Source organism: Populus alba, chromosome 2 (assembly GCF_005239225.2).
Source record: "Populus alba chromosome 2, ASM523922v2, whole genome shotgun sequence".
Lineage (NCBI taxonomy): Eukaryota > Viridiplantae > Streptophyta > Magnoliopsida > Malpighiales > Salicaceae > Populus > Populus alba.
Genome location: NC_133285.1, coordinates 6,880,044 through 6,949,769, shown reverse-complemented (window position 1 = coordinate 6,949,769; position 69,726 = coordinate 6,880,044). Strand labels below are relative to the sequence as shown.

Sequence of the window (69,726 nt, the reverse complement as noted above, 5' to 3'; positions counted from 1 at the left end):
CACAAGCGTCCCACCATCATATAAAAGATGTTGAAATCTTTTAAACACCTTCCTACAAGGTCATTTTTGGTGGTCGGGTGGTCCTACATGAGTTGCCTGAACGACACAACAACCGTTCACACGCTGACGCTGACGTGTGTAATTTAATTTTTGTTTTTTAAATAATGTTCAGCATAAGACAATTACAACAATACCTTCAAACAACCTCAAAATTTATAGCAAAATCAACATGAAATAACCAAAATACTCTTATGAGAGAGTTATGTTGTTTTTATCTCAGAAAGCATCAAAGTAATCTCATTATTCCGAGAAAAAAAAATGAAAGGACAAAAACATCCCCAAGGCAAAATCATAAGAGTGTATTATTTCAGGGCCAAAGCAGTAATTTAAATGTGTATAAAAAAGATAAATGACAAGTATACCCTTATATAATATCTCAAAGCTAATTATGTTATGGCGAAAATAACCTTATCCCTGTAGCTTATAGCTTAGTGCATTTTCTTTTGTTTTCAAACAATTAATAGTAATATGTGTGTTGATACATAATAATTTTATTCGAGAATTTTGTTTTTTGTTTTGTCGATGTATATTCCACACCCATCTCACTCACTCACTTTGATAAGCACCTCTTGTCCAAATGGAATTGATTCTTCCATTATTTTAACATATTCGACTTGTGAATTATTATTATTATTATTATTAAAAGACATAAAAAAACAACCATCTCAATAACTGACAGCTAGTAGCCTAGTACAGTAACTACATAGAATGACCATGTGGAAATTGCCATCTTTTTATAATTTTTTAAATGTTTGATAGTATTTTAAAAATGAATACTATAATTCTTTTTATATATTAATTTTAGAAACTATAGCTTATAGCCTTTTTAAAATCTATGGTGACAATTACAGCTAAAAGGCATGCTTGTAAGTGAAATAAAAGTTGTTTTTAAAGTGGTTTTTTATTTAGAAATATATTAAAATTATATTTTTTTTATTATTTTTTTAAAAATTATTTTTAACATCAATAATTCAAAAATAATAAAAAAATAGAAAGTAATAATTTAAACAAAATAAAAAACTTTAAAAAACAAATTTGAATAGCAATGTCAGATAAGACAAAAAAAACTCATCTCTCCCAACCTTGATTCTGTCATCTCAACTTTACTCATTTTAGAATATGCTTGTTTTTGTTTTTGGAAAGCATTTTTAAAATTTTTGAAATTTTTATATATATATATATATATATAATTTTTTTTAAGGTGATAATTTTAAAATAAGTTTTAAAAATAATAATAAAATATTATTTAATATATCCCCGTTCCTGCTCCAACTTGCAGGGAATCCCAATGTGGTCACCCCTCAAATAATGGCACATTCTTCACCGTTGATTAAGATGACCTCGAGAACAGACATCTTTCATTTAATAACATGCCACGTATCTTGACGAAGTCTCTCGATGTGTTTCGCTGGATACACCAGCAGTTCGCACGTGTACATAGAAACGTCAGGGGGGCAACTGCCCGTTGCATACGGCCAGTTGTTGTGGGCCCGATAGACATGGACCCTAGGAAGTCGAGCCAAGTAGATGTTGCGTCAAGGTGGGGCCCATTCTCTTTTGTTGTGTTACCAGTGGGCCTCTGTCTACTCAGCTCCTAGTAGAACTTTATTGTTGTTTATTGGATTGTGGGGCCTACTTATACTTGAGTTGAGTCATTGGTCTGTCTAGAGAAATCATGAGAAGTGCACCCATAATGTATTATAATTTAATCATATACGATAACAATGGTATTATGCATTATACCCAATAATTTACTTCCTTCTTCAGCCAATGGTCATAACATTCTCGAATAAGCTTTAGCATGTCACGGTCAAAACAAAATTTTTTTATTGTATCCTAGTTTCATATTTATAATGTCTTATAATTTCATTTTAAATTTAAACGATAATGTGAATTATCAATTATTTGTTATTTTAATTAAAATAATATTAATAACTTAAAATATTTATATTTAATAGGAAAGCCGGCTTAAACTATAAGCCACTCGTACAAAACCTCCACTTAACAAGAAATTTTAGAAATAAATAAAATATATTTATTAATTATATTTTATAAAATAAAAATTATCCTCGCTCAGTATATATGTGTGTATATATATATAAAGAAATATTTCTTAAATATTTTTTAAAAAATATTATTTATATTTTTTAAAAAATATTATTTATCTAAAGTTTTCATTCATCTCAAATATATCGTCTTTATTTAATAGATTTAATATGAATCATGATAGTCATGGAAACAAACTCTAACTAGAACTTATATACGACTCAAAATATTTATAGGAAAAAACAATTTATCCACACATCTAATACAAGTATAGTTTACACATATTACTAATAAAATTTAATATAAGTATTATTTAGGTATATGTTATGTTTCTATGTCAAGTATTGCATGAAATCATGAATAAAATGATTGATGCTAGTGATAATATAATTTTTTTTCCAGCACAAAACCATTTTAACCCGGTTAGTCAGCGATGCCAGCTATAAAAATTCAGTGCATCATAAAATGGTAAAAACATTTCAAACGATACAAATATATCTATCATAAAAAAAATTCATAGATAAAACTTCTCGCCAACAAAAAAATAAAATATAAAACTTATTTCGCTCCTGTTGTTGCCTTGACAGCCATACGATATTTCCACCACCTACCAGTTGAATTTGAATTATTTCATATATATTAATCTGATTCTCACAGAAAAATGAGCTTCTGATATTGAAATTATTTATGTTTTACAGAGCCTTCGGCTCCCAATGTCTCCGATCTCCAATGACTCCTTTGAACGTTCATATGTTTACTTGGGAATAAAATAAATATAGCACCACTGATTATTGTATTAAAAAATAGGCTCCAGATAACACCATTACGAGTAACAAAAGTAGCTTTCAAGAAACATGCATGCCCTGTAATTAACCTCTCTCTTTATAAACTGCCCAGCTCACCCATAGTTTTGCCCTCCTCGACCTGCTTATTACGTGGAGCTTTCCTCCGTTCTCCATTCTCGCTTCTTCTTCTACAAGTACTGCTACCTTGTGGTTGAAAAGACGATTTGGGTTTCTTCTTTTAAGATAGAAATCAATCATGTCTCACTACAGTGGTTGCATGGATTCCCAGAAGCCTCACTTTCTTGAAGCTTGTTTTCTCTGCCGCAAACCCCTTGGTTATAACTCCGACATCTTCATGTACAGGTTAGTTCTTACAATTCTATTCCTTCTCTTTAATGGGCTCTTGAAACTGTAAAAAAGAAGAAGAAGAAAAGGTTGCATACAGAGCAACACAATCATCTAGTGTCCGAACTGTCTGTGTATGATATAAGCGTGCCATGTGCGAACAAGAAAGAGTTTCGTTGTCTATATGAGCAGGGTCTATGATTACTGTCCTTGTTTTACTGATGGGGATTGAAAATTGTTATGCAGAGGTAACACACCATTTTGCAGCAAGGAGTGCAGGCAAGAACAAATAGAGGTGGATGAGTCTACGAGGAAGAAGAGCTGGAAAATGTCATCTTCCTCTTCAAGATCTACCAGAAATTCAGATCCCAAGGATTCTACCTCTAATAAGACTGTACGGACAGGCACAGTCGCTGTTGCTTGATAATTTAACAGAAGACTTCGTCAGAAAGGATATAAATCAAGAGCAAATTAAATTTCCGCTTCTGGGATCAAGACAAAAAATATCAATTTTCATCTCTAAAAGAGTGGTGGGTATGACTGCAGTTTAGAGACCGGAGGAAGAAGAGTTGCAAGACCCGCCAGGGATGATTTTTGCTCTTGTTTTGTCCTTTTATTGGGCGAGTGTTCATACGGGTTAAAGAGGATCATATGGGATGATCTGTATAACCCTGAATCCTCGTCTCTCTTTCTATCTTTTTTTCTCCCTTTCTGCGAACAAATTTCGAGGAAATTAATGGATCTAAAGAGATTTAAGATTTCATGTTCGTGCTTCTGTTTATTTATGTTATACTATGTATATTAAACAGTGATTTTCTAGATGCATCATTTGACTATTCATTTATTTATTTGAACTACATGGAAGAAATATAATAATTCCGAACAAGCAAATATTCATTTGAACTAATTATTATAGTTTCTGAACCACGAGATGCAAATCTAAAAGGCAAGAACAAAAGAAAAAAGAAAAGGAAAAAGAGCTTTGATGGGAAACCAGGAGCTGGTCGATTCAAAATATTCATTGAAGCAGGCCAAGGTGTTGAAACAGGTATGCATTGTGGTAGCTTCGCTCCACAAAAGAATCATCTTATGGTATCCATCTATTATTTGCCATTGAAGTAAGCACTGCAATTGCAGACATTGCTGCTGTTTCCATTTGCGGGTTTGGTGTAGAAACAATACGTCTTGACATTTGCATTGAGAGGCTGGCACTTTCTTGTGAGAATCTAACAACATGAAAGAATCTTAACTTCATTTGTTTTATCCCTAACAATATAAGGTATTTTCAGACGCTAATTTAACTAAGTTTGTTCCCTGATCAATCAACTTGGGTGGTCTAAGAAGATGAAATTTACAAAGAAAAACCCTTCTTGACTCAATGTATTAACAATTTTAAGTTTAAAATTAAATTATGTTTTGATGTAAATTAATTACCTTAATTGGTTTAAAGATAACCCAACAATTAGGTAAAAGAGTGTAAGAAAAAAATTGAAAGAAAAAGAACTTCTAACTTGATCAATTATTTTTAAACTCGAATAAGAAGTAAAAAAAATTTGAAGATATGATTGAAAAAAAACAAACAAGAAAGGAAAAAAAAAAAGAAGGCTGAATTTAAAACAAGAGGGGAGAGAGAGAGAGCTTCACTGTTGATATTAACATTTTAGTTTTGTTATTTTTGTTATTTTTGAATTTTAAATAATTTTTAGTTTTAGTGTTTTAAAAGTATTTTTTACTCGAAAATTTATTAAAATAATTTATTTATTTATTTTTAATATCAGCATATTAAAATGATTAAAAATAAAAAAGTTAATTAATTCAAAAAAAAAACAATAATTTTTTTTAAAATTATATTTTTATAACGCGAAAACAAAATTTAAAAACTACAAACAAAAACACATCACCGGAACATAACCTAATTCAGACACAGAAGCCCCTCACACCATGGAAAAATTATAAGAACTCTGAAACCCCAAACAATCCCGATTCATATCACAACCCAGTGCTCGACCTTAATACAACAAGCATGAAAGCATTATCATGTTCCAGTGAAAAAACCTACATAACAATCTTGCATAAATAATCTAGGAAAGAAGACAGCACCAAAAATTAAGATCATCACCCAACTTTATCTTGTTAGTAGGATACATTTTATTCTTGCACCTGACAGGTCTATCTTACTGCCATTTTTATCTTGTCTTAAAGCTCATGCTCTTGTAATAAATAAAAAGGGACCACCATGGACTGACTATATCGATGAAATTATCTGCAGACAAGAACAAAGCAAGGATATATTATGAACTATTATAGAAATAACCCTGAACCATATAAGGATTCAGACAAAAAAAAAACATTGGTATCATGAAAAAAGATGTCAGATTTCCCCTGATGCTCCTCTGTGTGCTGGAGTATTGTGTCTTTTTTGCCAGTAAATCCTAACTTGTTCTTCCTGGAAGGGACCTTGCATTGCTTCACTTTGAACCTTTCATGCTTCCAAGCATCCATGATAACATCACCAAGGAAAAAATAAAAATGCAAACCCATACAAGTCATCACCATCTTACATTGCATCAAAATTAATTTCCTCTCTTCTAGCTGTGATTTCTTGTTCGCATATAAAATTATTGACTGTATTACTAACTATGTATGATTTTTTGAACTTACTCGTAATTGTTTTCATCAATTTTTTTTTCAATTCCATATGTATTTGTTCCTTGTCTCTCTCAAAACTCGAATTCAAATCTTTAGCAACAATACACCAAAATCATTCAAGAAAACAAACCTAAGAAAGGCCCAACTTCTGCGGGAAAAAAAAAAACATGAAAGAAGCCTTCATTGAATCCAGGCAAAAAAAACAAAGAATCTACAAGTAAAACGAAGCAACTCACGAATATTATAGAATCCAATGAACTTTATGTCAACTTTAATACAATAAATTACCTGTTTTTTGTGTTTACTCTGTGGTTTTTTTTTTCCAACGAGCTATTAGACCAATTTGAACCTCTTATACAAGAAATCATCCCTGATAACAAATTGCAAATTAATTACAACTAGTCTCTACTATTTTTGGTTCCGGAATGTCCATAAATATAAATAGAAAGGATCGCTGGGCATAAAAAGAACATTATCATTCAAGATCACACCATAGATTACTCTCACTACTACTCCATATATTCTTTCTTCACGTACATTCGACTCTTATTTTTGCTAACTTAAACATAGAATGTTCTTGTACTCCCAGGAAACTTGTTTTTGTAATTAATTATCCAGCTACCTCTTCAATCTAAAATCACAGTTATGGAAAGCCCAATCATGTCTAAAGTTTTTCATGACTTCATCAAAAGAATGCATGAGCCTTATTTTACCATTACCACCATTTTTTTCTCCTGTGGAAGGGCTAAAACTTGAAACCTCAACCTTATCCTCCTCACTTCTCTCTTGTTATAAAATATATGAGTGTTAATGACTCAAAATCACTATTAATCTAGAAATTATGAAAGCATACTTGTACATAAACATTATGTATTATTTTATGATAGTACTTTTATGCCTATTTATGGTCAATCCATGTTATTTTTTAATTATAATATGCTTTAAGCCCATTTATGGTTCACCATACTATTTTTTAATCTCAATACACTCCATGAGTGGCTTTTTTATATTATTTTAATAATCTCAAGTTGGCATATTGTTATTTTTTACATATTAAGCTGATTCATTTATTTAATACAAGTATTTTATTATCCTCAGGCTCATTAATACCATTAACCATTTTAAAAACTAGAATTATATCATCCTTAGCTCCTTAAAGCCATTTGTTGATTTAAGACATTACTAGTAAATTCAATTTAAATGCTAGCTCGATTCTTTTAGGAATTATAGCCTCTGCTCAAGCAGTAGGCTTAGGCTTGTTTCGTTTTAATTAATAGCCCTCACTCATACAGTCAACTTAAATTATTTTAATCAATAGTCTTGCTCATACGGCCGACTTATATCATTTTAATTAATACCCCCGTTCATGCAACATGCTTTAAATCATACTATAAAGTCCATTGTGGTGTTTAATTTGAAATTGACGTATTAAATTTTGTCATTGCAATCGATTGCCAATTACACATTGATTTTTGCCATTACAGTTGATTACAATACACAAATTGGTTGTTGCCGTTGCAATTGCTTATGCTACACACATTAATTACCGTTGTTGCAGTTGATTAGAATTCACATATTGCTTTTCTGCTCCGTAGGCATAATTTCTCATGATGAAAAGTTTTGCACAATACATATCATTTTCATTAAATTCTAACATTGTCATAGCTAAATTTTGGATCACCAAAAATTCATGTTGTAAAAAATATATTTCTTTCATAAAATATTCAAATATATATATAAAAAAACAATCAGAAATTTAAAGTCCAAAAATATTATTGGGTCACAAATAAATGAGTTTTTAAATAGCATTGGGTCAAAACGCTAGATGAATAGTTATATTAAAGTATTGTTGATAAAAATAGAATGAAGAGGGATTTAATCACATAAATTAAAAGTTGAAGAATTAAATTGAATCAAAAGGCAAAGATTGGAAACTCAATTATAAGAATGGAACGCCTAAGTGAAGAAAACAACAAGAATTTAAGATTAAAGATATTGAAGATTTGGGCTGCTTACAAAATAATTAAATCCAATGACTTAATTGGGCTTTGGATGGGCTTAGTTAATTTGAATCAAGGATTTAATTGACAACAAAAATTAATGTGACTAAAATTATAAAAAGCAATTAAGTTCAAGATATCTTCTCAACTAAGATTATAAAGATCTTTCCAGAATTTTGAAAAGATATCTTTTTATAATATTTAAAAATGTTTTATTTTTTTGGCGTGTTATCATGATTATTTTTTTATTTAATTTGATTGTTTTACTGTCATTGTATTTTTTTTATATAATTAAATAAAATTAACTTATTGTATCTAGTTCGGTCACCTCAAGTCAATTTTTTTTAATAATTCTTTAAAACATCATGCAATGCATGTTTATTTTTTATAATATCTTTTTTTAATTGAAACCGCGAAATATAAGGCGAGACACCAATAAAAACAAATAAAAAAAACATGAATACGAGCAAACCCATATATTTAAGTGTTATTTGAAATTATATTTTAAATAGTGTTTCATAAAAATTTTATTTTTTTTACTTAAAATTAATTATTTTAACATACTAGTATATAAAATAATTAAAAAATTATTTTAATATATTAAAAAATATTTTATAAAACAATCACAATTATATTTTAACCAGTGTATTAAAATCTTCCTCCCATGTTTGCAAATACACTAGTTCAGGTGTATGTGACATGTAATTTTAATATAAACAGAGAATCCCTGGAGCACTCAACATTCAACAACCGCACTCCATGTAAAACTTTACAAAACTTTCCCCCGAAAGCAAACACCTTCGCAACACTCCAAACATCACAAACTTTGCCCCCTTTCACAACCGCCCTCCAACCCTACAACCACCATGGCGGCGCGTGAATCAAACTTAAAGTAAAAGGAAAGGTCGGCGACACAGTAAAAAAATAAAAAAGGAAAGGAAGAAGAAGTAAGTGACTGACTGACCTATTCGATATTGGATTTGGATCTCCTAAAAAACCTAAACATTTGACCATCACCTTGCCTTTAGTTAGTTTGTTACCATTCCCATCTATCCTTCTCTCTCCAGGATTTTTTTTAATCTTAAAAATTATAAATTTATAACTCCTACATGCTTTGCATCACTTACTTTTTTTTTCTTTTTTTTATCCCTTCCCCCCCTCTCCCGTCATGACCGTCCAGTAAAACCCTAATTTCCGTCTCTTTGTTCCCCACTCCCTCTTTTCTTCCTCACTTCACCGGGTACGATATCAATCAACTTTCTAATCAGAAACCCTAATCAATTATTAACGGTTACTGACTTTTGATGTTGAATTGTCTGGTGGATCTGATTTTTTTTTTTTAATTTTAAATCTTTGCAGATAATTTATTGAAAATAAGAATATATGTCCTACAATCAATCAAGGGGTGGCAGTGATAAGAGCGAGTTACAATATAGGAAACCAGGACGATCCGTTAGCTCTAGTCAGCAACGGACTTCCTCTGTTTCTCACGGTAAGGGCGGTGGCCCCCCCGTCCCTTCACCGTCTTCTTCTTCTCTTTCTTCCAATCGCAGGTACCCGCTCTCTTTCCCTTTGTTTTGTCAAAAACTCAGGGTTTTTATTTATCTAAGAGGAGGATGAGTTAAGGTTTACTCTGTTTTGATTGTTTTTTTGGATGTTGGGCAGTTTTAATAAGAAGCCTAGTAATCTTACGCAAGGAGGAGGGCAATCTAGTAGGGTAAATTTGCCTCCTGGTGTGAATTCCTCTGATTCCGGTAATAATGCTGCTTCTACAATCCGTAATGTGCAGAATGGTGCCCTGACGCAACACCAATCACATGGTATGTTTGATGATTTTTACCTCCTTGTAGGGAAATAATTGCGCTTTTGGTGGAAGGAATGGGACAATCGAATGCAAAGTTTGGAGTTTTGATGGCTTTTTGCTCGGAAAGTTATTTTTTTCCTTATAATTTTTCGATTGTTTTGATGTTTTCTTTTGTAGGAACATCTGATGCAAGCAGTGTTGCCAAGCCGACAGAAGCATCGGCTGCTCAGAGAAGCACCCGAGATGTTCCAAAGGGTCCAAGTTCTCAATCTGCCGCCATAAGTTCGGAGAGTGGAGCTCACATGACACCTGCCAAGGGTAAGTTTGCCCTTTTTTTATGTGAACGTGCTACTATGGGTACACACGACTTTAATGCTTTTTGTGTGTGTCTGGTATAGTGATCTTCAGCGTCTGTTTCTCATGATATTGTTTTGTAGTCCTGGATTGGAATATTAAGTCATTCATTTACATTTTCTTCTGATGCACAGCCCCCTTAGATTCATCTAAGGCATTTGCTTTTCAATTTGGGTCCATTAGTCCTGGATTTATGAATGGGATGCAGGTAATTGTTACTCTTTTAAGCTTTTAGTGCAACTTGAAACTTGAAATATTTAGTTTTTGATTGCTGAAGGATTGTGCTTTAGGTTCCTGCTCGAACAAGCTCTGCGCCCCCTAATTTGGACGAGCAGAAACGTGACCAGGTATGTATGTTCTCCCCCAACTAGCTACTCTTTTCTCCCAAGCACTTTCTTTTTCTTGGAATATCCTTTGAAGCAGTTTTCGACACTGCAAAATAATAGCAATCGAGATAAAGAAGATGTTCCATGTTTTCTTTATCTATTTAATGGTATTCACTTGAATTCCGCTACAGTCGTTGGTTTTGAGTGTATTATAGTATGTGTTTTAGTTATTGAATCTTGATAGTTGTATATTGTTTTGATATTTGGTTGGAGATGTATATAGTCATTATGTCTATAAATAAATATCAAAGCAGTTATGCCATATCTTCAACTTGCAGGCGCATCATGATACATTTAGGCCTGCTCCTTCATTACCGACTCCTGCTCCTAAGCAGCAATTGCCTAGGAAGGAAGTTAGTTCATCAGTCCAAACTAGCACTGGAGAGGTTCATTTAGTTCCCAAGGCCAGCAAGGAGACACAACTCCCACCTGCACCATCTGTGAGCCAGACACAGAAGCCTTCTGTTCTCCCGATTCATATGAATTCTTTGCAGATGAAATATCAGCAGCCGCCAGTCTCGGTTCAGTTTCGTGGTCCAAGCCCACAAATCCAGTCTCAGGGTGTGCCAGCAAATTCACTTCATGTTCCAATACAATTACCTATGGGGAATGCTCCTCAAGTGCAACAGTCGGTGTTTATTCAAGGTCTCCAACACCATCCCATGCAGCCTCAAGGAATGATGCATCAGAGCCAAACCATGAGTTTTACGAATCCAATGGGTCCTCAGATACCTCAGTTAGGCAGCTTAGCATACGGCATGACCTCCCAATATTCCGCACAGCAGGGTGGTAAATTTGGCAGTCAACATAAAACGCCTGTCAAGATTACTGATCCAAAGACACATGAAGAGCTGAGGCTTGATAAGCGAACAGATGCATATCCAGATGCTGGATCATCAGGACTGAGGTCTCATCTCAATGTTCCCCAGACCCAGCCAATTCCATCATTTGCACCTTCTCGTCCAATTAACTACTATCCTAGTACCTACAATGCCAGTAATTTATTTTTTCCAGCTCCAAGCTCTCTACCATTAACTGGTAGCCAAATAGCTCCTAATTCTCAGCTACCACCTAGGTTTAACTATCCAGTTAGCCAGCCCCCCCAAAATGCACCATATATGAATGCATCTGCTCTTAATTCTCTTCCACTTAGTAAGTCTGGGACAGCATCTCATGGTGTTGCAGAACCACAGAACTCAGAACATGCTCGTGATGCTCGTAATGCAATCTCCTCGACTCCATCTGGGGCGGTGCAAGTGACTGTTAAACCAGCTGTTGGTTCTCATGGAGAGAAAGTTGTGGAGCCATCTTTTCCAAAGATCTCCTCTGTTGTTGAAAAGGGTGGATTCTTCAAATCCTCAAGGTCATCTGGGGAAGCTAGCCCATCTCACTCTCAAAGGGATTCAGAGGCTTCTTCAGAAAGCTCTTTACAGCAGATAAAATCTGGTGGTGAATCATTGGTGAAGCCACTGCCAGTGGCAGCTAAACAGCCTGCAGCAGTTGCTGTTGACGGTGCAGCTTCTGCTTTACTAGCTCAGTGTGAGGAGGCAATACCAAGTGTATCTAATGCCGAGGGCCGAAAAAAGGAAGCTCTGAGTGGGTCAAACTTTATCAAGGAACTTCAGAAGAAACCAGGCAAGAAAGGAAATATCCAGCCTCAGCATCAGGTACTAATATGCTGATTTCAAGATCACACATTCCTTTAATTATCACTCTATTTTATTTCATTTTTGTTAAAGTGGTTCTATCTCTTCATTTGCTTTTTTTTTTCCTTTTACAGATTGGTGGACAGACAACCTTGTCTTCTCACACTTTGGAACATGGTGTATCTTCTGGCACTGGGGTTTCTGAAACTGCAGAAAACGAGAAAAGTCCTCCATCATTAGCAAACAGTGAAGTTTTGACAAAATCAATCAAGGAACCAGTGTCAACGATGGCTGCCTGGAACCCTGATGTTTCTGAAACCAAGGTTGACAATGCTGGAGATGCTTTCGACAGTGTTTCATCTCAAGTTCCTGTTGCTGGAATTGCTCATACCACACACATTTCTCCTCATGCTAAGCTGGATGATTCTTCACAGCTGGAAAAACTAAAATGTGAAATTCCAGCAAAAGAAGACGAAATAGAGAAATCTCTGTCTGAATGTCCTAAACAAGATTACAACATTTCTTCAGCATCAATTAACTCAAAATCTGCAGACCAGGTCAAGCAAGATAAAGAGGTATCTGATTCAGTGGTCATATCTGTTGGCAATGAGGTTCCAGCCTCAGAAACTGCCCAGGAGGGGCCGGTGGAACCCGTGACTTGCCACACTGCAAATGACCACATATCAGATAATGCAGGTGCTTCCACATCCAGAAAGTTCAATTCTGCAGATGACATAAAGCCTTTGGATGCATCTTTGAGTCACAGTGATAACATAGGCAATAAAGAAGCTTCTGTTACCAAATCTGGTATTTCAGGTCATCAGGGTTCTCCACCAGTGCCTGATCTCTCTGAGGCAACTGCAAAACATGAAGGGGAAGGTGCAGAAAATGCTGGTAGTGGAACAGTCCCCCTTGAAGTTTCTGGTTCCAAAGAAAAGCCATCTGAATTGACTAGATCAAAGAGTACCACTAATAGAATGAAGAAGAAGAAAAAAGAATTTCTTCTGAAAGCAGATCTTGCTGGGACGACTTCTGATCTTTATGGGGCATATAAAGGCCCAGAGGAGAAGAAAGAAAATGTCATCTCTTCAGAAGTCATAGAAAGCACTAGCCCTAATCTGAAGCAGGCACCTGCTGATGCCCTTCAGGTTCAGACTGTAGCGAGTGAGAAAAGCATGCAGAATAAAGCTGAGCCAGATGATTGGGAAGATGCCACAGACATGTCTACACTGAAATTGGAAAGTTTAATTGATGGGGAACTATCACTTGGAGGATTGGGACAACATGATACAGATGGGAATGCCAACACATTAAAAAAATATTCCAGAGATTTCCTCCTTAAATTTTCTGAGCAATGTACTGATCTTCCTGGAAGTTTTCAAATTCCATCTGATATAGCAGGCTCCTTGATGGGTGTCAATGCTTCTCATCTTGCTGATCGTGATCCATGCCCCAGTCCTGCAAGGGTCATGGACAGGTCTAATAGCGGATCGCGAATAGATCGCCGTGGGAGTGGTATAGTTGATGATGGCCGATGGAGTAAACAGCCTGGTCCATCCGGTCCTGGAAGGGATTTACACTTGGATATCAGTTATGGAGCTAATGTAGGTTTTCGACCTGTTGCAGGAGGCAACTATGGTACTCCGAGGAATCCACGAGCACAGAGTCCTGTACATTATGGAGGAGGGATTTTATCCGGACCCATGCAATCAATGGGTCCACAGGGAGGGCTGCAAAGAGGTGGCTTAGATGCTGACAGATGGCAGCGTGCTGCTATTTTTGTCCATAAAGGATCATTTCCTTCTCCTCAGACTCCATTACAGACTATGCACAAAGCTGAGAAAAAGTATGAAGTGGGTAAAGTGACAGATGAAGAAGCAGCCAAGCAAAGACAACTAAAAGGCATATTGAACAAGCTAACACCTCAGAATTTTGAGAAGCTTTTTGAGCAAGTAAAAGCTGTTAACATTGACAATGTTGTCACACTTAATGGCGTTATCTCACAGATCTTTGACAAAGCCTTAATGGAGCCTACTTTCTGTGAAATGTATGCTAATTTTTGCTTTCATCTAGCGGCAGAGTTGCCTGAACTCACTGAAGATAATGAAAAGGTAACTTTCAAGAGGTTACTTCTGAACAAGTGTCAGGAAGAATTTGAGAGAGGGGAGCGAGAGCAAGAAGAAGCTAATAAAGCTGATGAAGACGGTGAGATTAAACAGTCTGAAGAAGAAAGAGAAGAAAAGAGAATCAAGGCTCGCAGACGGATGCTTGGTAACATAAGACTTATTGGAGAGCTGTATAAAAAAAGAATGTTGACTGAAAGAATAATGCACGAGTGCATCAAAAAGTTGCTGGGTCAATATCAGAATCCTGATGAGGAAGATCTTGAGGCTCTTTGCAAACTAATGAGCACGATTGGAGAGATGATTGACCATCCCAAAGCCAAGGAGCATATGGATGTATATTTTGAGATGATGGCAAAATTATCGAACAACATGAAACTCTCATCTAGGGTTAGGTTTATGTTGAAGGATTCTATTGACCTGAGGAAAAACAAATGGCAGCAGAGGAGGAAGGTTGAAGGGCCGAAAAAGATCGAGGAAGTGCATAGAGATGCTGCTCAAGAACGACAGCTGCAAACTAGTAGGCTGGCTCGCAATCCTGGCATCAATCCTTCTCCAAGAAGGGGGCCTATGGATTTTGGTCCAAGAGGGTCAACAATGTTGCCTTCTCTGAATGCACAGATGGGGGGTTTTCGAGGGTTTCCCACTCAAGTTCGTGGGCATGGCACTCAGGATGTTCGGTTTGAGGAAAAACAGTCTTACGAGGCTAGGACTTTGTCTGTTCCCTTACCTCAAAGATCCCCTGGCGATGATTCTATTACTTTGGGTCCCCAAGGTGGACTTGCAAGAGGAATGTCCATTAGAGGACAACCTGCCAGTATGTGTACTCTTGTAGCTGATATTTCTCCAAGCCCAGTTGACCCAAGAAGAATGGCAGCTGGTTTGAATGGTTCTAGTGCCAATTCAGGACGGTCAAATTACAGCCCAAGGGAAGATCTCATTCCAAGATATACTCCAGACAGATTTGCAGTTCCACCTGCTTGTGATCAAATGAATGGTCAGGAACGAAATATGAATTATGTTAACAGGGATCTGAGGAATCTAGATCATGGTTTTGATAGGCCTCTTGTATCATCACCACCAACAAGAGCACAAGGACCACCTCTTTCCCAGACTACTCCAACAGGAAAGCTCTGGCCTGAAGAACGACTGCGAGATATGTCCACGGCTGCAATAAAAGAGTTTTACAGGTACCATTTCCTCTCATGCATGCGTTTTGCCCAGTCATCTCTCTATTATTGGTTTTGATTATTTCTAAGCAGAATCATAATCAATTGGTATTGAAGTTAATTATTGGTTTCACCCAGGTTTAACATGTTTCACCCAAATTTAACATGTTTCACAAACTTCAGTACCATGTTTTGCAATGTCTTTTGTACTCAGATGTATCGCATTATGCTATCATACAAAAATAGGCTTAGCTACATGCAAGTCTGCTGGTTGCTACTGTTGAACACAATCTTGTTTCCTAGGTATTGACAGTATTTTCATGTAGGAAAGGGAGACTATTGTCTTTGTGATTCTTTGTACTTGGTTTCTCCATACACGTGTAAGCTCATCATTCTGGGAATAAGACAACCTTTGGTTCAGGTGTTATCAACAGGGTTAAAAATAGACTGCTTATTACCAAACTGGGTGAAGGTAATAGTAGCTTGTGGTAGAAATGGATGGATCATGAAAAATGATGCATTGTTTATTATATAATAACAAGTCTATTCAGGAGTTATTTTTGGTTTGTATTACATTAACAAGACAGGACATGAGAAAAATGAAATGTTTGGAAACCCAAAGACGCCGTGTTTAACTGACAGTTACACAGTTTTAGGGAAACCACAATCAATGCTCGGGCATGAAATCCCAATCTAAGACGTGATATGAGTGTGGTAAGCATTAAATGATATGAGTGCACTCCAGGGTAAACCTTTACTCAGTTTAGCTTCCATTTGTCCTTCTTGATAAGCTGAATGTCATGTTGCTCCTGAAAAGGCTGGATGGGATATGATAGTTTGTGTTTTAATTTGAGGAAATCTGTATCTGGCAGATTTCTTCCGGACTGTTGTAAAATTTGTAATCAACCTTAACAATCCCCTTTTGTCCACCTCTCGCCCTTTTTATTTGGCTCTTTTTTTTTTCTTCTAGTTCTACCATAATGGTCATAATATTTGTGTTATGGCAGAAGAAGCTGATTTCATGAGGGTTGAGTGTAATATATCATGAGGCTCAGCATGTAGATTTTCTCACATCGGTTGAAATGTTCTCTTTTCAGTGCCATAGACGAGAGAGAAATTGCTCTACGCATTAAAGAATTGAATTCCCCAAGTTTCCATCCTTCAATGATCTCTATCTGGGTTACAGACTCATTTGAGAGGAAGGACTTGGAGAGAGATCTTTTGGCCAAGCTTCTTGTCAGCCTTGCAAGATCTCAGATTGGCATCTTAGATTCAAACCAGCTCATCAAAGGGTAGGAACAATTTACCTTGTCTTTGTGCTTCATTGAGTTTAATATCTCACTTATCTACAACGTGATTGCTTTTTTGTACTTTGTTCGACCAGTGTTGAATCTATCCTGACTACTTTGGAGGATGCTGTAAATGATGCCCCCAGAGCACCAGAATTTCTCGGACACATCATTGGCAGGATTGTTGTAGAAAATGTTGTCCCTCTATCAGAGATTGGGCGGTTATTACATGAAGGCGGAGAGGAACCGGGCAACCTTCTCAAGTTTGGGCTTGCAGGGGATGTTCTTGGCAGTACTTTGGAGACAATCAAAGTGGAGAAAGGAGAAGCTGTCTTAAATGAGATTCGTGGTGCCTCCAATTTGTGTTTGGAAGACTTCCGGCCTCCATACCCTAACAGATCAAGGATACTAGAAAAGTTTATTTAGATGATAGTGATGCTCATTGTATCTTTTTAGAAGAAAAAAAAATCATGTCTTGTGCTTCTAGGTTTACTTATTAATTTTCAAAAAATATTTTTCCATATGGGTTGGGCGGGGGATTTATACATGGGATTTCCATCTAAATGTTTTAATATATTCAAATGCTCACCGTGAATATAGAAAGGTTCAATTGAGCGTCCTAATTTTCAGGTCTCGAGTCTTTGGCAGGCATCTAGTGTTAGTGTTGCATGGTTTTCGCCATGCTTTCCATTGTGAACCTTTTATTTTCATGTTCTTATGATTGATTTTTCATGAGTGTGTTATCGGAAGTGTACAGTTTCCGTAAATGTTGATTTCAACATGCAAGCAAGAATGGATAACCGATATTAATGTGTTTGTCCTTGTACGGTGGTGGAAGTTTGAGATTTCTACTTTGAAAGCTGTGTAAAAGCTTTGAATATTTTTTACTTTGGAAGGTATGTGTTATGGGGAGAAGCGTAGGTTCTTCAACAAAAAAACTGTATTTTTTCGAAGCACGCAAACTAATCCTTTTGTTGTTTTTTAATTTTTGGTTATGATAGACTAACACAAATTACCAACCTGCAGGCTATTCTGGTTGTCAAGCGGTTGTTGAAAAGAAGATTTAGATTTATGTTGAGTAATTTAATTAAGTTCTTAGTATATTGTTCTAATTAAACAATTTTTTAGAAAATACATGTATGTATCAAATGAATCAAAGGCTGATAGATTGTTATATCAATTGTTTAATGATGTTTTGCATGTTGGGCTACAAAACATTATGCAAATAATGATTGATAATACTTGTAATTATGTTGTCGCTAACAAGTTGTTGATATAAGAATTTTTTTTAATATTTTGATTTTTTTATGCTGGTCATTACATCAATCTCATACTCTAGGATATTGGTAAACTACAATTCACTAAAGGAAAAAAAAATCATCCAGCTTCTACTCGTTTTGCTACCAATTTTATTGTATTGCAAAACATTTTAGCTCATAAAGATAAATTGAGAGATATAATGACATCTAGGGAATGAGTATTTGATGCTTATGCTAAAAATAGCCCAATTACTTTAATCAAAGTAATCACCATCAATAAACAATCCTAATCTATCAATAAATAAATTTTTGGTTGAGTTTACCACATGCTTGCAACCATAAAAATATTACAAGTGAACATTGATGCACTGTGAATCAAAACTCCAAGTTAAACTTTCATGGTTTGCTACTTGAATGTAACAACAAATAAGAAGTGATACTCTAAATATAAAATGAATACCATAAAAGGAACAATAATTGTTTTTATAATAATAACAATGAGAGTATTCAAGATATTTTTAATAATGGGTGTTTACAAGGATAAGAAATCAATAAATAATGAGTTGATGTACCATTGAGAAAAATGATAATAAATAAAATATTAGGTAGACAATGAAGAGGTTTGAAAACAAAGTCCTTTAAATTAGCTAGACGAGCATTTTAAAGTCGCTCATTAATAAGGTGAAAACAATGAGCTTTAAACAAAATCAATGTTTAATTAACCTAATTTGATATCATATAAAAATTTGAGCAGTGAAAAGACAAGAAATTAACATAGTTCAGCCATAATGGCTTACTCCACGGACACAAAGGCCATTAGAGGCTACTATTGTATTTTAGTTGTTTATTTATAAATGAGATTACAAATTACCCATATTTATAATAAATGACACATAAAAAATAAAACATAATAAATAAGTAAATCTCTTGAATTACTCTAAAAAATATCATGATTTATTTTAGTAAATTTCTTGATTGATTCTTATGATTTTAAAGAGTCAATATACTTTTCAACACTTCCCCTCGAGATGTAACAAAGTGATCATCTTGATATTATGACTAGAAAATACCCAATGCCAATAAACAATGAGATTTCGCCCATAAAATACAAGTTTGCCATAAAACTCTTCAAAAATGAATAATTATTGATAATCAATAAAAATAAAACTTGAAAGAATTAAAGTCTAAAACTGAAAGAAATCTTGTTGAAAAAATATACAAAGCTAAGTGGATGTTCATAGCTAATATAAATTTTGCTGAAGAATTATATCAAGCTTGAAATTGGCTGGAACTTGATTGAAAACTTGATTGAAAATGACTCATGGCCAAATATTGATGTAGAAATGTGGTTTATGATAAAAGCCTATAAGAATTTGGTTGGAAAATTCTGAATGCTAGTAAGATGAAAAGGATTGACTTATAAAAACTAAAATCGATCACTTACCTTAATGCAAGGCAAATACTTATTTTGTGACCGGATCTTTTATTTTGGATTCTTTTCTAGGAGTTCAACCCACAATATCTCTCAATTTTATGCATACCATTTCTCAACTGAAAACAAAACCTTTTATTGGTTTTACACATTCATATCCACAACTTAATCCAGCTAGTCCATCTCATATCCTTGTCTTATGCCATTATGGCCTTTTTGTAGCTTTATGTGACCATGGTTGTAACCAAATGACATCACTTAAACCATTATTATTTTTACCATCTAGTCTATACAAATATACGATATATCATCTTGATAACTTTATCTTTTATCATCATTTCCCACCAACATATTGCTCTCTTGTTGCTATAATTAGTCAAGATATTAACCCTACATCATATGCTAAAGTAGTTTATTATTCTCATTGAAAATAAACCATGAAATCTTATTTTAAAACTTTGAAAGCGAATAACCCTTGGTCTCTTATTCCTTTTCATCATGGAACATAATATATTAGTTATTGCTAGATTTATAAAATCAAGCACCACTTTAACAGGATAAATGAGCATTACAAAGCTCATTTGGTGGTGAAAAGGTAATACCTAGTTGAAAGGTATATACTATCACAACACCTTTTCTTTATAACTAGAATGAATATTGTTTCTTGTTTGTTGGTTTTAGCAACCACCTATTCCTTTCATTAACTTGATGTCCATAATGCTTTTTTTAATGGCGATCTACATGAAAAAAATTTATGTCTCTGCCTTTCATTTTTCCATAACATAGAGAGAATCTAGTGTGTGCCTCAACAAGTTCTTTATAGTTTAAAGCAAGCTCCTTATCATTGGTTTGCCAAGTTCTCTATAATCATCCAAGATGTTGGTTTTGTACAATCCCGACCTGATTATTCGTTATTTACGTGTTAGTGAGGGAAATCCTTTACAACTTTTTTGATCCATGTTGATGATATTCTTATTATGAGTGATGAATTTATTTTGTATATTTTATTAATTAATTTTTGCGCAATCACTTTTGGATAAAAGATTTGGGAGATTTGAAGTATTTTTTAAGCATTAAAGTCTCTTCATAAAATAAAGGCATTTTTATCTTACAATGAAAATACATTTTAAAAATACTAATATATGGTGGTTTTCTTGATGATAAACCTATAATTTTCCCAATATAGCAAAATACAAAGCTCTTACATGTAGGAAAATTGCTTAAAGATCCATCTCAATATCAAAGGTTTATGGGATGCTCAATCTATTTGGCTATTACTTGACTAGATATTACTTATTCAATTCATATTTTAAGCAAAATCATACATATAACACACAATCCATGTATGAAATCTACCTTATATGTGTTTCATTATTTAAAAAATAGCCCGGGACAAGTTTTGTTTTTCTCTTCATAAAATGATTTATTCTTGAAAGCATTTTCGAATTCAAATTGGGTTAGTTACACCATATCTCAAAGATCCATTACTAGTTATTATATTTCTTTTTGTATTCTCTTATTTCTTGGTAGATGAATAGACAAAAAAACCCATGTCTTTCTTATTTGCAAAAGTTTAATATAGAGTAATGACTGATATGTAGACACTATGATTATATTAGTTACGCATGTTATTAAGTGATTTATAAATATTATATAACAAACTAACATTGTTATATCGTGATAACTAAGCAACTTTGCACATAGCAGTCAAGTCTATTTTTCATAAAAAGACTAGGCATATAGAGATAAACTGTCATTTTATTCGAGATAAAATACAAGATGGTTTGGTAATAACCAAGTATATGGCTTTAACAAATTAACTTGTTGATTTATTTACCAAGTTCACAAGAAAATATATATTTTTAATCATGATACATAAGTTATGAGTTCTCAATATTCAATCTTCAACTCGAGAAGTGTTGAGAAAAGTCAACAATATCCCGATTGTAATGGGATATTTATGCACTTCATTAACTATAAATATGTATTTCATTAGCTATAAAGATTTATATTTTTAAATTACTTTAGCATGATTATATGAAAAATGATGTATTTTTATTAGTTATAAAGATCTACATTTTTAAATTACTTTAGCATGATTATATGAAATATAAAGCTGTATTTTTCAATTGAATAAAGTCACAAGATAAGTTGTTGCTTTTCATGATATTTAGGACAAAAGGAGAGATGTGTTATTTTTTATACGTTGTTGGACTAGAAAACCAAAAATAAAATGAAAAAATTACCATGATCATTATACGAAGTGCAATTTATGGAGTATGGAATTGAAGGAAGTATTTTGACGCTCCAAACATGTAAACCATAATATTTGTTGATCAAGTATTGAATGATTATTTTTTATGAATATATAGGTCAACGCATTTTCCTTCATATCCTATAGACTTGTGTGAACTTTTTCACGAAAGTGTGGAGAAGGTTGCCACCAAAAAATCTTCTATGGCTACTTTCTCTACATAGATCATCTGAATTTTGTGCAAAACATTAAAAAAAATGCTTTGACTTCGTCCCTAATTCTCTTTTCATTATAATTTTATTTCCATAAGGTTTGTTGTTATATTGGTAGATTGTCTCTTTGAGTTTATTTGAATATAATGCTAGGAATTCAATTCATGATAATCATAATAAATCTACTCCAAAACTTGCAAATTATAACGGGAAATTGTCAGGTATATGATACATGCATGCAGGAGAAAGCACACCACATATATGTTTAATAAAAGTTCAAAATAAAAATGGCAATCTCGCTAGTCTAGTATTTGTGTAAATTTTGTAATTTTAATATTAGAAATAATAAAAAGAGTATTTTAAACCTTATGTTAATTTTGTAACTTAAATTTTGCAATGACTTTTGATATAGAGTAAAGTTATTAAAATAAAATCTATCAGGCAAGTTATATTATATATAAAATAAAAGAGAGTGAACTTTAGTATGGATATGAACAATTTTTTAACCAATAAGTTTTTCATAATTAAAGTGTTTTTCACAAATAATTTTAAAATTGTATCCATCGTATCAGTTTTCGTGTCTTCACATAATTTTTTTTAAAAGCTAATCCTAAAGCATGAATTCATGAAATCGAACCATCAAGAGATTAATATTTTGTAAAATTGGCTATTTTTTTGAATCATTCTAAAAAAATAATAAAAAATCTCATTAAAGCAAAACATCAGGCCTAAGGGCCCTCAAATCGCGAAAGCATAGTCGTTATATATAGAGTGTATTTAGTATTGCGGTAGTTATTGTGCTTGTAGCTTGAAAAAAATTGTTTTATAAAAAGTACTTTTAGTTGAGGTTGATTTGAAAAAATAGATGTTTGGTTAAAACTGTGGTTGAAATTGAGGTTGAAGAAAAAGTAGTTTAATGTGTTTGGTTAAGAATGCTTTTGAAATTGAGGTTATAAAATAATTTTAAAAAAACATATATTAATATTGGTGGTTTTAAATTTAAATATTGTAAAATTAATTACTCCTATTACATCATGAAAAAAATAATACTTTATATAAAAATATTTTTTATTATTTCATTAAACTATTTATAATTCTATTACGTACAAAATTCATCTGATAAGAATTACAGTTTTCGTAATTTTTTGAGCGTGTAATAAAATTAGTAGTAAATTTAATTCACTCAATACTAGTTTTTCAAGAAAAAAATATTGTTCACATGTGAACAGTGCAATTCACTCGTGAACAGTGTAGTGAATTGCACTATACTTTATTTTTTATCCGATACAATGCATGAAAAGCAGGTTTTCGTAACTTTTTCTTTACAGCGTTTTAAACACAAAAATCACATGGGCTCCATGCATAGTAAATTAATTTTTTTTATTACCAAATAGCTACAGATTATGTTTTAAATAAAACGCAGCCACAGCCGTGTAGAGGTCATAAAACAAGTAAAGAGGTGAGTTTTTTTAATCTCTTGGCCGCTAATCAAGAGATTTCTAGGGTTTCTGTTCTACGAAGCAATCCAGAATGGTACTCTCACTTCATGCCTCTCCTTTACTCTTCATGGATTTTTTTTTATAATCATGCATGAGATCAAATTCTACGAGATTACCGCTTTATATTTCGTTTATGTGATGTTTCTATTTATAAATCTCAGTATTATTGTTAGCTCAGCCTGTATTCATTTATCACATGATTGATCTTTAGTTTTTCATCTTCGGCCGACAGTTACTGTTGCAGTTTGTTTTCCGCAGGTTTTTATTTGGAGTAACATTGTGTTACTCTGGTGTTATTTTTTATTTATTTATCCTCTGGAATCAAATTACAGATAGTCTGGTGCCTGATTTTTATGTTTTGAATTTCTTTTCTGACATGCAGCCCGAGAGAACCTGAAGGCTGGTATTCCAGAGATTTCGTCCCTAAATTTTCTGAGCAATGTACTGATCTTCCTGGAGGTTTTCAAATTCCATCTGATATAGCAGGCTCCTTGATGGATGTCAATGCTTCTCATCTTGCTGATCGTGATCCATGCCCCAGTCCTGCAAGGGTCATGGACAGGTCTAATAGCGGATCTCGTATAGACCGCCGTAGGAGTGGTATAGTTGATGATGGCCGATGGAGCAAGCAGCCTGGTGCATCTGGTCCTGGAATGGATTTACACTTGGATATGGGTTATGGAACAAATGTAGGTTTTCGACCTGTTGCAGGAGGCAACTTTGGTGCTCCGAGTAATCCACGAGCACAGAGTCCTGTACATTATGGAGGAGGGATTTTATCCGGACCCATGCAATCAATGGGTCCGCAGGGAGGGCTGCAAAGAGGTGGCTTAGATGCTGACAGATGGCAGCGTGCTGCTATTTTTGTCCATAAAGGATCAATTCCTTCTCCTCAGACTCCATCACAGACTATGCACAAAGCTGAGAAAATGCACAAAGCTGAGAAAAGTATGAAGTGGGTAAAGTGGGCATATGAAGAAGCAGCCAAGCAAAGACAACTGAAAGGCATATTGAACAAGCTAACACCTCAGAATTTTGACAAGCTTTTTGAGCAAGTAAAAGCTGTTAACATTGACAATGTTGTCACACTTAATGGCGTTGTCTCACAGATCTTTGACAAAGCATTAATGGAGCCTACTTTCTCTGAAATGTACGCTAATATTTGCTTTCATCTAGCGGCAGAGTTGCCTGAACTCACTGCAGATTATGAAAAGGTAACTTTCAAGAGGTTACTTCTGAACAAGTGTCAGGAAGAATTTGAGAGAGGGGAGCGAGAGCAAGAAGAAGCTAATAAAGCTGATGAAGAGGATGAGATTAAACAGTCTGAAGAAGAAAGAGAAGAAAAGAGAATCAAGGCTCGCAGACGCATGCTTGGTAACATAAGACTTATTGGAGAGCTGTATAAAAAAAGAATGTTGACTGAAAGAATAATGCACGAGTGCATCAAAAAGTTGCTGGGTCAATATCAGAATCCCGATGAGGAAGATGTTGAGGCTCTTTGCAAACTAATGAGCACGATTGGAGAGATGATTGACCATCCCAAAGCCAAGGTGCATATGGATGCATATTTTGAGATGATGGCGAAATTATCGAACAACATGAAACTCTCGTCTAGGGTTAGGTTTATGTTGAAGGATTCTATTGATCTGAGGAAAAACAAATGGCAGCAGAGGAGGAAGGTTGAAGGGCCGAAAAAGATTTGCAGTTTTGCAGTTCCACCTGCTTGTGATCAAATGAATTGTCAGGAACGAAATATGAATTATGTTAACAGGGATCTGAGGAATCTAGATCATGGTTTTAATAGGCCTCTTGGATCACCACCACCAACAAGAGCACAAGGACCACCTCTTTCCCAGACCACTCCAACAGGACAGCTGTGCACTGAAGAACGACTGCGAGATATGTCCAGGGCTGCAATAAAAGAGTTCTACAGGTACCATTTCCTCTCATGCATGCGTTTTGCCCAGTCATCTCTCTATTATTGGTTTTGATTATTTCTAAGCAGAATCATAATCAATTGGTATTGAAGTTAATTATTGGTTTCACCCAGGTTTAACATGTTTCACCCAAATTTAACATGTTTCACAAACTTCAGTACCATGTTTTGCAATGTCTTTTGTACTCAGATGTATCGCATTATGCTATCATACAAAAATAGGCTTAGCTACATGCAAGTCTGCTGGTTGCTACTGTTGAACACAATCTTGTTTCCTAGGGATTGACAGTATTTTCATGTAGGAAAGGGAGACTATTGTCTTTGTGATTCTTTGTATTTGGGTTCTCTATACTTGTGTAAGCTCATCATTATGAGAATAAGACCACCTATGGTTCAGGTGTTATCAACAGGGTTAAAAATAGACTGCTTATTACCGAACTGGGTGAAGGTAATATAGTAGCTTGTGGTGGAAATGGATGGCTCGTCGAAAATGATGCATTGTTTATTATATAACAAGTCTATTCAGGAGTTATTTTTGGTTTGTATTACATTCACAAGACAGGACATGAGAAAAATGAAACGTTTGGAAACCCAAAGACGCTGTGTTTAACTGACAGTTACACAGTTTTAGGGAAACCACAATCAATGCTCGGGCATGAAATCCCAATCTGAGACATGATATGAGTGTGGTAAGCATTAAATGAGTATCATGCACTCCAGGGTAAACCTTTACTCAGTTTAGCTTTCACTTGTCCTTCTTGATAAGCCGAATGTCATGTTGCTGCTGAAAGGGCTGGATGGGATATGATAGTTTTTGTTTTAATTTGAGGAAATCTGTATCTGGCAGATTTCTTCCAGACTGTTGTAAAATTTGTAATCAACCTTAACAATCCCGTTTTGTCCATCCCTCGACCTTTTTGTTTGGCTTTTTTTTTCCCCTTCCAGTTCACCATAATGGTCATAATATTTGTGTTATGGCAAAAGAAGCTGATTTCATGAGGGTTGAGTGTAATATATCATAAGGCTCCGCATGTGGATTTTCTCACTTCGGTTGAAATGTTCTCCTTTCAGTGCCAGAGACGAGAAAGAAGTTGCTCTATGCATTAAAGAATTGAATTCCCCAAGTTTCCATCCTTCAATGATCTCTATCTGGGTTACAGACTCATTTGAGAGGAAGGACTTGGAGAGAGATCTTTTGGCCAAGCTTCTTGTCAGCCTTGCAAGATCTCAGAATGGCATCTTGGATTCAAACCAGCTCATCAAAGGGTAGGAACAATTTCCCTTGTCTTTGCGCTTCATTGAGTTTAATATCTCACTTGTCTACAATGTGATTGCCTTTTTGTACTTTGTTTGACCAGGTTTGAATCCATCCTGACTACTTTGGAGGATGCTGTAAATGATGCCCCCAAAGCACCAGAATTTCTCGGACGCATCATTGGCAGGGTGGTTGTAGAAAATGTTGTCCCTCTATCAGAGATTGGGCGGTTATTACATGAAGGCGGAGAGGAACCGGGCAGCCTTCTAAAGTTTGGGTTTGCAGGGGATGTCCTTGGCAATATTTTGGAGACAATCAAAGTGGAGAAAGGAGAAGCTGTCTTAAATGAGATTCGTGGTGCCTCCAATTTGCGTTTGGAAGATTTCCGGCCTCCAGACCCTATCAGATCAAGGATACTAGAAAACTTTATTTAGATGATAGTGATGCTCATGGTGGTTTAAGTTTGAGATTTCTACTTTGAAAGCTGTGTGAAAGCTTTGAATATTTTTTACTTTGGAAGGTATGCGTTATGGGGAGAAGCGTATGTTCTGCATCAAAAAAACTGTTTTTTTCGAAGCACGCAAACTATTCCTTTCGTATGCTATTCTTGTTGTCAAGCGGTTGATGAAAAAAAGATTTATGTTGAGAGTTATTGAGAGATTTTAAAAAAGATTAGTTGTATATTCATTTTAAAGAAGATTTTAACACCACCTAGCCCCATCTACTTCATCTCAATGTGATCACCATCAATAAACAATCATAATATATCAATACATAAAACTTTGGTTGAGTTTATCATATGCTTTTAACCATACAAATATTATAAGTGAACATTTATGCACCATGAATCAAAACTTCAAGTTAAACTTCCATGGCTTGCTACTTGAATGTAACAACAAATAAGAAGTGATACTCTAAATAGAAAATGAATAGCATAAAAGGAACAATAATGGTTTCTATAATAATAACATTGAGAGTATTTGAGATATTTTAAATAATAGATATACTCTCAATATTTTAAATAATAGATGTTTAAAGAAAGAAGAATCAATAAAAATGACAATCTCGCCAGTTTAGTATTTGTGGAAATTTTGTGAATTTAATATTAGAAATAATAAAAAGAGTAACTTAAATTTTATATAAAAAAAATTGATTAAAAGGTTGATGATGTGTTGTTCCCATTCCCTTGATTTCCACACACTTGCAATGATGGGTACTGCTTCTTGTTTGTTTGCTGGAGCCTTTATGCAGAAATGATTTTGGCCATGTTCTTGCCATTTTCCCCTCTTCTATTTTAACAAGATTTGTTGTTAGCTTTTAATCATTTTAATATTGAATGTGTTTGATATTTTTTTTTTTTAGCATATTAAGATTTTAAAAAATATTATTTAATGTACATTTGATTTTGAATTCATAATTATTAATTTTTTGAAAACATCGTTAACAACATATTTTTTTTTTTAAAAAAGTTTGTATATGCAATGGAGCGCGGGGCTTCTTCTATGATATTTCTAAAATAAAAGAAAATGAAAGAAAAAGGAAAGATAAGATAAAAATGAATGAAAATTTAAATCTTATGGACTAAATTGAAAGGGAAAAAAAAGATGAATAAAATATAAAGCATATGAGAAAGCAACTGGATGCTTGTATGTACTACTGAAATTATATGATTGAATTAGCTTTCATTAATGTACATATTTACTATAAATTACTTTCGTAAACCATAAAATCCTACTGAAATTAATCTATTTCATAGAGGCCCTTGCTGTCGGTCGGGAGAGAGAGATACAGTAGGCCATTGAATAATTAGGCCCCAATAAAGCCCATACAACCAATAACCGTAAGAGCCCATTAAAGCAAAACTATCAGGCCTAGGGCATCCCTCAAAACGCGAAAGCACGGTCGCTATATATAAACCAAGTAAAGAGGTGAGCTTTGATTCTCTTGGCCGCTAATCAAGAGATTTTTAGGGTTTCTGTTCTACGAAGCCATCCAGAATGGTACTCTCTCTTCATGCCTCTCCTTTACTCTTCATGGATTTTTTTATAATCATGCACGAGCTCAAACTCTACGAGATTACCGCTTTGTATTTCGTTTATGTGATGTTTCTATTTATAAATCTCAGTATTATTGTTAGCTCAGCCTGTATTTACTTGGAGTGTATTTGTCACCAAAACTTGCGTCCTAATCCCAATTAAGGATTGCCGCAGCTGCTGGAGTTGCCGACCTTAGCCTGTCTGATTCAACCGGACGGCTAGGATATGCGATTCGGTGCAGCTACTGATGTCCTTAGAATTTATCCATTTATCACATGATTGATTTTTAGTTTTACATCTTCGGCTGACAGTTACTGTTGCAGTTTGTTTTCCGCAGGTTTTTAGTTCGAGTAACATGTTGTTACTCTGCTGTTATTTTTTTAAATTATCCTCTGGAACAAATTACAGATAGTCTGGTGCCTGATTTTTATGTTTTGAATTTCTTTTCTGATATGTAGACCAAGAGAACCAAGAAGGCTGGTATTGTCGGGAAGTATGGTATGCTTTTCTTAACATAGTTTTGTCTTGTGTGTTTTTATGTGCTAAGGGTAAAATGAATCGGAAAAGAAGACATAAAAACACAAATAATTGCTTCCATGATTATAGTAGCTTACCATGCATATAAGCGAATTTGATATTGATGAGGCCGGCCTTAATTTAGAAAAGAAGTTGAATAGATAAGATATAGTTATCGATATAAAACTAGTGCTCATAAAGTGTACATGGTGCAGGCACCCGATATGGTGCTAGTTTGAGAAAACAGATTAAGAAAATGGAGGTCAGTCAGCACAGCAAGTTCTTCTGCGAGTTTTGCGGCAAGGTAATCGATCCACCATAATCACTCTCTGTGTTCTTTTAAAGTACTGCTGATCTTTGCCTAGTCATCATGTTTCTCAACATAACCTGCTGGTTTCGTGAACATGTTATTGATTTTGCAAAATGTTCATAATTGTAGTACGCTGTTAAGAGGAAGGCTGTTGGTATTTGGGGTTGCAAGGATTGTGGCAAAGTGAAAGCTGGAGGTGCTTACACTTTGAAGTAAGATTTCCTTCACCTTTTGAATCTTAATTGTTTCTGTATCGACTTGTACAGTGGTTCTAATTGCTCGCTTTGCGAATTCATAACAGTACTGCTAGTGCCGTAACAGTCAGGAGTACCATCCGTAGGCTGAGGGAACAGACGGAGAGTTGATTGTATTGAAGAACATGTTATGTGTCTTTTGACTTTTTTGATTTTTGAGTCATTTTGATTGACGTTTTAATGAATTTCCCAATTGCATTTCCGGAGACTTTGTTAGTAGTTAAGTAAGTAATGAAAACAGATTATGTTTGAGAAATTTTGTATGGTTTTGTCTGCCCTTTCCAATTTAATATATATCATGCTTTGCCTTGCATGGTCAATCCTGTGTTGCCCACCGGCCACCACTCATGGTTGGAAAATGGATACAATAGCTCCGTGAGTAACAAATATATCTTTGTTGAACATTGATGGATGATATGATGGTGTGGTTCAACCTGCCCACAGTTCTAAGAATCAAACGACCATTATATGATCAAGCTGTTGTTTACCGAGAATCATATGACACATTTCATTCCCGATGTGTGCAAGGATCAAATTGTACCAGTGGATTCTCATAATTTTCTTCTCAAAGGGGGCAGAACACAAGGATCAAATTGTACTACTAAACTTTAATTTGGCCATTTCTTCAATCCAAGGTTGTTTGATTTGATGGTAAAAATTAAAGGTTAAGTGAGGAAAGTTAAACAAGTTAAAACTGTTAGGGATTAATATTTTTATTTTTGTATGGGTTATCATTGAGTAATTTTTTAATTTTTTTAATTGAGTAATTTTTAACTAAACTTTGTGATTTTTTTATTTGATTTTTATAAGGTTATTTTAAATTTATGATAGATTGAATTGGGTTGATTTAATTTATTATTATAGGGTTTTTTTTAATTGATTTTTTTTATATTTTTATATTAGGTTACTTGAGAATTGAATTTCATAATTTATTTTAATTTGTTTTATTTATCATTATTATAGTCTCATGGATTTATTTATTTTTTTATCAATTTTAACATTTAACATTAAATCTTATTAAGTCGAGAATAATTTTAAAAAACAAAGTTATTAAACCTAATATAATATATTATCAAAATCACAGGTTTAATAAGTTAAAACAAAAGGCCTAGGTTAATGCAACATGATTCTGTCTCAATACTAAAAAAGAAATGTTATATTAATTTTTTTTAAATCATTTTTTTTTATCATCTTTCGAGTTATTTTTAAACCCGTCATATTAATTGGGTTACATTAAAATAATTCTTATATAATTTTAATTTAAAATTCAAACTAAATAAAGGATTGAGTTGTGAGTTTTTAAAATAAAGGATTGAGTTGTGAGTTTTTAAAGTTGACTTCCTTGTATTAAGTTGATAACAATACTTCAGAACCCGAAAATTATTTTTAGGTTCAATTTTTTTTTATATACAACCATCAATGAATCGCGTAACAGAAAACTAGTATTTACCAGTAATCTAATAAAAGGTCTGCCAGTTTGTCAACTTCTCTGGAATCCATTACGTGTCTCCAAAGAAAGTAGAGGGAAGAACAATGGGTAAAGCTATTTTAGCTTATAAATCACACTGTTACCCAGAAATTGTCCAATTCTAGAAAGTTTCAGTTTAACGAGAAAAAAAAAATTGATGACTTACCCGATCAAATCAACGAAAGAAGGAAAAATCGTATCGGCGGAGAATTTAACCCACTGTTCCTTTAACCAATAATGGGTTAACTTAAAGAAAATAAAATGGAATAATAATTCATTAGATAAAATTATTTTTTTTCAATTCCAAGGTAATTGAAAGAATGATGGCTTACCTGATTAGTGGAAGGAGATGAGTAATGTTGCTCGAATGGTAAATCTAGAGGCTTTCTTGGTTTCTAAACCCACAGACTGAAAGAAAATGTTTGGAAAAAGTTGTCTGCCTCCTCAAGAGAGAGAAGAAAATGTTGACCTAAACCCTAGAAGGGTAACTTTTAACCCCCTTTTTGTGGTATAAACACCAATCCGGGAACCCTTGCTCTCCTGTTTCAGATTCACACAAACATGTTGAAAGGAGGGTAAAAATTACAAGAGTAGCATTTACTGCTTTTAAGCTAAAACCAAATTCAACGTAATGGTTGGAATTTCAGGAAGTGAAAAATATCTGCAGAAATTTTCAGCAAAATTAACGACACTCTTTGTAGCGTCATTTACTGGATGCCCCTGAATGTAAAGGTCGAAATCGAAATCCATATGCAAAGAGCTCAATTGCAACTGAAGCATGAAGGTTGAACTCGAAAGTAATAACATCGATTTCCATCTGTGCCTTCTGTCCAATTTTACAAGTCAAAAGAAAGAATATTTAACATGCGAAAGGAGCATGATTATATCTCATTGATGATACTCAAGTTCACTTACAGCATTGAGATGGGCTGAGGTTTCACCTGGGCACCACCAGCTCCCTTATACTACAATACATCTAACTCATCTATACAAATCTAAAAGCAAAAAAAAGCCTCGAATAGACAGCCCCCCCACCCCTGCTTGCTAGCAGTATCGTCTATGTATACATGATGTCAAAGCAAACAAGACTCCACACTAGCTCCCTCTGTTCAAACATGGACTCCAAGTTTGAATCTTAGGTTACAGCCTCTTAAAGAAAGAATAGGCTGCAGAGAAGATGGTTGTCCAAGCTATGAAGTTTTTGAAAAGGAACCACAAAGTCATATCCTCTTGTCACGATCTTGGTAGTTTGCCTAATTAATGATCAAGTATGGAAGTCTCACACAAATGGAATCGGAATGTTATCATTGTTACTGTTATGATGCATTTGTTTCTGAACAGCTTTAACTGCTGCCACTCTAGCTGCATTAGCTGCTCTGTTAGCTGCCGCTACTGCCCTATTCACTCTTTCATCAACTTTTGCAACATCATAAGCCTTTTCCGCTGCCCGTCTTGCTTCCTAATTGCATGCAAGAACAAGTAGTTAATAGAAAAGAAAACCGGTATGATCACACAATGCTTATTTCTTCATTCCAAGTTGAAAGACAAGTGGGCTCTGTGTCATTCGTGTCTTATTCACACATCACAATTACTGACTGAAAGTTTGGATGGTTAAAATTAATAAATAAATAAAAAGGATCTTTGAAAGCAAAATGGCAGCAATGTAAAGGTGGCATCAACTAACAGTGAAAAATGCAAAACCTTTCCATATGAATACAATTGCAAGCACTATGCAAGGAGTCAAGCTTAAAAGTGTGCACACCTGCACTGCATTGAGTACTTTGGAATGATAAACAGCAACCGGAGATACAGGATGAGAGGTGTTCTGCGTGCTCGGGACATCAAGAATTCCATTTTGCCAGTGACCAGACTGAGTCTCCCCATTTCTGAATGTGTACATTCCCAGGCCTTGTCTTCTACCCTCATGCCAGGCTCCCTCATACCGATGCCCATTTGCAAAACAATAGACACCAAAGCCATGCATCTTGTCGGCAAAATATTCTCCAGCATATGTATCCCCATTTCTGAATAATTAGAAACCAGATGAGTAGGCATGGGAGCAAAAAACACCAGTTTTAGATGATCGATACAGCAATATGGATATTTGGAGCAGCTAATAAGGCTGTAAAACTTGCTAACATAAAATGACAAGTTTATTGGTATACACATGCACGGGGCACGCCACAATCTACATATAAAGAGATCTAAAGAGGACAAAAAAACCATGTTTAATCAATAATACATAAACCGAAACTGATTGGGATAGGCCATGCGATTTCCTACAATCGATTCCATCCTATCTAAATAGAAGTGAAGCAAGTGAGAAAGAGAACTAGCACAAGCTGAAAACCATGAACAACTTATCCCATTATATAAACTCCAGAACTTAATGAGTTAAATGAACAGACAGATCAGAAGCACCTTAAATTTTTCGCTGTGTTAAAAAAGCCAGATTCTTGTTAGGTGATTAAAGCAGTATCAAGTTCTCTTAAGTATAATGACATCAAATCCTCCTCGAGCACTGTAATATCAACCACAGTAAGTCAAAATCAGCGAAACAACCCCAGATAGTGCAGTTGCGACTGGAGATAAGTTAAAAAGATGATCAATGACAATTCTATAGCCATTACCTATACATTATTTTTTTCATTCTTCAACAAATTTCCTTTTCCCTTATCGTTCACTTATCAACTGCTTTGCCATCTCAGCTTTCAGTTGAAGAAAGGATGAAAAACATTCTCTATTTTGGTTAGTCATGTTAACTAAAGCCAACTAAAGTGTGACAATAGAACAGGAGATGAAATTGAAACTGACCTATAATAGTTATCCCTGTGACCCCAAATAATATCTATGCATGCTTTAAAGAGCATTGGTAATTGCCAAATAATGATGAACATTGTTGAAGTAAAATACAAATACACATAGATAATTTCATACATGAGATAGTCCTAAAAATCAGCTGGAAAGGACATCAGAGTAACAAGCATTGTTATTATTTAATTCGTGCCACTGGATATAAGACAGCTCAAAGAAACATCACTCCCAAAGAAAAAGATTTTCCATCCTATTACACGTGAACAATAACACGGTTTTCCAATTTTTTTCTAACCTAAGAGACCTCTCTAAGATCTTGTCTGACAAGTCCATGAACCTTTGACAGGCTCCATGGGTTATAAGAGATACAAAGATAATAAAAAAATAATAATAATAATAAGCAAGAAAACTACAATAATATGTTGCTAGAAATAAAAATAAAGATTAAAAATTAAGGAGGCGTCCATCATCCTATCTGTCCAGACTTAAAATTTTTATAAGCTTTGTAGTCTGAGTCCTAAGAAAAGAACTGCACACAATTTGTAACTCGCAGAGTTTTGCAATTACAAAGGAAGTTAAGAGTAGTAAAGTAACAAAATTCAACCCAGCTTCCTTATAAATCAAGCAAGTTTGAGCCAACCTTTTCAAGTTTACCCGTATACGCGTCCCTAGTTGAACACTCGGGACTAAACATTGGAGTACACATTGTTAAACTGTGTGCAAGCTTAGGATAATTTATGCTACAAGTGATCATCCACTCATTGCTTCGTGATGTGAGAACCTATTTGAATTATGTTTTTTAAAGGACACAATTTTCCTACTGAACTAGTCCAGAAATCTTGTCTTTATGAGATCCAATTCTAGAATCCAGTTTGGATGACTAAAATTACACAAATCCACAACAACAAGAACAAGAAAAACAATAATGATAATAATTAAAATGACTCAGCCAAATGACAATGCACGAAGAGGAGTATTTCTCCCATTTACAATTGACTTCTCAATAACAGATTTAGAACAATCCATTATGATTTGCTGTATCTAGAATTTGTCAATTCCATCTGCAATATGCTCTTTAAATAGTACTGGGCATTTCCATAAATTATTTGAGGTAGATTGGTTGCATGTTTGCAATACGTTAAGTTGCATTTTTTATGCCCAGCTTCCCGATTCCTTTCATCAAATCAAAATTTATTCAAGGGAAAACCACTATTCAAATAGCTTCCACAATAATATTTCCAAACATATCGAGCTAATGCCATCTTTTAAAAAATTCCACGATCCTGAAACTAGAAAATCAAATGCGATGCCAAATCCACGTGCATTTTCACAAATTCAATCCCAAAAGGCCAGCATCAAATGGAAAAAAATTTAACAGGATAAAAAAAGTAGAAATGCCAAATAGCAAAATTCATCAAATTTACCTGAAATGGTAATGCCCGAGTCCGTGCTTGACACCCCACTTGAATTCACCAACATACCGACTCCCGTCCTCACAAGTATGAACTCCACAACCATGACTTTGTCCATTAGACCATTCACCGGCATAAACATCTCCTGTATAAAACCTATACACCCCAAATCCATGTCTAAGTCCTTGCCTATATTGCCCTCGATACCGACTCCCTCTAGCCCAAGTTTCCACTCCATAGCCATCATATTTCCCATCAATCCAATCACCTTCATATCTTCCACTCATATAATAATAATAAACCCCGCTTCCTGAACACTTTCCCTTATGAAATTCACCTTCATAAACGTCTCCGTTACTATAATCCTGAACAAAACAACCCGAAGTCGCCCTTTTCTCCGGTTTTGGCTTCGATCCAATTGACCAAAACACCGGTAAAGGATGTCTGGATGCTGAGTTCCTAAGCTTATTAATGGCAAATGACCGCGATAAAAACAGTCGAATTGAAGGCAATCTAGGCAAAGCTAAATTAAGAGACAATAACAAAGCAGCAGAAAATGCAAAGGCAGATAAAAAATCAAGCAAAAACGAATGACTCGGATGCGAAACCAGGAAATAAAAGAAGGGAAGCGAGAGCAAGAGAATCAAGCGGAGGTGCACTTTCAGGCGAGCCAAACGGGGGCAGAGAAAACGAAAGGCGGCAGCTTTAACGGCAGTGGAGACGGAAAAGAGAGACTGGGGTTGATGGGTCGTGGAAAAATGGTAAATAGTGGGGGATTTAGAGAGTGAATTGGAACGATGAGGGGTTTGGCTATGAGGGGTCGGGGTCGGGGTCGTGGTCGTTAAGAGAGGTCTTTTGTAAGGAGTTGGGGAAGAACAGGGAGGAGAAGGAGGGGTAATTGGGTCATTTTGTTGTTGGAAGTGGTGGAGGATGAGAAATTGCGGGTTTAACGTAGTTGAGAAATCGGAAGAGATGCCGGTGCTTTCTTTTCCGATTTGGATTTCTGATTTCTTCTGATGCATTACATATGGAAAAAAAATGAAATAGAAATTGAAAAGGAAAAGGAAAAGGAAAGGATAGAAATCGAATTCTATGGTTTTCTGATTCAGAGATTGGAATTGGATATGATTGGATTTGTGTTTTTTCCAGTCTTATTTTAGGGGTGAGAGAGGGAGAGTGAATTGAGGAGGTGTGTGTGCACAGGAGAGAGAGATGCTAGCCTTTTTGAAAGAACAGCTTAATTTATTTCTTTATTTTCCTTTCCCTTTTTTTACTGGTTTTATTTAAATATACTTTTGTTTGTTTTGTTTTTAATAATGGTTAAAACTTTTAGAAAGGTCCCCGTGGCAGTTTTGACTTCCAAGGAGGTACGATAATTTCATCCGAACCTAGTAGATATTAGTTCGAAATAACTGCAAAGGGTAGACATATTTTTTCATGTTCAGGATAGGTTCAGGTAATACTCGAAATTAAATTATTAGGTTTAGATAGGGTGCGACCATTGCTCTATCCAGCACGAAACTCGACCCGGATCTAAATTACATAAATAGCCTTAATATTCGATTAAAATGTGGTTGTTTCGAGGTTGCTGCGAGGTTAATTTGTAATGTTTGTGGGTTAGGGCCGCTGGATTTTTGGTGGTGAAGTTGTGGGGGAGAGGGGCTGTGTTGGCGTTTGGAAAAGATGGAAGAAGGGGCTGATTTCTGTCGAGTTTTTTTAGGGTAGTTTGTGACCGTTGGAAAGAGAGATCGGGTCTGTTGGAGGAGGAGAAAGACAAATTAATCGCGTGTAAAATTCATAATTTAAAGTTCAGTTTGTGATTTACAATGTAAAATTACTTGATTTAATCGTGTGTTCGAGTCAAGTGGAATGCGATGATAGTATTTAATTATTCATACCTAGAGACCTATTCATTCACTGATCACAAAATACAATAGATAGTAGTAGGTACTAGGGAGGTGGTCGATATCACACCGCGGGTTTGTTTTTTTTTTTTTTATTAAAATTTTAGATTTTAATACTAGTCGGACCCATTACTATTTTAAATCATGTTGCTATTTCGATCTTACACTTATAGGATCTAAGTTTATTTTGGATTTTATATTGCCAATGTCCTAAGATTATTTTGGGTGTTGCAACCTCCTCATCATATATCTCTACAGTGCAGTTCACAGCAAAAGCATTTCTAGTCTACAGTACCTGTGCTAGGATCCAAAGCTTATTCGGGTACCCAAGCCTATTTGGCTCATGCACCAAATAAGGACTCAAGGGTATTTGGGTCATTTCACAGCTAGAACCCAAGGCTATTTTTGGTATTGCACACGGATGGACCCAAGGTAATTTAGGTTTGCACCTAGCAGGGCCCAAGATTATTTTGGGTGTTGCCCAACCTAAACGTATGGCTATTTAGGTCTTATCCTGGCTAGAACCCAAGGCTATTTTGGATTTTATTTTTAATCATTTTTCAAAAAAATGTATGATTTCTTGTCGATGGTATTAATATTTTTTTATTTATTAATGATAATAATAACACTAATAATAATTTGTAATTCAACTGTCCAAATCAAATCTATTATTGTTTTTTTATAACAGCAATATTTATGTTATTAATAATACTATTTTTAATTTTAATACTTTAAATTATAATAAAAAAAAATTAATATTTATAATACAAACAATAATATTTCTAACACAAATAATAATATTTTTTATATGAATATTTAGAATTATAATAAAAATAATAATAGTTGGCACTTGCCACCGCAAGCCATTGCGCAACTTGTACACTTGGTTTGCCCCACACTCAGGCAGGCAGTCCAAGCATCACGTGTCCCCACGTAGTAATTTTTAATTTCACCTTTTAATTCAAATATATGATTTTTTTTCAATATTTTTTTTTTTTGTAATCTAGTAATTATTTTATTAATAGTATTAATTATTACAAAAACAATAACATGGAGTTGGTCGTGGTCACGTCCAAGTTCAACATGGCAATGGACACAGTCACATCCATGCCCAACACGGCATTGGATGCGGTCACGGTCACGTCCAGGCCAACATGGGGTTGGGCCTCGACAACGTCCAAGTCCAACCTAGAGCTGGGCGCGGTCGCGGTCGCATCCATTCCTAACATGGTGTTGGGCGCGAACATGTTCAGGCATAACCTGGCATTGGGTGTGGTCGCTTCCAGACCCAACGTAGGGTTGGGCGGGGAAGCGTCAAGTCCAACATGGGGTTGGCCCTAGACACGTCCAGGTCCAACATGTTATTACTACAAAAAAAAACTATATAGTTGATTTGAATGATAAAATTAAAAAATTATTATTATTATTATTTGTGCCATAAATATTATCATTTTTATTATAATTGAAGGTATTAATATTAAAAACAAAAATACTATTATTTATGTTAATTATAAATATTACTATTTGTATTATAGTTCAAAGCATTAATATAAACAATATTATTATTTGCGGTACAAATATTTTTATTTTGATTATAATTGAAATTAATAATATTTATTTGTATTGTAGTTTAAAATATTAATATAAAAAATATTATTATTTGTGGTATAAAGATTATTATTTTTATTATCATTGAAAGTATTAATACAAAAATTACCTGATTAACCGGAAAGAAAAGGCAGAAATTACCCTGAGGTGAAATTTTTTTTCCACGGATGCAATTCAATGGTCAGTTTTCAATTTTATTTATTTTTATTTTGATAAAAATAAAGAAAAATGAACAGATTTTACCGTGACTTTTCTGTATTTTTCATCATGGAAGAGGAAGAATTACCCAACTTATGTCAATATGTACGTAATTCTTGACCACGCTACGTAATTCTTGTAGATATTTTTCAAAAATAAATATTTTAGCTCGTAAACACCACCATCGATTTTTCTTCAAAGCTGTTGAGTGTTGACAAACACAAAATCTCTCGATCTCTGCAAATTCAACAGAATATTCCCATTAATGTTCCCTTTGAATCCAATCCATTGTCACGATAGATATCACATCACCACTTTTCATGGTTTTGTCGAGTAATTCTACGATAAGATACTTAATTATCAACCATATACTGATATAAAAAAAACAAAAGTAGTAGTGGATCTAGCTAGAGAATTCCCACCATCACACATCACATCATCTGATCTTGAAGCCGCAGGAAGAAGGGTGCTGTGTGAATTACGAGACTCTGCCTGCAGCTCCTCTAAAACTTCATAAATACCTGAAGAATAACACGAACCCCATCTCCATTTATCCAGCCTTCTGTCCTCTCGTTGCGTTACAGTCTTCTTCTTTTTATACACGATGCATGCCTTGGGCTGTATTATACCGGATAAGAATCCGATATAATCTACCGATTAATCAAATAAAACGGTGACGTTAAGAATCTGATAGATCCAAAAAGCTGCTATCAGATGAAGTGTTTATTATGTTGGACAACATATATATGATGCACGTAGTTGAAGCGTGTCAACTTAGAAAAGCTTTCCTTGCTGCAGCTTCTAAAACCAGAAGAGGCAGCAACACATGGAGATTACTATTCCATTTGTATTGTATATCAAGAGTGATTGTAACTTGAAATTGTTCTTTAAAATTCGTTTACATTCAAAAAAACACTAAATTGATGTATTTTAAATGGGTTTTTTTAATGACTTTGATACGCATGAAAATTATCAATAAATTTCCTTAAAAAATATTAATGTGACATATTTTTAAAAAAAATAAAAAACACCACAAAAAACAAATAAGAACTACCTATCAAAACACACACGCACACTTGCATATATTCATGTTTACAACTTCTAGCTGGTGATCTTAATGTGCAAGTGGGAAAATGGCCAACTCCATCCACTACAACATTTAATAGTTTTAATTATTACTGATGGATTTTTTCTGTTAACATGAGATTATTATTTTATCAGTGAAAATTTTACGATTAATTCACCAATAAAATACGTTTGTCAGAATAATATTCATCAGTAATTCCATCATCTGTCGCTAATTATGTCAATAAAAAAAAAAAAAAACTTATGATTTTACAGATAGAAAATGCATGCTAAAAAAAAATATGCTTCATTCCATTGATATTTTCCTTGGAAAAATTGTCATATAACAAAAAAAAAAAACGTATTGCAGTGATTATTAAAAAATTCCAGTCAGAATTGAGCTTGGAAAAAGAAGAAAAAAATTGCAACAATAAATAACACAAAAAAATAAAAAATATCTCATTCCTAACATTCATAACATTATTGAGAGAGAAGAAAATAAGAGAAGAAGACAAATGAGAGTAAAAAAAGATGCTGATGTTTTTTACATAAAAGGAAGAGATGGAGAGGAAAGGAGGAAGAAGATTATACTCGTCTATTGTGAAATAATTTTATGATTTTACCGATGTGTCAATGATTATCAAATTTTAGAAACAACCAAATATCATCGATGACTTTTCAATCCATCGATGATTCTGTCTAACACTGATAGCTTTTCAATCCGTCGATGATTTTGTTTGTAAAGAACAATAATTAACAGTGTAATTAAAAAGTGAATAGTTCCAGTGCTCTCTGAAAAATTATTTTTATAATTAACATAATGAACAATGCCAAAAAAAAAAAACCAATAATTTTACCAATGAATTTTACCAACAGGATTAATATCATCGGTAATTCCATTCGTATAAATAATATATCATTGTATTTTTTAATTTTTTTTATCATAATTCCCTTGATATTTATCAAAAAAAAAATTTCAATCGATAAAATTCTTTATAATTTACTGAAAAAGATATTCCGTTAATATTTCCGTTAACACGTATACCTCTCTGTATGTGAAAGAGGACAAAAAAGAAAAGCACAGGTTCATGTAAGAAATGGTAATAATGCAAACGAAATGATGTCACGAAGACCATACAGTAAGGAAAGCACTCAACTCATGAAGCCATCATTTCCTTGTCAAAGGGGAGCGGTTGAAGATATATATATATAGTGACGGACGTAGATATCTTCCACAATTAATATATGATTAAGGGGAGTGGCATTTGCATGCTGGGCAAATTATGATATAATTAAGTCTATTCATGAACTGTTTTTAGTATATAGTTTTGCTTGAAATTTAAGATTATATACTACCTAAAATGCTGTTTCTATCAACGTGTACACATTGTATTGTGTGTTGCTTGTATCATCGATGATGCTTCCAACTTCCATGGATGGAAAAGGGTGCTGCTAGCAATTCAGGAACAAGAAATTACAAGCAAGAACCATATTTCTCGATCAAATGCCACGAAATCCATCTCCAACACCGCAAGTTTAAGGCCTTGGTTTCTTATTTCATGGCTGAGCAACACTTGCATGCCTTGAGGAGATCTGCATTTGTTTGCTTTATTACAGAGGATGGTGATGGGTGTCAGGAGAGTTGAAAAGCATGCCGCAAAGGAGGCAGACTTCCACATCCATCTTAAAGTGAATAAAGCTCCACCATCGGATACTTATTACTAGCAGAAACTTTATCAGAGGTAGGGAAAGAGAAAGGGATGGAAAAATCCCACGTCGTCAGAGAAAAGCTTTCACGACAAATCTCTTAGACAAAATACACGGGAATGTTTGATGTACCGTTACTGGGAAACCTCAAAAATGCTCCCTGGCTATATTTGCAAATGCCAATTTTACCACCAAACAAACTTTTATATCTATTTTATCCCTTAATTAAGTATTTCTTTCCATGTTTGATCGTAGATTCCATTCAAATTGTGCAATTTGTTTTCGTTCAAAAGATGATGTTTAGCAGGGGACTTGAATTTTTGTCAAGAAATTTTAACAAGAAGATGCTTCTCGAGAAATCAATTTTTTTCAAAAAAAAAAAATTAGTATAGAAAATTGACTGAAGGTAAATAGTTACTAATGAATTAGTTAAAAGGCATTTTCGAGATTTTTATTTTTTTGGCTCGGACGACTCTTGTTGCAACTTGCAATCACAGAAAAATACCTAGTGGAAAGTGCAAGCAGGCAGCTTGTGTGTACAAAATAGAAAGCGAGAATGGTTTCAGAAACTGGATTTAAATTCCAGTGGTCCAGTCATTAGCATGACAAATTTTCAGAAATGTTGCTCTACATTAAATGCTTCTTGTTAGTAGAAAGGTATGTGGAGTATACAGCGGTAGGAGATTTCATTTTCACCATTACTTCAAGACAAGCGAAGCCCCTTCCCTCTGTTTCTCTTTTAACACGATACAAGCAAATTAGACTGGCAGGACAGTTGCAGGCAAGGGATCAATGTAATGACAAACTATTCATTCTTCCACAGTGAGGTCTGCAGATAGCAATCAGGATTAAATATCTGGAAGAGCTATCATCAGGAGCTGTAAAAGGCACGAATGATCATAAAAAAGGAGAAAGATGGAACTACAGCAAAAAAAAATAAAAAACTTAATTCTCATGTCCATAAAAACAAAAAATATCTTACAAACGCTCTGTTAAATTCACAGATAAAATTTTAGGCAGGTCAACTACTAGCCCGTGGCGCAATTTTAACACTTTCAATTGAAATTAATTGTGACCATTATGGAACTGCTGCACCTTCACCTTGATTGTTAAGAGTCGGTCTTACTTCCAGCAAACACACAAGGCAAAAGAACGAGCTTTCATTGAAGGGAGAGACCTCAAACAAATCGCATGCAGCTTGCAACTCAGTGTCAAGGTTTGTGGAGTTTGAAGCCAAAAACTCTTGGGACATAACTCTGTGTTGCCTTCTGTGGCTTTAGGTGACCATATGTCATCAAAAATAGGTGAGGAAATGTTGTTCCAAAATAAGCTCCATCAATGTCTAGGCAATGTTAAAGAAATTTTTGTATAGAAACAAAACAGAGTGTAACTTTAAACATGTGGATACTGACATAAAGCAATAAAAACTATGCAATGCAAAATTAAGCTCATAGTTGAACCTAACAGGCCAGGTATCTTATATCACAAGCATTACGTAGTCCGGCACACAGCCTACATGTTTAGTCCAAAAGTTAAAAGTTATGCAGAATCATACGAATGATGCTCCGATGTCAAACTTTAATTTGGTCTCAATAAATGGGAACTTTCATGTCAGTATAAAAATATGACCAGATGAAGTAAAATCTTTAAAGATATAGCAAAAGGTATGAGCAGATTCCAATTATAAGCAATGATTCATGTTATAGAAGGATACTGCCTTGATACTTGGATCGAGGGTAATAGATGTCTTCACATTTTGGACAGTAGATTTTGACAGTACTCGAACGAGGAATGTCTGATTGACCAACTGGGAAGCAGGGCTGTCCACAGCAATAAACTCGTGGGCATCTCCCAAAGTCATAGTTTTTGTACTTCTCCAACTGTAGAAGTTTCCAAAACAACATTTAATAACCAATTAAATAAGACAAGATGACAAACAGATAAAGGAAGGAAACAACAGAAGCAGCAGTAAATAATATTACCATTGCAGACATCCCCTTGCTAGTAAGTATGTAACGCACATGAATAAGACCGTAAAGCATCTCTGCTGCAGATTCCACCAACTCATTCTGTTCTTCAGTGAACATATCACCTGAGAATGTGCAAATGCAAAGAAACTTAACATCAGCATACAATACACAATAAGATGCAAAGGGTCCACACTGAAATAGTGGATTTGTTAATGTGCGAAAACTTAACCAAGCTAAGAACCCCTACTTCTTTTCTATTTCTTGGATATCAGAAAATATGACCACCTAAAGAGGATTCTCAGGCTAGGACTCCTTAAATTATTCAATCACTTGTTTGAACACCAGGCACACACAATCCAAGGACATAGAACAGTCACAAAATAGTATATTTTAAGAGCACTACCAGATGATGAAGAATCATTCATATGGGAAAAGTTAAGCATACACAAGAAGAAAATCTTTCTTTCCAAGAAAAATTCACTCTTTTAAGTTTTCATTCCTTCATCTGGAGTTTTAATAAAACATATTTTCAAACTCAGTGTCATAATGTGCAGAAAAAAGACATGTCCGATATAAATTAAACATTAATCAGAGATTGGTTTCAACAGAATACAAAAGGCAACTGCCCATGCTTAGATTCTGCATTTGTATCTCATGCTCGTAGATTATGGATGTAGGCCATGTGAAAGTTCAACTTATAAGATTACCAAGCAACAGAGAACACATAGAAAACGAATTGGATTCTAAGTAGAAAGGTTGAAGGGAAAAACCAAACTTTCAAAAAGTTCAGTTTGAATTTTCAACAAATAAACATAAATCTATTTACAACAGGGAATTGCTTACCATGAGAAGATTCAACATCCAATATAAGATCAAGAGCATAATCATAGTATGGAACTTGACTGCTCAGTCCACAAAGATTAAAATCATCCTGAATGTACTCATCATCAACTTCACAGAAAAATTCATTTCCTCGCAAATTGCAAAACCATGAGATCCAAGATGTGTCATCTCCATCAGAACCACTAACATCCGACTCCTCACTGTCTGTCTCAGATTCCTCTGCAGTTCATCAAAATAAGGGCCTCATAGCAGATGATTGTTAATACCTTACATAAATAATTAAGTGCATAGAGGGAAGAGAGAATAAAGCATGTCCAAGGGCCTCAATTAAAAACAACAAATAAGAACAGCCAAATTAACATAGACCAAGTAGCCAAACCATCTTAAGGAATCCAAATGCAATAGATTTAAACATCATTTTCTCCTACCACTGCAATTCCACACATGAAAAGTGTAGAAAAAAGAAGAGCACTTATATGGTTACCCATTATTCTTAGTTGTAAAGGACTCTCTATAAACCATCCCATGCAACACTTAAATAATACACTAGTAGTAACAGAATAAATACCAAACCCAGATCCATTTGCCATTAATGTATTGATTAGATTGAATAATGCTCGAAGCCAGTTGCTTTCACCGAGGCATAAGTCAAAATGTAGTTAAACTCCTCACGCTCAGACAACAATATTCACATTAGATGAATGCAAGCACAGCGGAGAGCGAAAATAAAAAAAGTATGTAGTATATCACCCCTCAACCATAACCATACCTCAACCATAACCATAACTTACTAAATCAGACAAAATCATCACCGTTGCTCCACAAACCAAGATCCCATGCACCAAATAAGCTCAAAAACAAATCACCATAAAACCTAAACCCCAAAAATTAAAAGAAAAAAAATCTCTAGCTAAAAAAAGACCAGAATACACACGAGCCACATTGCTCCGAAGAGAACAGCTAAAAACCAAACTTCCAAAAAAAATTAACTGTCCAGAGAATCCCAGATGCCATAACACACATTCACCTCCAAATAATTGTCCACAGCTCCCACAGAACACAAAATCCCTAAAAATAGGGACAGTTAATCAATCCCAGAAAACACAAAAAAAAAAAAAAGATAAACAAAAGCAGCTAAAACCCAGATCCCAGACGCACAAAAAAAAGGAAAAATAATCAAGTTGAGCATAAAGAACCAAGAGAAAGCACTAGTACCATCAGAGCATTTGTTTTTGGAAAGCGGAGCGGAGCGAGAATCAGCACGATGATGATCAAGCTGCTGCTGATGGTGCTGTAATGATTTACCGGTAGAAGTAGAAGGAACAGATAATCTCTCCTTATCCTTACTACTATTATTCAATCCTCTCGAAGTTGAAGGAGAAGACTTCTCTAGATGCTTGTCTAGCGCATCATTTATACGCTTTCGATCAAGCGGTCCTCCTACAATATCCGATCTTGATGACCCGCCACCAAACCCGCCTCGATCTTTGTACATGATTCTTCTCTCTATCAGTTTCGAAACCCCGAAGTTTCGATCTTTTTTGGCAAATTTTCAAGCTTTGAGGGATAACATGGTGGGAAAAAACCCTAGATTAATGGAGAATTATGGGTTCGGAAGGATTTGACAATTTAAAGATGAATTTGAGAAATTAGGGTTGGGTTGAAGAGAAGGGTGTGGACGGAGAGAGCTAGGGTTATTTTTTTGGTGGGGAGAAAGGAAGGAGATTTACGCGAGAGCGCTTTCTCTCTATGGGCTCTCTTTCTCTCTTCGTTTTTTCTTGTCATTCCATTCTTTTTGAAGATTTGTTTTTTTCTTTGAGATTTTTTTATCCTATTCTTATTGTTCTTTCTTTTGTTGGGCTTAAAGAATACAAAGTGAAGAACACTAGATCTAGCCCATCATTTTGAGATATAGTTTCTGCAATGAGGAAATCGAGCCCAGTGTAGGAATTTGAGGTGCTTGCTCAGGTGTTAGGTTGCATGTTTTGGTTTTGGGTTAGAATCTAGAAAGAGATTGAGATGCGTTACTTTGGTATCAACTAAGTGTTCAAAATTAAATTGAGAGAGGTTTGTTTTCATGTACGAAAAAATAGTGCAAAGATGCATTAATAATATTCAATTCAATGCTTGTTATAAAAGAAATTTAAAGGAGTTGATCATATAAGGGAGTAAGTGTGTATATCTCATGACAATTAAGATTTGGGCGTCGATATTAATGTTATGAAAAGTGGTTTAGTTTTAATTCCTAATCAAAATTAATTTTTTTTAATGCAACAAAAAAAATATCAAGATTATAAAGAATTATTTAACATTGTTATTATACCCTGCTCAGCTCAGTATGTCAACCTTAAAACTTTTCGATTTGATTTTTTATTTAACTTAAGTTTTAAAACTAAACGTGTGAAAATTATTCTAACGTAACTCTATTGACTTTGAAAATTATTTCAAAGACAACCCAGCTAACTTGTAAAAATATCTGAGGATGAAGTTAATATAAAAAAACCCTCTAAACTTGACTTTTTATCTAATATTGGTTTAAAAATAAATCATGTGAGAATTACCTTGACATGATCTAATTAACATGATCAGTCCAAATATAACCCAAATGATTGTTAAAAAAAAGTTAGAAATGAAAATGAAGGAAAATAAGGAGGGAATTGGAAAGGAAAACAAATAGAAGGGTTGAATTGAGAAAAAAAAAGATTTGAAGGTAATGTTCTTTTCCGATAAGAAATAAGCAAGAAAATACATATAGATTTTAGGACATGTTCATAGTAAATAAGTGCAAGGCTATATACTTTGCTGGACACGAGGCCACTGCTATCACAGCTTCATGGTGCCTCGTGTTAGTGGGCTACTCCCCAAGAATGACAAGCTCGTGCTCTTACGGAGGTGATTCAAATCACCTTCCAGATGCTGACAGGCTTCGAAACATCAAAACTGTAAGTGTTGCTAACTACATGCAGGGAAATTCAACCAAGTCTGTCTGAATTTCTAATATTGACTTTCAACAATTTACAAGCAGCTTATAATGGCAATCCAAGAGACAATGCGTCAATACCCGCCTGTGGTGTTTGTGATCAGATATGCCTTCCAAGATATGAAGTTCAAAGACATGACAATCCCGAAAGAAATTAACATTCAAATTTCAATCCCAATAGTGCAGCTGAATCCTGATCTATGGGAGGCTGATGCTCACCAGTTCAATCCGAAAAGATTCGCCAAGGGAATTCTTTGGGCTAGCACAAATCCCCAGGCATATATGTCGTTTGGGGTGGTGCTTGCATCCGTGCAGGTCAACACTTTGCATGGCAGAAATGTTATTTTATTACTCATCATATCAAAGTTTAGCTTCTCATCTCACCAGCATACCATCATTCCCCACGGTTCAGGCTGGTTGTGCATCCTTGGGACGGTGTTATCCTCCATATTAGAAGAGTACCTTGACATTCAAGCTTTGAGCAACTTCTGTGAGGAAATTACGACAATTCTTACATTGTTTTGTGAAATAAATTACATTCGGACATGCATTATGCAAGAATTCTTTGAATCCGATGCTTGGTCGTTTATCTCTGTTATTGTTCAACGAGATTATCAATTCATAGCCTTATGCAGCACATGTTGCAATTATACAAATACACAAGCACATTTTTTGAGCTTCTCTGTATTCCCCGACACAGTTTGATAATTATAGTTGGAATCCAACAGCTTACAAGGCAAGCTCTATAAACAAAATGGGGTCAGCACAGGCATGATTTCCTATAAGATAATCCGTAGGATCACCACAGCAGATTTCATGAAAAGAAGGAGCGGCTTTTATTGCGTTCCAACCGAGCTTCTCTCTATTAAGACAAAAATATAGAATAACATAATGTGTATATTAAGAAAGTTTGATATACAGAAGAAAATACAACCCTCCCATCATTTCATGTATTTATTTGTTGAACCTGTTTCTTAATAAGAGTATAAAGCTTTAAACATCAGAAGAAAAACATACCTCCTTTTTCTTGCATTCCTTGTAGACATCAAAATGCTCTTGACATTTGCTTTTGTCCGAGCCAAACTCTTCCAAGCCTGAATAAAGAATTCTGCCTGTAAGTTAAGAATATAGTATTTTGGCTGATGCGTTTTACAAATAATGAAGAAATTCTTGGAAATGTATGCAGAGCAATAATCTAAAGGTAATTTGAATCAAGAAAGCTCCAATATGCCTCCACCAAGCAAATAAACCACAACTAACAGTTATACAGCGTTTTCCTTTTGTTTATCATCTAACTTTATGAAAGCTCATTACAAATTAACCCAGCAATCCCTCCAATTTAACCATAATCGGAACTTCTAGTGAGCTCATACACAACACGACCATTTAGATGTTACGGTTCCCCACTGCTCAGTACACACTAAAATTCACAACTAAATCACGAGTGTCCAACTCCATCTACTAGAAGGAATAACAAGGTACACATAATAAAGGATTTGCAGTACTAATTAGCACAAGCTGCACAAGTCTGCAACAGAGTAGAGGTCAGCCACGGCTGGGACACAACATACACTTTCAGATCAATATAGGGCATCCCAGCAGGTAGATGCTGCAAATTAAAAGTAATATAATTTAAACTTCGTTTTTTTAATCCCTTCAACTCAAAATGACATCCCACTGGCATATTTCAAGACACTCATCTTCTACATTTTTCACTTGGCATAGCTCATATAATTATCTGGGATGCTACCAACTGGATGTGATTCTAGTTTTGGGTCAAAATATGATTTACTTAACAGGAGTTCATTAATTTTTGTGATTATTTATTTGCTTCGAAATATAAGCCATCAAGCCAATCCAGGAACAAGCTCTCATTTCCAATCCCACACCTAATTAAGATCAATCAATAAATCTTATAGGAAAACGATCCAAGATGGAAACTACAATCATACTGTTCAAAGTCAGACATATACATGCGAAATCAAGTATAAAAGATGCATTCTTGAACGTTAAACATGCGGTAAAAAAGCAAAGCCAAAAAAAGAAAAAGAAAAAAAGGAAAGTATAAAAACAGAGAAAATGGGAGAAGGAAGTTGTTGCTTTACATTTGAGAGATGTATTGACGGTAACATTGAGAGTCTGCGAATCTTGCAGAACTTGGGTATGGAGGTGTTGCTGCTGCTGCTTTTGATTCCATCTTTTATTTTAGCTTCCCTTCCCTTGCCTCCTTTCGCTCTGTGAATAAAATCTGATTATTTTTTTCTTACATATGTTCTCTAAAGCGAACTGTCCCCAGCCGACAACGTGATCTGCCAGGTCAGATTCAATGACGTACTGGTTACGAAATGATCACTGCCGAACTTCATGCATGTATTGTATTTTAAAAGTATTTTAAAAAAATATTATAAAGTTTTTAAAAACAAAATTTTTTTTTTAAATTAATATTTTTTTAGTATTTTTAAATCATTTTAACATGTTAATGTTAAAATTAATTTTTTAAAAATAAATAAATATTATTTTAATATATTTCCGAGTTAAAAAACATTTTAAAAAATAATCGTAACTATATTTTCAAATACATGCTTGAAGAGCTAAACTGACAGGTAATATTAAAAAAAAAATGTTTTAAATTACTCTTAATATATCATTTCTATATATTACATTTAATCTATTATTTTTATATTTTTTAAATTAAGGATATGAATTTTTTTATCTTCAAATTATTTTTTTGTATTTTTAGATCATTTTGATACGCGTTAATGTTAAAAGTAATTTTTTAAAAATAAAAAAAAATATTATTTTTATATATTTTCTAGTGAAAAATATTTTAAAATATAATCAAAGCTATATTCTAAAAACACGCTTAAAAAGCTAAATCAACAAGTAATATTAAAAAAAAAAAATGTTTTTAATTACTCTTAATATGTCATTTTTATATATTACACTTAATATATTATTTTTATAAATTTTTAATTGAGGGTATGGATTTTTAATTTTTTTTTTCAGAGACATTGATTTTTTTTTCAAAATTTTTAATCAACTACTTTCATTAATTTTTATATTATTTAACTACATATTATTTACTCTTAAATCGTTATTGATATTTTAACTGTAATTTTATATCAATCAAGTACATTAGCGTTAATTTTGATATATCAACGTTTTTTTATTGTTCCAATAAACTCTAGTGAGTTTTTTTTTTTAATATAGGTCTATTTTAGTGAAAATAGCCTCTAAAATAATATTATTTTTAATAAATAAACATATTTAAAAAAAATAGAATAAATTATTCAGGGTGTAAATTATTTTCACCGGTAACTCATCTACATAAAGACTAAAAATATTTTATATTTAACTAAATTATTGATATAGTTAAAGTATTTTTGTGGAACAAAATCAATAAAAAAATTAATTGGGTTTTGTTTATTGTCCTTTTAAAGTTACTTGGTGCTAATAACAATTTAATTTAATTTAAGTGAATGAATATTTATAAAGTAAAAATTAAATTTAGGACATTATATATTATAAACAATGAGATATATACCTCATAATATTAAATTTAACTGACAGCATTTGAGAAAATGAGATTTATTGAGTTAGGCTAAGAAATCACATCCACGGAGAATCGGAGAGGAGAGAGTAAAAGAATGTTGGGGTAAATTATGAAATGTTGAGGATGTGATAGTAGTTATTTTTAAAGTTTATTTTGTTTAGTAATATATTAAAATAATTTTTTTATTTTTTAAAAAATATTTTTGATACTAGTACATCTAAAATAATTTGAAAATATCTAAAAATAATTTATCTTGAAATGAAGAAAAAAATTCAAAAAATTTTAGAAATAATTTTAAAACAAAAAAAAAACAAGTAAAAACATCAAGAAAACTTAGCTCGTGAAGGAAACCTAACATTGTTCATCCAATTCAATGAATCATGTACAATGAAAATAATTAGAAATTATTAAAAATATATAAATTTAATATTTTTTAAAAAATAAATTAAATTTTAACATGATTGAAAACAAAATACCAAATAAACACCAAGTCTCTTGTTACTAGACGCTGTCGTATCATTTTAGTTGAACACAAATTTAATCCCTTTATCGGGATTTTATTTTATAATTAGAGGGGTCAGTTTGGTAAAGAAATGAGAAATCTCTCTGTCTCCAACCTTTAATTATTAAAAAAAAAAAAAAAAAAAAGAAGAAGAAGTTAAACCACTTCTGTCGCGTGGACCCGCCACTTCAGCCCGGTAATCATGCACAAATGATTTCACTTTTAAACTTTCTTCTATCATCGAAGTTCTATGTATAGTGGTTTTGCATAAAATGAAGGACAACAATCAAACATTGCTTTATGCATAAGAGTAGCGATGAGGGTGTAAATATTATCAAATTTATTCTAAACCTAACTTAAGTTGTATATTTTTATTAATATAAATATATATAAAATATTTATATTTTTTTATTCAAATTAATATATACATATATCAATACTGATATAATACACACAAATATATATATATATATATATAATTTTACTATTTAATATATATGTATATGCTTCAAATACATTTTATTTTTTATTAAATAATAAATAATAATAGTAAAATAGATAATATATATGTTAGAGAATAATATAAATTATATATTGAAAATCACTTAATCAGTTTAATTTTTTGGGTTGAATTGATTATTTAATATGATATCAGAGCTTTGATAATCAAACAGTCATGAATTTGAATCTCATTATCCCTGTTTATTTGATAAAAATCAAATGGAAAGTAATATAAATCACTGCAAGTTTTAAATTTAAAGAGTTTTCACTCGAAAAAATATGTTATAGAATAATATAAATTATATATTGAGGTTTCACCGATAACTTAAATATTTATATTGAATTGATTATTTGACAATATATATACTCAAAACTCGATGAATAAAATAGAATATAAGTATCTAAAATTTTTCACTTGAATAATAAATTAAATATGAATATAAAAAAACTTGACATGTAGAAATTCATTTGCAATCCCTGCATAAAACTTAGAGTGAAAATGATCGCAGGACCTCGTCTTTAACAATAGCCACCCTTTCCCCGTGAGGCAATTTTGGCACTTCTTTACTATGCTCTCGGCGGATGATTGATCTATGGTGTTCTTGTTAGAAAACCAACTAGACGCTAGACTTTCCGGGCCACTTGTTGTGAAAGGACTTTACACTGAGGTTGTCGGCTTTGTTTTGTTATATTTAGAATGTCAAGTATCTTTTATTTTAGTTTAAAAAACAGAATAATCAAATAAATTTTATTTTATTTTATTTAGAATCTTGGCCTGTTTTGTAAATTCTATCTAAATTCTGGTTGGAATGCTTTGGTTACGTTACAGTTAATTGTTTTTTTTTTTACTTTATTTTTTAAAAAATATTATATAGTTTTATGATATTGATCTCATCTTCCAATTTAATGCTTTGATTGGTAGGTATAATTTTTTTTATTTTTTTTTAGATTGAATTATTTTTCAATTTCATAATTCAATAATTAATTTTCAAATACTGGGTCAATCTAATATGTTGCCGTCTTAATATTTTTTATAAAAATATATCATCTTGAACTTTTTGAAGTTAAACTAGATTTTTATTAGTTATTTAGGTTTTATTTGGATTTATTAGGTCGATTGAGTCATATCTGTTTAATTTTTACTTTTATATTTGTGTTTGAAATTTAAATGGAATAAATTTCTCTTAAAATTTGAATTGAAACTATAATATTTGTTATGTATATATATTACAGAAATGGCACGCTAAACCCTTCAAATCCAAAATATATTTTTCCAATTAAAAAAGCAAAACGCCAATAGTAACATAATTGACAATCTTGCTTTACATGTTTCTTGGCTTTAATTTATAATTTATAGGTTATTATTGTTTAATTTATAGGTTTATTATTGTTTAAAAAATAAACAATATTTGCCGGTGGGTCTCTGAACTCAATTATATTGAACTAGGAACCAAAGCCAATATAAAAAACTCATCTGCGCAACTTCAAGTTTTTAGCGAGAGTAAAAGACAGCCTAACCACCAGGGAAGCAGCCTAACCACCACAGAAGCAGCCTAACCACCACAGCAGGTTTGTGCTGATATTTTAAATATACATTGCCAAACCCTGCACGGTTTAAACTATTATTTAGAATGTGTTTGTTTTTTAAAATAGTTTTTATAATTGTAATTTTTTTAAAAAAATAAAATTTTTAAAAATATAATTAGTTAAATTTAGATACGTATTTGATAAAAATTATAATTAAGATTTATGTACAGTAAAAAGCATGTATAAAATGTTTGGTGATGGTTGCTTTTAAAAAATACCTTTTACTTGGAAATTCATCAAAATAATTTTTTAAAAAATTTATTTTTGATATCAATGCATCAAATAACCTGAAAATATATATTAAAAAAAAATAAGTAAAGAATTTTTTTTTGAAAAAAATACTTTTAAAACGCAAAAATAAATAGAGTTTTACAAAACTCAGTTAAAAAAAATATAAAAACTGCTTCACAAAAACTGTGTTTCAAACTCAATTTTTTGACAGACCTCATGGTATAAAATATAGTTTGGTGTATTACCAAACACCTTAACTATATTTTTTATACCGCAAATGTAAAAGCTAAAACTAAATAAATGGATCCTTAGGCTTCAACAATACTTGATGTTTTATTCTAATATTTTTTAAAGTCCAAATAAATACATTGGATCTAATGAACTTATATTCCGAAGGTTCTTATTAATTATAACCTGTTTTTACTGATTGTTTGGGTTATTTTTAAATTTATTAGATTAATCCAATCATATCAAGTCAATAACTATATAATTTTAAAAATAATACTTATTAAAAAAATATTAATAACACCTAAATAATTATTTTGAATGTTAATTAAAAAAAATCCAACACATAACGGGTACATATCAATTATCTAGTGTCTAAAAACAACTGGATTGAACTTTGAAAAAAAAAACACATGTCAAGATATAGGAGATTTATATTTATATATTTATAAATGGTATATATTTTTTTAAAAGATGGTTACTCAATCCTTGTAAATCTAAATTGATATTTATCATTTAATTCAATATGATTCATCTTGTCTCATGAAAAAAAATATTATCGAACTTACAGTTATATTTATTTATTGCCAATGATTATGTTCATCAACTTGCAATATTTAATCTTTCAAAATTGTATTTATCTATCGAGCTTTCTAATTATTTAACGTATTAAAATTAAATCCGAAATTTTTATATATATAAAAATATAAAATATCAAGTAGCGTAACCTGAATAATTTTTATTAAACTAGCTAGTCTGAAACGCAGAAATAAACTCTTCCGGAGTTTACGTATCTAGTTTTGGCTTGATTACCGTACCAAACTATGATTACAAGTCAGACAACCTCGTATGTTTCGTGTACATGTTGCATGGCCCGTATATTCTACCTTAATGTAAATGACCATTCTACCCTACACACCAAACCTTTCCATACATGACTTTTTCCCTCTTCTCTCTGTCATCGGTAAATCACACCGATCCTTGATAAATTATACCAAACCTTCGATTATCTTTAACAAAAAAAAAAAGAAAAAGAAGCCCGACATGATCAATATGGACTCCTCAAAGAGCGTCTCTGTTGGAAATATAGCACTCGTCTCAACTCTCTTTGCTGGTGTACTTTACCTCTGCACCTGGTCGTCTGTCTCGCGATCAAGCCCTTTATTATTCTCGTCGACTCGAAGATCATCTAACCACTGGCCATCTCACTCGCAATCTGTAAGTATTATTCATCTGTGTATGTTATATAGCATAGTTTCATATGGTTTTCCTTCGCTGCAGAAATCATTTATTTTTTCTGGTAACAGGAAATGAAAACGTTGAAGTTTCCAATAGACGAGCTTGAATTGGCTCTGGAGAAGGCCTCAACGCCAAACAAAACAGTGATTATAGCTGTTGTTAACAGAGCTTATGTAGAACAAAGTATTCGTGCTGAAACAACAATGCTTGATCTTTTTCTCGAGAGTTTGTGGCTAGGAGAGGACACCAGGCCACTTCTCGATCATCTACTCTTGGTTGCCGTCGATCAAGTTGCTTATGAGAGGTGCTTGTTCAAGCGGCTGAACTGTTACAAACTGGAAACGGAAGGTTTAGGTCATTTTGGAGGAGAAAAGATCTTCATGTCACAAGATTTTCTCAAGATGATGTGGAGAAGAACCCTTCTGTTGTTGGATGTTCTCAAGCATGGATACAACTTTATTTTCACGGTACGTTTCTTGCTAAACTCCATTGATTTCTGTGTTTTAGTTTGAATCTTCCTCGGCTATCATTCCTTGTCGGCAGGTAAATTAAAGGTCACATAATTTTAATTAATTAGTCTGACCTAATTTAGGAAAAAAAGTCATTAGAGTAGCTGAGTCATGGTGTTTGGGGCCATATGTGGCGTAATGAACTACGTGCCTCCTCCACTGTCAATTTATGAAAATTTTACTTTCCTACAACTGATTTGACTTTGTTAAAGAACAGTAATCTCGTATTTATTTAATCTTTGTGTAGTTTTATAAAAAATAATTCATATTTTTTTAATAAAATAATTGAAGTTATGTTATTTTTAATAAATTAAAAGTATTTGAAAAGACTACTTTAAAAGCTCTTCTTCTTGCCAAAAACAAGTCACCTAGAAGGAAATATTTTAAAAAACCCATCACCTTTCCTATCACCTTTAACACCCAGCTAATAAAGAACTCTAAAAGATAAAAATACCTATCTACCCTTTCCTAATTCTCCCTCCACCAACACTGAAACCAGCCGCCCCAAGCCAGATAATTAGTGAATCTAACCGTGTTTTTGGAAATTTTAAGTTTTTTATTTAAAATTAATTTATTTTATATATTTTGAATTATTTTAATATGTTGATTTTAAAAATAATATATATATATATTTTTTTTTAAAAAAATATTATTTTAATATAAAAATATTTTAAAAAACAATCAAAATCACATTATTAAATAAGCCAAAACTCGCCGACGGCATCAAATCAGCTGAGAACCCACAGCTGCCCTGCCTGCCCCTTCCTCCTTTCAACCCAGGCACTCAAACAGACCCGATCTCCTCCTGGTCACATGATAATTCGTTCTTTTCTTACAACAAAAAAAACAAAACAAAAAACTTGGTCACATGGAAATTTAGGTCCATAGGTTGCCGTCCCTGACACGGATGTTACCCCGAGTCTTGTAGTGGGATCTAGCTTTGCTGTCTACTTGAACTGAAGGTCGTGGGCTCGTCAGGGACCCAATTCCTTTTTCTGCCATGTCATTTTCATGGAGGAAATGGAGAGAAGATTTTTCACGTTTTTGGGGTTGAAAATCTTTTCCAAGAGAGAGAGATTACATATCAAATGAAAAACATTGTTTGTTTTCATTTTTTTAAAAAATAAATAGCCTTCATGATATTACGTAAGAAACCTCAATTCACCTTGAGGATTGCATAGGGGCAATCATACTTGCGGTGACTATCTTTAGTGGATCACAAATTATTCCCGATTATTTCAGTGGAACTGCTCCTAGCTATAGCTTTAATATTTTTAGTTATTTTTTATTTAAAAATATATTTAAATAATTTTTTATTTTTAAAATTTATTTAAATAATTTTTTTATTTTTTAAAATTTATTTTTATATTAATATGTCAAAATAACTTAAAAATAAAAATAATTCATTTAAAAATAATAAATACATATATTTTTTTTAAAAAAATAAAAATACAAAAACAGACAAGCTATTTAAATATTATGATGATGATTATAAAAATACAAAAACAAAAAACTATTTAAATATTATGATTATGATTATGACTATCATCTTGAGAAGAATGTGATGAAGATGCGGGAAATCAGGCACTGTTAATTGCTTTATACTTCTTGAGATGTATTTTTCTGCAACCAATCATTTGACATATTATTTGACTGTTCATGAAAAAAGTTGTGTCCAGCTGGCATTAGATGCATGCCCGCATTAGGAAGCGGTTTTTTTTTTATTGTCATAAAAATACTATAAAAATTTATAATATAAAAATAATATATTTAAAATATTAATAATAATATTTTTTAAAATTTTATTAATTATTTTATTAATAATATTAATTATAATAAAAATAATAATATTTATAGAAAAAACAATAATATTTTTAATATTCATACGATTAATTTTAATAAAATAATAATATTTATAACTCAAATAATACTATTTTTGGTATCAATATTTGGAATTATAATAAAAATAATTATATTTATAATACAAATAATTATATTAAGAATTTCAAGAATATTTATAACATGAATAATAATATTTATAACACAAATAATAATATTTTTGATATGAACACTTTGAATTATAAGAGAAATAATAATATTTATAATACAAATTATTATATTAAAAAAATCTAAGAATATTTAGAATATAAATGATTTGGGTTGTGGCGAGGAGTAATGAGTCTTGATGAACCGGACTTTTTCCATATGATTTAACTTTATATATAATATAATAATAATAACCACCAGAGAAAAATCATATAGTTTATTTGAAGGATAAAATTAAAAATTATTATTTGTGCTATAAATATTATTATTTTTATTAAAATTAAAGGTACTAATATTAAAAATACTATTATTTTTTGTACAAAAATTATTATTTTTATTATCATTGAAAGTATTAATACTAGAAATAATATTATTTGTGGTATAAATATTATTATTTTTATTATAATATGTTTGATATTAATATTCTCAGCTAGAATAAAAATAAAAATATTTATAAGGGAAATAATTATATTTGAAAATGTAAGACTCAATAGCCTTGGGTTATGACAAAGGATCCAAGAAAATTGGATCCCGACGCAGGATTCATTAGCTTATAGCACAGGGCAAGCCAGCCCAGTGCCATGTGCGCGCACGAGTCTGACCCAGCACACAAGTAGGGCTGCCCAAGCTTCAGGTGTCCCCACGTGGGGGCACAGGTCTGGCTCACGCCCAAGGCAAGCCCTAACGCCAGGTATCTGTATCCCAAGATCTACAACCCCACTAAAACTTGAGCTGATTATTTTATCCTCAATTATCATTTTAATGCCAAATGCATCCATGCAAAGAGACAACCCCATCCCTCCCCCGCTACCTTTGCAGCTCTCTGTAGCAAGAGTTGGTTTGCCATTACATTGCTTCAATGCACGGTGCTATGTGTCTAGGTAAATAGTAACAGGGACACTAAGCCTTTTTAATATATTGTATAATATAGCCACAATTCATAATCTTATTGCTTGCTAGAATTTCTTGAATTACATAAAGAAATTGTTTATTCTTTTATAAAAATAATATGTTAGTTGAGTTAATCTTTAAAACTTGTAAATCAACATATATATTCTAGACTTAAGCTCAATTTCAAAACAATTTAATGTTAAATAATAAAATTTTAAAAAAATCAATTTTAAAAAATTACCAAAGTAAAAAATTGCAATTAGAAAAATGTAGATCAAATTTAATAGGAAAATGAACCCGATGATGATGAAATTGTAAAACATAATCAATTTTAAAAGTTATCTCAAACAAAACAAATAACAATAAAAAAAATAAGGATTAAATTTGAAAAATGAAAAAAAGTAAGAGAGTTGAAATTGAGAAAGAATTTTAATTTTATAAATAATTCAAAATAAAACAAATAATAAATATAAGAATACAGACCAAATTGAAGAGCTAATTTGAAAATTTGAAGGGCAACATGAAAATCGAGGAGAAGAGAGAAACTAAAAGGAAAAAAAGTGGTCAGAGCCAAACCTTATTGCTTTTGGCAACACATACCATCTTATCATGGAGTGGGTGCTGAGACAATTCAAACATCATCACAGAAGGTGGCGCTTCATCACTCTGTGCATGTAAGTACAAAAATGCCCCTCCATGTGAATTATAAAAAATTAAACTTTTAAGGTTATATGAGTCATTGTATTGTTTTTCACAAAATAAAAAGACGAAAACACCCATAAAACTAAGCTTTATTTTTTTTGAATCTTGAGGTGTAATGGTTTTTTTTTCTGTGCATAATAAAATTGAAAAGACATCATTTTCCTTTTTAAATTTGACAATGATAAATGGACCACTATAAAATTACTTAACTACCCCCAATAACAAGTTTCTTGATTTTCTTTCTAAGGGCAAAATGTGCATCCCACCCTAAAACTTGAAAAGCCATCCATTTCCTTCGCGTTTTCACTTTGATCCTTTATCTTTTAATGTTACTTTTTAGCAAATTAGCTTAAATTGACCTATAATTTGATCCTATAATTTCCTCTGCATTGATGGTGTCTTGCAAGGGAATTCATAGTGTATTTTGTATTGTAAAACCCCTGTATCTTTTGATGTTTTACTTAGTTAGTGCTTGTTTGATATTATGTTAATTGTTATTTTTCAGAGTGTTTATGTATAGAAATGTTTCGAAATGTTTTTTTATTTTTTAAAATTTATTTTTAATACCAGTACATTAAAATGATATAAAAATACAAAAAAAATATTTAAAATAATATATATATATATATATAAAATTTTAAAACACAAGAACAAATCCATGATAATTTCCCCAATATCATAGTTGGAATTATCATTTCGCATTCTCTTGCATACAAATCTTCAGAGTTGAGAAATGTGCCGCGTTTGTCGCTCCCGCTACTTGGAGAGACTTCTGCCACAAATTATCGCACAAGGCAAGTTTTGAAAGACTTTTGTGTAAAATTATTGTGATTGAGATTAATATTTATTTATTTTTAGAATACAATTTTTTAAAAAACAAATAACTATTATCTTTATCACATAATATCTATTTGTTTTTAAAATTTAAATTTCAAACTAACTTCTAATAAAATTGCACTTGCTTTATTTTTTTAAGCAAGTCAAAGATATATTATTTTTAAATTATAATATCTATATGACTTTTAAATTATGCTATTTTTTCAATTATTTCTTCAACTATATTATTTTCCCAATATTCCACTTTGAAAAGAAAAAATCATTTCTTCCGTCTCCATTTTAGAATATTTAAATTTACCATTGCTTTTCCACCTCGTCCCGATCATAACAGGGTTAGTGAAGAAAGTCCTCCTAGCCAATATACCCATTCGGTGCTTGACTTCATCTCTTTTTATTTTTAAAAAAATAAATAAAATATATAAAAAATATATCTTTATAATCCTTGAATCATAAAACTATAAAATAAAGTTGATCAAAACAAGGTTGTTCACGACAATGACTTCAAGGTCCTTACCATTACAATTTCTGACGGCATCGAGTGATTTTATCAACTAAAGTGGCTTGGTTGCTTAATTTTATGCTATGCTGGTTAAACAGCACAGCATGATTTTGAAGTTTTGTTTACCATTTGAAAACTTCGACAATTTGTTGAAATTTTAGCTTTGCTAACGAATGATTTGAATTCTGGTGACAGGATACTGATGTAATGTGGCTAAGGAATCCATTTTCAAGGCTAGGCATCTATAACGAAAGTGTGGACCTCCAGATCAGCACCGACTGGTTTAACGGCGACCCACGCTCAGAAAAAAATGCCATCAACACCGGATTCTACTACATCAGATCAAACAACAAGACCATCTCATTGTTTGATGCATGGTATGGCAGAAAAGACAATTCCACAGGCAAGAAAGAGCAAGATGTGCTCTTTGACCTGATGATGGAGGGCATGTTTGAGCAACTGGGCCTTCAGGCAAGGTTCTTGGACACTGTCTTCTTCAGTGGGTTTTGCACAGATAGCAAAGATATCAAGGCGGTGATCACTGTCCATGCCAATTGTTGTCGGAGTATAAATGCCAAGGTTAAGGATTTAACTGCTGTTCTTCGTGACTGGAAGAAGTTCAAGGCAACTAGGGCTAAAGCAGCTGCAGCTCGTAGTAATATAACTGTGCCTTTCAGTTGGACAGGACATTTTGGATGTTGGGATTCTTGGAAAACTAAAGTTTAGTTTCAGGTTCCTTTTGCTTTTCACTGGAGGAAAAACACAAACACAAACACAAACACAAACACAAAAAGCCAAAGTCTATTGTAGATCTTTAATGAACTATAACCCCGTCTTAGTAATATGATATAATTAATTAATTAATCATCATTGTTAGAACATCAATTTGTACTTTAATATCAATTCTATATTAATTTTCAATTTATTTTAAATAACCATCGATGATGCAATATTGGATGGAACACGTGATAATGGCATGTTTTTGCACCCCTTAATTATACAATTTATACTTTGTCCTGTCCTTTATCAAGCACATAACATAATTAGCTAATTGTATTTTTTTTATGACATATTATTAAATCAATATATTTTATTGAAAAAGTTATTTTTTTATTATAAAAATTACATTAAAAGTACTACAATAATACTCTCATGATTCAACTGAAATCTAGTAGAAACTCAGATCTTATCCTTACATACAATTTTTTATCTAACACATAATATTTCAGAGTGAATACAAATATTATCAAATAGGATGATAATTATCAATGAAGTGTTGATTTAATGGTAAGACACTGCTATATTCCTTTAAAAGTAAGAATACAAATTTGATATTTAGGAAGCGTATTTATTGGAAGGGGCAACTACAAACCCCGAATAAAATTAGTCTAACCCTATAAAAAGATATGAGGATACCTAGATAAGAACAAAAAAATAAATGATAATCCAACTTAACTTAATTTATTATGATCCTTACCTCTAAACAAATAGTTATTAAAAAATAATTATGAATTCATTATGCGAATAACTTTTTATTTTTATTTTTAATTATTTATTTTATATTATTATGAACAAAATATGGGGATTTTTTATGAATCGAAAAGAGAAAAACATGAAAAAGTAAAAGAAAAGAGATGAAAAAAGTGGCATTCAATTAGGTATTCAAGGTTAGGAATCAAAGTGTAACGTTTCTAAATCCTTAGGGACTAAAAGAAAAGTTTATACTTTTTAAAGAAACAGAAAAGTTCAATCCAATTACATTTCTCCACGTGCCGCACATTAAACACCCGCACGAGCACCAAACTCCGCCTAAACTCTTTATCATTCACATATAAATTAAGACCTAGGGTTTTCAAAATCCCCAATTTTGTTCTCCCGTTGCGTTTGGATTTGGGGGTTTTATCTTCAAAATTCGTGATTTTTTTTGTGGCTATTTTGGAGATCAACTGGGTTTTTTTTACGGAAATCTGGGTATTTATATTAATCCATCTATAAACAATGCCTCCACGGGCGGTAAAGAGAGGAGCGGCGGCGGCGGCTGGGAAGAAGAGAACGTTGAGGAAGGTGCTGAGTCAGCAACATCCGGAAGCGGCGGAGGATGTGTTGAATTTGGAGGTGAAACCGACGGTGGTCGATGAGAAGCCCGTGGTCGTGGAGGAGGAGAAGAGCGTGTTTGTTGAAGATAAGTTAGTTATTGATGAGAAGAAAGATAGAGAAGGTGAGATTGAAGCGAATTTGGTCGTCAATGGACCGGCTTCTTTGAAAAGTAAGTGTTTTTGTTTCTAATTGTTTTTGTTTGGTTTGGATCTAGTGAAATATAAGTTTGTTGTGTGTGGCTGTGTATTTTTTCCCTGGAATTTGTTAAAATTTGTGTCCTCTCCAGAATCTAATTGGATTTGAGGTCTTAATCGAGTGTCTGCTTTGTTGAAATTTGTTAAAGCTTCTCTTTTTAGTATAATGATTCTTTATTTGATTAAGTTGGGGATTTATTGGTATCTTTGTTTGATAATAATTGTTTAGATTTTCTGGTAATAAAATGTTTGGGTTGATTGTTTATCAATTTTATGTTATGTAGTTCTATTATCATTAAAACCGAACAAAATAGACATAAAAATCGATATTGCTTCAATTTTATATTTTTTTGCTGCTTTAGTCAGAATTGGTTTTATTTATATTTAGCGGTGTTTGTCAAATTTGAAGTTAAAATTATTTAGGTTACAAAAGGAAGTAACCAAGTTCCACAGGGTATTAATTTGTCGAGAGAGTATCTAACCATGGAAGGATTCAGGGTTATACGGAATATTTCTTAATAAAGTGGGTTATATTTTTGTTTGAGGATAGTGGAGGATTTGAGTGTTTCATGGCTGGTCTGGATCACGTACCTTTTTTGTCATGGCAGAAGAAGAAGAGGGCAAGGAATCTGTAGATGAGTATGAAAAAGATGAGAGGTTAGATTTTGATGATAATGAGCCTGAATATGAACCTGAAGAATATGGTGGGGTGGATTATGATGATAAGGAAATTGAACAGGAGGATGTTCAGGAGGTGGAAGATGAAGTGGAGGAAGAACATGAGGAGGAGAATGTTGGTGAAGAGGAACAGGGTGATTTAGTAGAGGAGGAAGTGGAAGAGGATCCTGAAGAACATGAGGGTGAAGAGGATGATGAGCATGCTGGTGAGGAGGTAGAGCATGCTGAAATGGCTGATGTGGAGGAAGAGGATGAGCATCATGAAGTGTTCAAGGAGAGGCGCAAGCGGAAGGAATTTGAAGTATTTGTTGGGGGTTTAGACAAGGATGCTACTGAGGATGATCTGCGGAAAATATTCAGCCGTGTTGGTGAGGTTACTGAAGTCAGGCTGATGATGAACCCCCAGACTAAGAAAAACAAAGGGTTTGCATTCTTACGCTTTGCAACTGTTGAACAGGCAAAACGAGCTGTGACAGAACTCAAAAACCCAGTGGTAACTTTTTGTTCATGTAAAATTTTGGAATATCTAGTAAGTTCGCATCACTACTTGCATATGTAATTTAATGACTGAATTCCAGATCAATGGGAAACAATGCGGTGTTACTCCAAGTCAAGACAGTGACACCCTTTTTCTGGGTAACATTTGCAAGACATGGACTAAGGAAGCTGTAAGTATATAGCGTCACTGTCAAGCATCAAGTTTTCCTCAGCAGTGATTATTGAGAGTTGTCATTTTCCTCACACTTTTGGTTGTTGACTGTGGTTCCAGTTGAAAGAGAAGTTGAAACATTATGGAGTTGAGAATGTTAAGGATTTGACCCTGGTAGAAGATAGCAACAATGCGGGAATGAACCGGGGATTTGCATTTCTTGAATTTTCTTCTCGTTCAGATGCCATGGATGCTTTTAAGCGTCTTCAGAAGAGAGATGTTTTATTTGGAGTTGATAGGCCTGCAAAGGTGTCTTTTGCAGATTCCTTCATTGACCCTGGTGATGAAATCATGGCACAGGTAAAAATTTACTTAACTGCAATGCTAAACTGTATATTTCACCTGTGGCTGTATCAGCTGTAAGTAATTCTCTGTACGCCACTTCATATGGTGCTGTATATCTTGGGTGGTAGTAACTGCATTCATTTGTAGCCTTTGCGCTAAGCGAGGAAGGATTGATGTGCACTAAGGGCAAGTTTGTACTTAATGCCACCTATGATGGCTTGAGCAGTGGATCATACTTCTCTTGATATCTACATGAGATTTGTTTTATACAGTACAGTGTGATGTATCTATGCAATTTTAGTCTGAAGGTCATGCTATGGAGTTCATGCAGGGTGGTCTTTTGCACTCTTCTTTTTAGTTTTATATTCGGATCCTATCTGACTGTGTTTTTATTTGATGCCTTTTTGGCTGCCACAGTTACTGTGGCAGCGAGAGAAAATGAGGCACAAGAGTGCTTATGTGCTTACATGGTGGTGTACACATAATGTATTGTTTTAACTTTAGAATGGTTCAGCTAACTTTATTGTCTAAGTTCAGGTGAAGACTGTGTTTATTGATGGCCTGCCTGCCTCGTGGGATGAGGATCGTGTTCGGGTGCTTTTGAAGAAATATGGAGAGATCGAAAAGATTGAGCTTGCACGGAATATGCCATCTGCCAGGAGAAAGGATTTTGGTTTTGTTACCTTCGATACTCATGACGCTGCAGTGACATGTGCTAAAAGTATAAACAATGCAGAGTTGGGTGAAGGAGACAACAAGGTTTGTCAGTTATTTGGAGGAAATTATGATTGTATTACTGCTTCATTGCCTTCATATGGTTTGGCTTGGTTGCATATTGCTTTTTATAATGGTGTTACTTTCACAATTCAGGCTAAAGTTAGGGCCCGCTTATCAAGACCCCTTCAGAGGGGAAAAGGAAAGCATCTAAGTCGTGGAGATTTCCGACCTGGGTATGGAGCTAGTAGAGTTGTCAAGGGTCCATGGGTTCGTCCTATGCCGCATAGCTACTCTACTCGTCCAGTCAGAGGAATTGCAACCCGTGCTCCATCTTTCGGTCTAAAGAGTTCTACAGGATTGAGAGAGAGACGTCCTCCCGTGATGTCCATGCCAGCAAGAAGCAGACCTCTGGCTCCGCCTTCTAGGTCCTTTGAGAGAAGACCACCTCGTATGCTTCAATTTTACTATTACACTGGCTGGTTTCTCTTACTGGATGTATTAATGCTTAAGTGTTACCTCTTGTTTTGCTCTTTTGAAAGCTCCATCTTACGCAAAGAGCTTGAAGAGGGAATATGGTCGGCGTGATGAGCCTCCTCCTTCAAGGAGCAGACCTGCTGCAGATTATGATCCTAGGTCTATCCCTGAGAGACGCCCATCTTATAGAGATGAATATTCTTCTCGTGGTGCCAGCTACGCTGATCTTCCCAGAAGTACACCTCGCATGTCTGCAAGGAGAGCTTATGCTGATGATGGCTATAGTCAAAGGTATGAGAGGCCTCCTCCAAGTTACCGTGAAGGGCATGGCCGTGATTATGATTCTGTTGCTGGTTCAAAACGTCCATATCCGGCTATGGTAAGTTTCAATGTTGACTTTATGCTTGATGATGATGCAACATTTCTATCCTCTATCCCATTTATCATCAAATCTAAGTAATGACGAAAGTGGTATTGATGTGTTTTACAATTCAAGGATGATATTCCTCCTCGTTATGCTGATGCTGGTGTGCGCCATTCGAGGCCTCGTTTGGACTATGAACTTGGTTCTAGTGCTTCTCAATATGGGGATGCATATGGTGATAGGTTTGTTATATTCCTTTTCTTCATTGTTGCAATGAAATATTCCTGCATTATTGTGGTAACTCTTCCTTTTCTATTGTGATTGGTAGACTTGGGAGATCTGCTGCTGGATATGGGGGCAGCAGAAGTTCTATTTCCAGTCAGGATTCACATGGGATGTATAGTAGCCGTCAGGGTATGGGTTATGGAGGTGTGTTTTTAGTTGCTAATAAATTAATATGAATAGCATGTTATCATTGAAGTTGTAATACTATACATAATGATGATTACACTCCAATATGAAATTATTATCAGGTTCTTATGGAGGCAATGATGGTGGAATGTACTCATCAAGCTATGGCGGTGATTACATGTCTCGCAGTGGTGATGTATGCTCTTCACCCTTTCTCAACATAAAGAATGCTGACAATTGTATTTTATGTATCTAACACTTTTTTTCTGCATTTCAATGGCAGGTTGGTGGTAGCTCTTACTCGTCAATGTACTCCAGTCGTGGAGGCATGGGCAGCAGCAGCAGCTACATGGGTACTGGTAGCTCAGGATCATACTATTAGTGTGAGTAGAACTGCTTCTTTTATGTTATTTCATTTTATGAAGCACCCAAGGAATTATATAACCACTGTGTCTTCGTGTTTTTCCTGGAGACAATGGTTTCTGAAGATATTGGCTTGTTATTGATTGCTAAGAGACATAGTTGGTCAAAAAAGTAGCCTATGGTCACGAGTTATTTCTTTATGGAACAGATTTGAGATGACAAAGAGGCTGCTATAGTGCTTACATGCTTACAGTTTTGGAGGATGTTGTCAAGTGTAATAGGCCTCTATAGTGGTGGAAAAGGATGAGCTTAAAGTTCTGTAGAATGAAAAGGTCTGCTTTTGTTCAAGTTTTTTTTTAGATCTGCAGACTGGATATTTAACAAGTCTCAAGTCCACACTGTAAGGAAACTTCACCTGTTTAGGAATGGAAATAAGAATGCTTTGGTATGATATGTATGAATTTGACCTTTTATTCTCTTTTAAGTTCTCCATCTCATGGTTATTGGGAGTTTTTGCTGCATCTTCTACTTTAGCGGACAGCCTAAGAGATTGATGACTTACTCGGGAATGGTAAGGAATTTGGTCCTTTTTCTACGTTAAAATCATTGGAAAAGCTTTGAAATAAGACTTGGAAAGCATTTAGTTGTGTTTGTACCATGCCACATCCATATGTTTCGCTTAATGGGCATAAGCAGCATCTAAATGAAACTAATGCAATGCATTAAACTAGCATAATCACAAAGCAAATGTTTTTGGAACTGTGGTGCCTCAAGCTATTTCTGGATCTCTAACTAATGGTCTAGCTCTATTACTGGTGGCTGCGGTCATTGCCAAATGTACATGGTTTGCTTCAGGGTCGATTCATTGCACGCTGCTTTATAAAAAGGACTAATGTCTCCATTGTCCTGATGGCCGGCACCCCTATATGATATGTTTTTACTTTGGAAGTGTTTCTAAGAAGCAATGGAAAGCTGAACATATTATCAAGAGTGTGTGGACTTTGTGAAGCATCTTTGTTTGACGTGTTGTGTAAAAACTGGGTTTTGTGTTTCTTGCATTTAGTTTTGCTTTGTCAAGAGCTGGAATATGTTATACATAGAGTATGTTTGGCAAACAAGATGGTTTGTTAATGATAGAAGCCTTTTCTGTCACCAGCAGTAAAATGATAATGCTGCAACTGACGGACATTTGCTATTTTATTTTCACTGTCATTGCTTGATAAAACCCCCCCTGTTGCTGGCTCTTCTGGTTTATTAAAGTTAATATAGGTTTGACACCAACTGCCTGATTTGGTGGTGAAAGAAAGGAAATTTGATTCACAAGTGCTTGGTGCCTTTGTGGGATAGTTCCTTGCAAGCGGATTTCTTTTCTCAGAAACCAGTACAGCTCAACAATACTGGGTTGGAGTTTCCTTTGAATTTAATCAATGTTCAGCTTACTATGTTGGGTAATGCTTTGGTAGTTGAAATGAGAGGGGTAGCTGTTTCGGTAGGTTATTGTGGAATTCATCTTGCTGAAAAGAAAAAGGTCTTTTGGACAGGCTTGAGTTTTCATCACCCTTGAGATTGCATTTTGCTGTATTGTAAAGCAGGTGAATAACCGAAATAGAAGAAGCCTACTCATTCAGAATGAAAAACCAGATTTACTTATTCACTTTTGTTGAGGATGCCTGTCGCAGCCCTTCTGGGGTCTTCAGTGTCAATTCCTTGTTGTGATATTGGCTCAAGATAAGTGTTACATATGCATATGCAGATTGAAGATCTCTCATCAGGATAGTACAGATTCCGGAAGGAAATAAGATTCCTGTGGTGAGGAGGCTGTCCATGAGGATGATCTTCATTTTTCATGTACGTCATGTGTGGGTGGCCCTTTTGAGGGGTCGGGTATTTTTCTTTTCAACTAACAACGAACTTGGATGGTAGGTTATTTGCTTGTTTTGTAGAACTGGTGTCGGGGTTTGCCTTTATAATTGGAGTCTCTCTGGGTTGTGCTATTTTCATTTGAAGCAATTTTGAGCTACTCTTCTCTTGTGCCAACAGAAACCAAGTTTTCATCTTCGTTATGAATCAAATGTAAGTTCTTTGCTCGTCATCTGTGTTTTTTTGGTTCCCCTGTAAATCGTTTTGATTCCATTCTGATGTTGTCTTGGATAAACAAGCTGTCTGGCATTACCTCATTTCATGCATTGGTTGACGCTTGTATTGCTTTTACTTGTAAGATACCTGAGGAATGTATTGTAGCAGCCTCTTGAACCATTTCTATATCATCGGCCTTATAATGGTAGTTTGCATCTAGTGACTGCTGATGTTGATCTCAAAAAGGGAAACCAAGTTAACAAACGCATGCTTCAAAGCATGTTTTGTGGCTCTAGTCTCGCTGTGCTCCAGCTTGCTCAAACACTGCCTGAGGGAGAATGATCGTGTTGTTGAAACGTTACCAGCTCATTTACATACAAGCACTAAAAACAGATAAAAAGTCCGGCTGCCGTCCACTTTTCCAAGCCTCGGCCTGTGATTTGCTTCA

General features: G+C 33.7%; 7 protein-coding genes and 1 long non-coding RNA gene across 12 annotated transcripts; 5 read left to right on the top strand and 3 right to left on the bottom strand.

Annotated features, from left to right (window-relative positions):
• Positions 1–2,873: 2,873 nt before the first annotated feature.
• Positions 2,874–3,999, top strand: LOC118042186 (FCS-Like Zinc finger 3-like). Its single transcript, XM_035049789.2, has 2 exons — positions 2,874–3,254; positions 3,483–3,999. The coding sequence occupies exons 1-2, from the start codon at positions 3,148–3,150 to the stop codon at positions 3,658–3,660; spliced, it is 285 nt and encodes a 94-aa protein (XP_034905680.1). The 5' UTR covers positions 2,874–3,147; the 3' UTR covers positions 3,661–3,999.
• Positions 4,000–8,661: 4,662 nt separating this feature from the next.
• Positions 8,662–17,399, top strand: LOC118042177 (eukaryotic translation initiation factor 4G-like). 3 transcript variants are annotated; one of them, XM_035049776.2, is made up of 10 exons: positions 8,662–8,832; positions 9,245–9,438; positions 9,551–9,705; positions 9,867–10,007; positions 10,178–10,251; positions 10,334–10,390; positions 10,708–12,096; positions 12,210–15,388; positions 16,465–16,659; positions 16,752–17,399. In XM_035049776.2, the coding sequence occupies exons 2-10, from the start codon at positions 9,269–9,271 to the stop codon at positions 17,080–17,082; spliced, it is 5,691 nt and encodes a 1,896-aa protein (XP_034905667.1). In that variant the 5' UTR covers positions 8,662–8,832; positions 9,245–9,268; the 3' UTR covers positions 17,083–17,399. The 3 variants fall into 3 exon arrangements, with proteins under 3 accessions (XP_034905667.1, XP_073263454.1, XP_034905665.1); XM_035049774.2 differs by lacking the exon at positions 8,662–8,832 and adding an exon at positions 8,886–9,125; XM_073407353.1 differs by lacking the exons at positions 8,662–8,832; positions 16,752–17,399 and adding an exon at positions 8,880–9,125 and having other exon boundaries at positions 16,375–16,504.
• Positions 17,400–23,257: 5,858 nt separating this feature from the next.
• On the top strand, positions 23,258–29,875 carry LOC118042178 (large ribosomal subunit protein eL43). 3 transcript variants are annotated; one of them, XM_035049779.2, is made up of 5 exons: positions 23,288–23,346; positions 28,998–29,037; positions 29,271–29,359; positions 29,495–29,577; positions 29,667–29,875. In XM_035049779.2, the coding sequence occupies exons 1-5, from the start codon at positions 23,344–23,346 to the stop codon at positions 29,728–29,730; spliced, it is 279 nt and encodes a 92-aa protein (XP_034905670.1). In that variant the 5' UTR covers positions 23,288–23,343; the 3' UTR covers positions 29,731–29,875. The 3 variants fall into 3 exon arrangements, with proteins under 3 accessions (XP_034905668.1, XP_034905670.1, XP_034905669.1); XM_035049778.2 differs by lacking the exon at positions 23,288–23,346 and adding an exon at positions 28,386–28,503; XM_035049777.2 differs by lacking the exons at positions 28,998–29,037; positions 29,271–29,359; positions 29,495–29,577; positions 29,667–29,875 and adding exons at positions 23,695–25,245; positions 26,320–26,514; positions 26,607–27,042 and having other exon boundaries at positions 23,258–23,346.
• Positions 29,876–31,943: 2,068 nt separating this feature from the next.
• Positions 31,944–36,531, bottom strand: LOC118042176 (uncharacterized). The gene is made up of 3 exons (XM_035049773.2): positions 35,326–36,531; positions 32,850–33,111; positions 31,944–32,546 (listed from the first exon to the last, which is right to left on the bottom strand). Exons 1-3 carry the CDS (start codon positions 36,333–36,335, stop codon positions 32,367–32,369), a joined length of 1,452 nt encoding a protein of 483 aa, XP_034905664.1. The 5' UTR covers positions 36,336–36,531; the 3' UTR covers positions 31,944–32,366.
• A 6,186-nt stretch (positions 36,532–42,717) lies between these two features.
• Positions 42,718–46,422, bottom strand: LOC118042175 (putative casein kinase II subunit beta-4). Its single transcript, XM_035049772.2, has 5 exons — positions 45,824–46,422; positions 44,609–44,827; positions 43,778–43,887; positions 43,510–43,675; positions 42,718–43,137 (listed from the first exon to the last, which is right to left on the bottom strand). The coding sequence occupies exons 1-5, from the start codon at positions 46,101–46,103 to the stop codon at positions 43,007–43,009; spliced, it is 906 nt and encodes a 301-aa protein (XP_034905663.1). The 5' UTR covers positions 46,104–46,422; the 3' UTR covers positions 42,718–43,006.
• Positions 46,423–47,270: 848 nt separating this feature from the next.
• On the bottom strand, positions 47,271–49,841 carry LOC118042173 (uncharacterized). The gene is made up of 3 exons (XR_004686419.2): positions 49,694–49,841; positions 48,606–48,682; positions 47,271–48,450 (listed from the first exon to the last, which is right to left on the bottom strand). It is a non-coding gene; the product is annotated as an uncharacterized lncRNA (long non-coding RNA).
• Positions 49,842–55,072: 5,231 nt separating this feature from the next.
• LOC118042172 (uncharacterized protein At1g28695) lies at positions 55,073–61,795 on the top strand. Its single transcript, XM_035049771.1, has 3 exons — positions 55,073–55,405; positions 55,495–55,893; positions 61,106–61,795. Exons 1-3 carry the CDS (start codon positions 55,085–55,087, stop codon positions 61,634–61,636), a joined length of 1,251 nt encoding a protein of 416 aa, XP_034905662.1. The 5' UTR covers positions 55,073–55,084; the 3' UTR covers positions 61,637–61,795.
• A 949-nt stretch (positions 61,796–62,744) lies between these two features.
• Positions 62,745–67,653, top strand: LOC118042171 (uncharacterized). The gene is made up of 12 exons (XM_035049770.2): positions 62,745–63,176; positions 63,810–64,372; positions 64,458–64,547; positions 64,649–64,888; positions 65,411–65,632; positions 65,744–66,038; positions 66,130–66,443; positions 66,561–66,670; positions 66,757–66,857; positions 66,962–67,035; positions 67,123–67,222; positions 67,411–67,653. Exons 1-11 carry the CDS (start codon positions 62,909–62,911, stop codon positions 67,219–67,221), a joined length of 2,376 nt encoding a protein of 791 aa, XP_034905661.1. The 5' UTR covers positions 62,745–62,908; the 3' UTR covers position 67,222; positions 67,411–67,653.
• The last annotated feature ends 2,073 nt before the right edge of the window (positions 67,654–69,726 follow it).

Bases quoted from the DNA above. Each gene is read 5' to 3' on its own strand.
- LOC118042171 (XM_035049770.2), top strand. From the start codon at position 62,909: ATGCCTCCACGGGCGGTAAAGAGAGGAGCGGCGGCGGCGGCTGGGAAG. The intron at 66,444-66,560 runs GTAAGTTTCAAT...TTACAATTCAAG, and splicing joins AACGTCCATATCCGGCTATG to GATGATATTCCTCCTCGTTA. The intron at 66,671-66,756 runs GTTTGTTATATT...TGTGATTGGTAG, and splicing joins GGGGATGCATATGGTGATAG to ACTTGGGAGATCTGCTGCTG.
- LOC118042186 (XM_035049789.2), top strand. From the start codon at position 3,148: ATGTCTCACTACAGTGGTTGCATGGATTCCCAGAAGCCTCACTTTCTT. The intron at 3,255-3,482 runs GTTAGTTCTTAC...ATTGTTATGCAG, and splicing joins TCCGACATCTTCATGTACAG to AGGTAACACACCATTTTGCA.
- LOC118042178 (XM_035049777.2), top strand. From the start codon at position 23,807: ATGGATGTCAATGCTTCTCATCTTGCTGATCGTGATCCATGCCCCAGT. The intron at 25,246-26,319 runs GTACCATTTCCT...TTCTCCTTTCAG, and splicing joins GCAATAAAAGAGTTCTACAG to TGCCAGAGACGAGAAAGAAG. The intron at 26,515-26,606 runs GTAGGAACAATT...TTGTTTGACCAG, and splicing joins TCAAACCAGCTCATCAAAGG to GTTTGAATCCATCCTGACTA.
- LOC118042177 (XM_035049776.2), top strand. From the start codon at position 9,269: ATGTCCTACAATCAATCAAGGGGTGGCAGTGATAAGAGCGAGTTACAA. The intron at 10,252-10,333 runs GTAATTGTTACT...ATTGTGCTTTAG, and splicing joins GATTTATGAATGGGATGCAG to GTTCCTGCTCGAACAAGCTC. The intron at 12,097-12,209 runs GTACTAATATGC...TTCCTTTTACAG, and splicing joins ATATCCAGCCTCAGCATCAG to ATTGGTGGACAGACAACCTT.
- LOC118042176 (XM_035049773.2), bottom strand. From the start codon at position 36,335: ATGCATCAGAAGAAATCAGAAATCCAAATCGGAAAAGAAAGCACCGGC. The intron at 33,112-35,325 runs GTAAATTTGATG...CTAATTATTCAG, and splicing joins CTCGGGCATTACCATTTCAG to AAATGGGGATACATATGCTG. The intron at 32,547-32,849 runs GTGTGCACACTT...GCATGCAATTAG, and splicing joins AAGTACTCAATGCAGTGCAG to GAAGCAAGACGGGCAGCGGA.
- LOC118042175 (XM_035049772.2), bottom strand. From the start codon at position 46,103: ATGTACAAAGATCGAGGCGGGTTTGGTGGCGGGTCATCAAGATCGGAT. The intron at 43,888-44,608 runs GTAAGCAATTCC...GCACATTCTCAG, and splicing joins GGATGTTGAATCTTCTCATG to GTGATATGTTCACTGAAGAA. The intron at 43,138-43,509 runs GTATCCTTCTAT...AACATTGCCTAG, and splicing joins TCGATCCAAGTATCAAGGCA to ACATTGATGGAGCTTATTTT.
- LOC118042172 (XM_035049771.1), top strand. From the start codon at position 55,085: ATGACCATTCTACCCTACACACCAAACCTTTCCATACATGACTTTTTC. The intron at 55,406-55,494 runs GTAAGTATTATT...TTCTGGTAACAG, and splicing joins GGCCATCTCACTCGCAATCT to GAAATGAAAACGTTGAAGTT. The intron at 55,894-61,105 runs GTACGTTTCTTG...TTCTGGTGACAG, and splicing joins GATACAACTTTATTTTCACG to GATACTGATGTAATGTGGCT.